The 72,089-nt window shown below is 37.1% G+C and overlaps 3 protein-coding genes across 6 annotated transcripts; 1 reads left to right on the forward strand and 2 right to left on the reverse strand.

Moving 5' to 3' along the window:
• Positions 1-8,912: 8,912 nt before the first annotated feature.
• Positions 8,913-10,486, forward strand: LOC140781091 (ethylene-responsive transcription factor CRF4-like). Its single transcript, XM_073126888.1, has 2 exons — positions 8,913-9,219; positions 9,364-10,486. Exon 2 carries the CDS (start codon positions 9,507-9,509, stop codon positions 10,212-10,214), a length of 708 nt encoding a protein of 235 aa, XP_072982989.1. The 5' UTR covers positions 8,913-9,219; positions 9,364-9,506; the 3' UTR covers positions 10,215-10,486.
• A 9,444-nt stretch (positions 10,487-19,930) lies between these two features.
• Positions 19,931-41,256, reverse strand: LOC140782126 (carbon catabolite repressor protein 4 homolog 5-like). Of its 4 annotated transcripts, none has more exons than XM_073128525.1 (15): positions 40,975-41,256; positions 40,641-40,804; positions 35,111-35,176; positions 34,981-35,033; positions 33,492-33,576; positions 32,483-32,532; positions 32,145-32,223; positions 29,328-29,420; positions 29,178-29,210; positions 29,004-29,098; positions 28,756-28,888; positions 26,673-26,758; positions 26,516-26,600; positions 20,852-20,951; positions 19,931-20,257 (listed from the first exon to the last, which is right to left on the reverse strand). In XM_073128525.1, the coding sequence occupies exons 1-14, from the start codon at positions 41,186-41,188 to the stop codon at positions 20,862-20,864; spliced, it is 1,326 nt and encodes a 441-aa protein (XP_072984626.1). In that variant the 5' UTR covers positions 41,189-41,256; the 3' UTR covers positions 19,931-20,257; positions 20,852-20,861. The 4 variants fall into 4 exon arrangements, with proteins under 4 accessions (XP_072984626.1, XP_072984627.1, XP_072984628.1 ...); XM_073128526.1 differs by having other exon boundaries at positions 33,492-33,573; positions 40,975-41,254; XM_073128527.1 differs by lacking the exon at positions 29,178-29,210.
• Positions 41,257-60,273: 19,017 nt separating this feature from the next.
• LOC140782309 (multicopper oxidase LPR1 homolog 1-like) lies at positions 60,274-64,425 on the reverse strand. The gene is made up of 5 exons (XM_073128802.1): positions 64,326-64,425; positions 63,529-63,770; positions 61,761-62,770; positions 61,197-61,641; positions 60,274-60,536 (listed from the first exon to the last, which is right to left on the reverse strand). The coding sequence occupies exons 2-5, from the start codon at positions 63,760-63,762 to the stop codon at positions 60,483-60,485; spliced, it is 1,743 nt and encodes a 580-aa protein (XP_072984903.1). The 5' UTR covers positions 63,763-63,770; positions 64,326-64,425; the 3' UTR covers positions 60,274-60,482.
• Between the last annotated feature and the right edge of the window lie 7,664 nt (positions 64,426-72,089).

Consider the following 72,089-nt stretch of genomic DNA (forward strand, 5'->3'; position numbering starts at 1 on the left):
ACTACTGTGGTAGTGGGAAGAGGTTAATATGCTAGAGTTTGTGTAGAATTAGGCCTAATAAACCCTATTAAACATGGTTTCTTATCGGCCTTAACCAAACTTATCAAGTGGTAGCTTACAAAATTATACCTCTTCTGTTTGCTTCACTTGTGGTATTGTTGGTCATAATTTTGGAATGCTCAGTAAGGATGAAAATGATGCAAGAACACTAGCTTCAAGTGGTTGCCCCTCCTCTGAGGGAGGAATGTGTTGCCATTGATATCTTGAGTGCCCTCTCGCAGATATCTTGTGCCTCTGATGGTGACACCGGATCTTGTGGCTTAGGCCTTTAATGCCTTAGATAAGGATTAGGACTATGGGCCATGGGTTTCTGTCAATAGGTGCTTGCCTAGGGGCAATTAGGGTAGCCATGGCAAATCCTAGCTGGCATGGGTAAGACTTGAATTCACTCTCAAGCTAACTCAAGTAAGATCTAGGTCACCCACACCAATGTGGTGCAACCTGATGGGGTTCCCTCAATTGTGCGACCTGATTGAGTTCCCTCAATCAAATCAAAAGCCTAGGTTACTTCCTTGAGTTATGTAGTTATTATGGCCTATACCTCAAGCCTCTCCATGATTTTTCCACTTTCAAATGCTCTAGGCTAGGTGGCCTCCTCCTCTCGCCTTATAAATATTGTAGAACCCTTAAACATGGTATTGTCATGAGTTACCAAGACTTATGTATTTGTAATGGTTTTTTCAGCATCCCATCAAACTAGGAAGCAAGTTGGAAAAAAAGGAACTTACGAATATCTTTTTGTATGCTATGATACCAATTGAAAAATATAATAAACACCTTGGGAGATGAGATCTATTACACACCGTTGATAATAATATGTGAAAAATAAAGCGTGAAGTAGATAATCACAAACACAAAATATTTTACCTAGAAAACCTCCAAACTGGGTAAAAGACACAGATCTAAACTTAGATCAAAACCAGTCACTAAAATTTGTAACAATTAACAAGAAGCTTATAGATTACCTATTGATTCCTACAACTCAATCTGTACTAACCTTACTCGCTAAATACTGCAACACACTACTTCCTATGATAGGTTTTTAAACCTTAGTAACCATCGAGGTTGATCCTTCCATCTCAATGACCCTTGAGACGTAATTCTTTTAGATCTAATATAGATGCATAAAGTTGAAAGCGATTCAGCATGTTTTGTCTAAGTAGAGAAGTGATCTTTAATGGCCTCCAAAAGATAATCTCAAAATAATAATCGACCCTTTTCCTAGGGTTAGATTAAATTCCCTTTATATACCTCTTAGATATAAGATATTTACCTTCTAGTGATAAGGTAAATATCTCTTATAGATAAGATAAATATTTCTTAGAGTATAAGGTAAATATCTCTTAGAAATAAGACAAAAAGATCTCCAAATAGATTTTTCAAAGTAGTAGATTTTATGAAGATTCGCGATCCCTATTCGAATGGCCTAACTTAAGTCTCTATATCTTTGAACGGCTTCAAATGGCTGCAAAGGTGCGTTGAATGGCCAAAAATGCTCTTCTATATGGCAGAGTGGATAATTAAATACAAAGTAGTTGTTCCTATGCTCTTGGTTACTTTTTTAGACTACTCCAACATTTATGACACTATTTGAGCACTTCAATAACGATTTTAAAATCATTTCAAATACTTTCACTGTAAAATAAATTTTCCACTTTAGTATTCTTCATCAAACATCTCATAACTTGTCATAACTTGTCATATGCTCAAACATAAAATCTAGACACATCACATGAATAAAAATTATGTATTAAAGTATAATTTCTCAATTACATAAATACAAATAAAACATAATAATATCTCCCTTTGGCAATTTGTCTCAAACCATAATTTCCAATAATATAAAGTGTAAAGGTAATAATATATACATCCTAATGGAGCATATCACAAGTTTGTTTGCTATCAAATATCCTACACAACTTCAATATTCATACTATGTGAAATGGATGTAAAGTTATAAAAACAGATTAAATAATGTGATGCATATTCATCGCAAACCAATCCCAAATGATAACACCATATACCACTCTCCCCATTTTTGTCATAAATTAAAAAATATAATCAATACAATAAGAAAAAACTAAAGCATGAAAGAAAATATGTCACTGATGCTTTGAATAATGCTTCTAGCACAAGTAAATCCCACTAATGTATTTGATTCATATAATGCTTCTAGCACAAGTAAATCCCACTAATGCTTCTACCTCACGTCCGACACATGGCATAGCCTATTGGCACACTAAGGTTCATTTAGTTCGATAATTGGTGGCTTTTAGGTGGCTTATTCTAAGATAGTGGATCAATCAATTATGGACGGAATTGCTAGGATCGATCGAGCTACATTTGAATACATGGACCTTAATTCTTATATGCAGGCTCCTAGCATAGTCAACCCTATGAACCTTGAGGCTATGGCGGCCCATGTTGTGAGAGGCCAAGTCCTCTATCTCTACAATGCCTTCTTTGTTGACTAATGAGCCAGACTTGGACTAGGAGATAGTCCATGATAGTGGTTGAGGGATCAAAATCCTTGATGAAACATCGAAGCTCAGGAAGCTTATGAACTTCCAAGTAGCCCTAAAAGCATCCAAAGAAAAATGGAACCATCCAAAAATCAAGGACCAACATGAAGAAACTCAAGGTTCAATGAGCGGTATAACCTCCTATGCTTGAGGAGGAAAGTACACTTGTTGTTTAATTAATATGAAACACCCATCTCAAAAATCACGTGCCTTCCACATGGGAAAACCCACGTGATTCTCACATGACCTACCAATATAGTATTCTCACAAAGTATCCAAGAAATATCTAAAAGACCATAAACATCCCAAGCAAATATAATCCAAAATTAAAGATACTATAGGCCACAACAAGCCTCCAGATATACATGTTCATATACAAAAACTCAAAACATAAGGCCCTCTTAGAGGCTAAGTCCAACTAGGAAAATATAATAAATAAACTCTAATAGAGAAATAAATCAGCTACTCCCTGATATCTACATCCTTCTTATCTAATTTTAAAATGCTTCCATCAAAAGGTGGTGATCATACAGCCCTATGAACAATATAAATGCATAATGCATATGATAGGGTCTACGGTACCAAACTGATAGGCTCTGATACCAATGATAGGTCACGGAATGATCTCTTCAAGATCTAAATTGATTGTAGGAAGCAGTCCGCGCAATCGAGGGAAAATATTTACTAAATATTCTTTCATAGTCAAAAAATTACAAACTAAGTGGAATCGATCCGCAACTCTCTAATCTACGTTTTCCGTATTTATGCATTTGACGGATTCAAACTACAACTGGGACGAAAATATGATATATTGTGGATGATGGTGGTGGCGACGGGTGGAGTGTAAGTTAGGGTTATGGATGATAATAGAGATGAGGGTGAATGAGTGATATTGTTTAAGGGATAAATATGAAGGGGAAGAAGTGGTCGAGATCCCAAAGAAGAGGGAGAACTCGACAGACGAGGGAGATTAGAAGTTAGGAAAAACCTTGCCAGCGGTAGAGGTGGTAGGTTGGTGAAGAGGGAGGAGGGAGATTAGGGTAGAGAGAAGATAGAAAAGCAAGAAACCAATATTCCAATAGCATAATAGTTTTGGGTGCCATCCACACCTTTATAGAGGCTAGCCAACAAGCCCTAATAATAATAATTAACCCTAATTCTAGTGGACTCCCAACGATCGCGTTCAAACGCACAAAAAACATTCTCTGTTGATGCGAACGCGATATAGGCGTTCAAACATGCCCAATCACGTTCGAACGCGACGCAGGCGTTCGAACGCGCCCGACCGCGTTCTCTGTTTTTACAAACCTAATGCAGGCATTCGCAAGGGCGTTCGAATGCAACCTACAAGAATTTTATTTTAATAAAAATGAATAACTAATTCAATCAGAAAAGTCTCTAACAAGGTGTATCAATATAGTACGATATACAATCATAATTTTCAACTTAATACATAAACATATCTGAAATAATTTGCAATGAACTTTACCATAATCATAAGATACAAAATTGCATAATAATATCATAACTTAGATTAACTCCTCATTTCATGAAGATAAACTCTATGAGTTATAAATAATTGTATCTCAACTTACTCATACAAAGCCATAATCTACATATAAAATATAAAAATAAGGAGGAATAGTCATTTAGCGACGGTAATATTGCTCATATATGCTTTATGACACTACATATGACCAATTATCTATGACCATCAACCTAGTCGTAAGTTCATATCATATCTCCATCATCACTACTCTAATAAATCATGCATATAGTAGAATCATTATTTATAGTAGAATCATCGCACATGATAGAATCATAGCATATAGCGAGAGTATAAGCACATAGCTGAATGGATGCCCTGATCCAGCGTCATTGGATACCGCTAGAGCTAAAACTATACTTCACAAACATCTCTATTATCATCATAGTCTAGTCTTCAAATAAGACAGTATGATCACCTAAACGCTATACAGACTAACGACCTCAAGTTTAGACCACTAATAAGATAAGTATTATATAATACCCTTCATCCCGGGCTGAGCAAGCGGAGGGCACCACCTAGTTGGGACTTGACTAAATAACGATATGTGCAAGTGGTTCAATATTTTCTATCATACAATTTATGTCATAATCATCAAGTTTTAAACATATATCACATATGGATACATAATAACATGTCATGCAAAAGATAACCAATAGTTAATAATGAATAAAACAGTAAAATGCATGTACAAGCAATATGGTATAATAAAGACATAGAAATCATATTATCAAACATTTACACTACCCTTAGACTAATATAAGATCTAACTTATCTGAAATATATCTAGAATATGACTAGCTCTCCTCAACTATCATGCTCCTGCTATGTCTCGAGATCCTCCTCGCACGGTAACGAGGCTAATAATTTATGAACATAAAATAATACATAAGAAAGACGAATTTATAGAACTAGCTACCTTACTACATATATTATGTTTGACTCTCTACGTCTAGATTGGTTTGACTTAGTTTTTGCATTTATTCTTCAAATTTATAATATTATTTTGTATTAATCAAATTGGGTCAAGGTAGAATTTAAATTTTACTTAGTTACAATTGTCAAAGGCATTAATACTAAAATTACAAGGTCTAACAAGTCTAAACTTTCTAAAATTAAGTTATGTATTATCCTAAATTTACACTAATTAAATAATTTAAAATAATTTCTAAAAAAATAACTAAAATAATTAATAGGAAAAATAAAGACTGCTAACAGGCCAATCCATAGCCTATAGGTTTGGATTGGCTTAAAGTCCATACAACGATTGGCTGGGGAGTTGGGCTGCAGCCCATTAATAGCCCACAAATTAAAAGACGGGTAGACTAGGCCCAAGGGCCCAGAATTGGATAAGGAAGTGGTTGTGGGACCTCTAAAGCCCACAACTAAAAAAGGGTGGACTGGCCCAAGAGCCTAGCCGATACTGGCTGTGGGCCGCAACCCACATTAGTTGCGGGCCGCAACCTCAACCAAGGGTTGGTTAGGGGTTGGCCCTAACCCCACCTCCTCCTATCTCCTTCGAAAGGAAGAAAACAAAGGGAGAAGGAAAGAGATTTGCTGCCGACAATCACCATCGTCGGCGGGGCATCGAAGGCTACATTGAAGGGCAAGAAATCTTCAAGCATTCTCCGTGTCTCCTTTCTCTGCAAAGTTTGGAGTTCAACGGTGATCGAATGGTCAATGAAGTTGGCTAGAGAAGAGAAGAAAAGGGAAAGCGATTGGGGAGGAAGTGATCTTGCGGACTGAAGGTGAAGAGGCTTTGTAACTATACCACAACCCTTAGTGGGGTGAGTAGTGTTACCACAATTGATTAAGCCATCGACCATGCCGACGCCAAGGAGAAGGGTACTACTACATGGTCGGCGACCATGGAGGTTTCTCTTTCAATTGAAAAGGCACGAGGCCTACCAAACTTGAGCACTCTTTCTCTACTCGAGGAGGGGAAATGGTAGGAGCTCTCCTCTTACTAGCCTCTATACAAGTATTATGATATTCTTTTGAACTAAGTGGCAAACCAAGTCTAGAGACCGATAGATCCATTTGGGGATAAAAACTCCTATTATTTTTACCTACCACCTTGATTAAGCTCAAATATAATATCATTCATTCATTATTGCTAGATTTCGATGAAAGGGTTAATAATTTTGAAGCTATTAAGCAAGCTTTCTTGAATTTTTCTTATAAGATTTGGGCCGGTTCTAAAGATTTTAATATAACTAATCGAAACTGGGAAGGTTTGTCTCCTTTCCATTTTATTGCCTTGATAATTTGACTACGCCTTTTTTTTGTGTGAAATTAAAAATGTTCTTTGGAGTATGCTCCTTGGCAAATATCCCAACTCTTTTGGCTTTCATATTGAGTTTTATAGAAAGTATTAGAACCACACTAGTGAGGATTAATGTACAAACCTGAGATAGTTCCAAATTAATGGCAAACTACTGCTTTGTGGCACAAAATATTTATTGCCCTTATTCCTAAAAACCCTAATCATGATAGGGTTTCTAAATTTCCCTTCATCTCTTTATGCAATATGACTTATTGCCTTCTTACAAAGATTTTGATTAATCGGCTAAATCTTTTGTTTGTTGCAGATCATTACCCCTCTTGAGCAATACGTCTCTTTGGAATGGAGATATATAGGAGATAGTATCATTTAAGTCCATTAAATTGTGCATTCTATTGAGCATAATAAATAGTCAGATCCTATATGATTATTAAATTTGATATGAGAAAAGCTTATGATTATATTAGTTGGTTTGCTATTCTTATTGCTCTTGAAAAAAATGAATTTTTCTTCACAATGGATTGAGTGACTTAAAATTTGTATTTCTACTATTAATTATGTGTTTTTCATTAATATGGCGCAAATTTATTAGATTAAGGACCATTGTGTATCAGACAAGGTGATACCCTATCTCTTTATCTCTTTATTATTATTTTTCAGATTCTATCTATCATTGTGAATACGAAAATTCATGAGGATAATATATTGGGGTTTCCATGAGTAATACTACTAGTATTTGTCACTTTATGTATGTTAATGATCTTCTACCTATCTCTTTCCCTAGCTAGGAGATTAACCCTTACTATTAACACATTTCCTAGTTATACTTTTAGTAATTCTCTGATGCGCCTTAGCTCTATTGATGTTATTAATAAGCAGTCTAAATCCTTTTGGTGGGCTAATGGAGATTGAAAAGGGAACCACTTGATTAATTGGAATACTACCAATTTGCCCAAATACAGAGACGGTCTTAGTATAAAGGAACCTCAGACTAACTCATCTAGCTTTTATGAAACCTAAAATTTACTCAATGAGTAAAACCTTTTACGGGCTCTTCAAATAAATGCTAGCTAGCAAAATTTTAAAGGATGGTTTCATTAAGAATATTAATGATGGCAAGTCTACTACTATTTTGCATGATTTATGGTTGTTTTTGCTGCCTCTTTTCCTTAAGCTCGCTCACCTTAATACAAATGTAAGATTTGGGACTAAGAAAATGACTAGATTGATACATATGGTTAATTAGCATATCGAGAGGATTCTATTTTAGTTTGGCTCGATTATATGGCTGAGACCATCCACCAAATTCATCTTTTTCATTTTCGTGAGAAAGAATCTTGGTTAGGTGCATGACACTCGTGGTCAGGCCAAAAAAAAATGCTTTTAATTTCCTTATTGAAAACTTCAATCGTGAGATAAAGATGCATTCCAAGTGAATCTTCATTTAAGTGATTGCCTACCAAAGCTAGGCTCCTCAGGTAGGATATGCCTAACAATCCTCTTTGCAACATCTGTAGCAATCGTTCTAAAATTGCTGAGCATAATCTTTAAATTTTCATACTGTTAAACAAATCATGAGCACTAATATGTCTATTTTTAGTTAAGATATCTCCTTTAATGGGAAAATAATTTGGAGGTAATTGGCTTAAGGAGTGTGAAAATTATCCAAAAAACCACAAGAAGTTTTTGCTAGCTATTGTTGCTAACTCTCATTGACAACTTCCATAAAAATAGAAACTATGTCAACTTTAATTCTCCCCTGCCTTCTTCTTTCACATGCCGAAGAAATATAATTGCAATGACTGGATTATCTCAAGCCTGGTCTAGGCCCTAGTATTTTAAAAAATAAAGCTTCTCCATCTTCAATTTGGTTAGATCCAACCTATAATCAGTTGGGTTAAACTCAATTATGATGGTCATGTGACCAATCACGAATCACAGGTAAGAGTGGAGGAGGACGGTTTTTCAGAGATATCAATCCTGATAATTTCCTAGTAGGTGGTGCTCCTATCAACTGTGGGGAGCCCTCTAAAGGAGGCTTTGGAGAAGGCAAAAATTGTGAGAATTCAAAATTTGTATATCGACACCGGTGCTCATCCATACTCTTAATTATGGAGATGCCACTTGGAACCTAAAAAAATATTTTGGAAGATATAAAACATCTTAAAGCTACTTTGAATAATTTTACTTTTAATTATATTTTTAGAGAAACTAATTTGGCTGCCATATGGTTGGCCATACTAGATTAACATCCTCTCTTCTTTTATGGGATGCTCATATATGCCCAAGTTTATGTTCATTTTGCACAAAAGTGCCGCTAGCACTTTGTATAGGTGTGATAGTAACTTCTAATCTTTTAAGCTCCTTGACTTTTGATTAATGAATTTTAGTTAACTAAACCCATCTCCTTCCGCACTAAACCCCAAAAATAACAACTCTCACCTTTCCGTAAAACCTCTTTTCCCATGTGCACTTAAAGCTGCACTAAAGGCAACAAATTAAGAAAATCGTGATGGAGATGAGACAAATCGCAGCCGTTGGTTCGCAATCTCTTCGGTTTCTCCTCTCTTAGCGTCAAATATCCCCCTTCTGGTCCTTCTGTTGGGGTTTTAGCAGCCGGAGAGAAGAGGAGAGAGAAGGAACTCGGGCAAGGAAGAGAGAAAAAGAAGAGGACGAAAGGGATATATGTCGTCTGATTCCCTCTTTGATCTGGTGTTGTTCTCTGTTCTGCTCTCCTTCTTCTTCTCGTCCTCCTCTTCACGTATGCAACAGAGATTAGAGTCCTGGAAATCGACTTCGATGCGAAGGTATGAACCCCTCAAAGACAACCCAAAATTTTCTCTCGATGTTTGTTCTTCCGTTAATTTCAGAATTACCCATCGCGATTTCTTCCATATATTCGTCAACGAATCCATCAAAATCTAGTCTTGATGTGTGTACATGGTTTGCAGAGTTGGTTTTGGAGTGAAATATTCCGGATTCCAGCATATAGAGGCTTGTGGAGGAGCCCTCACCTGACAGAGTTTTAAATCCACCCAATTCTTCGATTTTTTTTTCTTCTATTATTCCTTGTTTCTTCCTCGATTGTGTTGAGATGCCGGGTCTCCAGAGGAAGCTCGTGAAAAAAGATAAGATTTTGAAGGGAAAACGGAAGAAGAATCCAACCACCAACACCAATCTAATCGAATCCAAAACACTTGTGCGAAAAGTTCGCGTCTTTTTCGACGACCCAGATGCCACCGAATCGAGCGAAGACGAGCTCGAGTTTGCTTCTTACAAGAGGAAGAAGAAGCGAGCCATTTACGAGTTTTTCATCAAGAGATCGAAGCCCAAAACCCCATCACCGACCAACTCGTTGCGGACTTCGTCTTCCACCATTACTACTACTACCACCACCACCACCACCACCACTAATAAGTACAAGGGAGTACGGCAGAGGAAATGGGGCAAGTGGGCGGCGGAAATCCGAAACCCGTTAAGCGGAAACCGGATCTGGCTCGGGACGTTCGACACCGCCGAGGCCGCCGCATCCGCTTACGCCGCCGCTGCGAGGCGATTTGGGTCGGATCGTAACGACATCTCCGATAAGGAGGAGAAGACCGTGGCCGAGCTCTTTGAGGAAAAGCTGCTGCCAGTACCGGATCTGGATATCGGGTTCGGCCCGGACCCGTTTAGGGATGTCGGTCTTGGTCCGTTGTTCGTGAACGACTATGTCGGGTTCGACGATATACCTTTTTGGGCTCCGGAGATTGACGGCGATGATTTCTCCAATTTAGACGCTTGGTTGGAATTTGATGAGTAGAATAATTATATTTCGTTAATAATCGCGTTATTAAGTGTTTTTGGAGGATATATTTTTTTTGGCAAGCTGTGAGAGGTTGCAGCCAAGTGATCTTTTTGATCCAATTGGAATTTGATGAGTAGAATAATTATATTTCGTTAATAATCGCGTTATTAAGTGTTTTTGGAAGTTTTTTTTTTTTTTTTTTTTTGGCAAGCTGTGAGAGGTTGCAGCCAAGCTGTAAGAGTTTTGGAACAGTGAAATGGTACGTGAGACATTGTCTTTTTATTGTACTCAAGGCTGTTATTCATGCTTGTTGCTTGTCTCATTTTTGTGATTAGTTTTGTTTTACTTCTTTGTGTCATTGTGTGGCGCAGATGAATGGAGGAATTGGCAATTGGGATAAGATGGGCTATCACATTTGTACTTTGTTTTTGTTCTCATGTGCGAATGCGTTGTTTAGGAGAGAATAGAAGAGAAAGAAAAGCAATGAGATTGAGAGGGGAAACACACGAGGAAAAAAAAAACCCTTCGGTAAACCCCAAAAATTTTAATTTGAAAAACCCTTCCTTAAACCCTTAGATAAATTACTAATATGAAAAAACTCTGGTAGTAAAATTTTAGATCATGATGTCACCGATTTATCTAATTAATTTCATATTATTTGAACATCAAATGAATATATTTTGAATAGTTTTATAAAATTATGTAGAATTAGAATTCCATAATTTAAATATAAAATTGATGCGATTCGAACTAGATCAGATCACCTCGAAAAATATTGGGCCCAATGGATTGAGTCTAGTTATCTTATTTGCTCATTTGGTTTAGTTAAAGCCTTAGTAAGTTAAGATTTTATTTAATTAACTAAATCTAACTCTATGCAGCTTTGGAAAAATATTCGCAGAATATTCTATAAATATCCGAATAATATCAAACTAGTTGGATAAAATCGCCAATATTTACAACTTTGGTATTCACGACTTAATCTATCTGCGGCGAAACGAAGGATTAATCTAAGAAGATAAGGAAGATTGGTTTAGTTAGTTTGTTAGGATTTTAACTTAGTTGTTTAAGTTCCTAGGGTGAGCCTTTATAAATATATGGAGGAAACCTAATTAGAGTTTAATCAGATAATTGAGATGGCTAGCCATTGATACCCTCTACCACCTCTTTCTTTCCATCACCCAAGTATTTAGTCGACTTCCACTAACTCCTAATTCCCCTCTTATATAACTTCTCTCCCTTCACTTCAAGGAATTAACTAATCGCCTATCTAGCCATTGAAGGGCTATTAAGCTAAGGTTTACCTAACATTCCGCCACTGTTCGTCATATATCTCAAGATCTAGTCATCTAAACCCTGCGAATTTAGATTCGTTGGAAAGCTCTTTTCATGAGTGATAACATATCCAAGTTGCCGGAAGATCCAATGGCTAGATCATCCGTAGCTTCCTTCGAAAGCCACGTTCTCAATCAAGTCCAGAACCGTTACGAATCGAATCAAGCCGGTTCGTAACATAAATTTATAATTTAAATACAAATTTCATACTTAAACTATGAAATTTTAATTATACAAAGTTTCAAAAAAATATTTAAAAGATAATCATTGGATTCCAGAAAATTATTCAAATGGATAAAATCTATGACATCATAATCTAGAATTTTTTTATTCAAATTCAAAATCTATCTGGAGTGGAACAAAGAATTCATAGTTTAAATTTTAAGTATGAAATTCATAGTTTAAATATGAAATTCTAACAAATATTCATAGTTTTGCAAGTAGATACTATATTTTATTTGCAACATAAATAAAGTTCTATTTTTTAAACATTGATTTAAAATTTTTTATTTATTTAAATTATCTCTAATTAGTGTCTTACTATATTTATTAAAAAGCGATTAGAGAGACTTGTATAAAAAAAAGATTAAGAGATAAAAGAAAACTAGCAAAAAAATGTATGAATTATTTCTCTCTTACATTATCCCATTAGTATTTAATGAGCACTAAATAGTAGAAAAGTAAATTTGTAAGAAATAAAGGAGAAAAGCATCATTTACAATGGAATTCAACAAGACACACAAGAATAAAAACCAAGTGACTTTTTAGAACAATTTTTATTTTTATTTTTTATTTTTTTGTGATAGCACATCAATGAGAACTCAAAACTTAAATAAAAAAAGGGAGATTTATTGTAGTATTGAACACTTCCATTATTGGCTATGCTTGTTTAGTTCAAAAGTTAAACAAAAAAAAGATAATAAAAATAAAAATAAATAGGTAATTCATATTTACCAAGCAAGAACGGTAGACGACTCAAGATCTGTCTCCTAAGAGGCATAGAGGCATGACAGACTAGAGATCCTTGATCTCCAACATTTCAACTCCGACTTTCGTAACCGCGGTGGTGGAAACTTCTAACTAGTGGACGAGGGCCCCTCGGGTCGATCTCTTGAGGACTTCTCAATCTCTGTATAATCTCTTAATAAATTTTCTAACTATTAACAATGTAAAATTAGGTCCGGCCCACATCTCTACGGAGAGAGAAGAAACTCCACCATTAGCCAATTTAAGCTGAATGGCATGGCATTCCTTTCGCCATCCGTCAATAATCATCAACCATTAGCCCTTTTTTTCTCCTCTTATAACCCCACATGCACATCTACCAATTGGTCGATATAAATGACAATTTTTACCAACTTCGGAGACCAAGAAAAATATATGGAAAGATTAGTCAAGATGTGGAGTGTTAAAAAGAAAAAGGAAAAAAAAATCGAAGAGGAAAAAGAAAGGGAAAGAGACGATAACACTGAGCTTGGAATCAGACAGGATGGTGGCATGCATCATATGGGATTTAATGCAACTTTGACCTGGAAACTGTCACCTGTCAGTTGAAGGGTTTGATTGATATTTAGAGATCAAATATTCAAACATCTGCCATTCTAATTGTGTAGCTGGGGTCTTTAATTGACTATTATTTCTCTGCACTCTTTTGGATGCATCAACCTGCAGATTCCTGTAGGGTGATTTGATTAAATCCACAATGTACTGTCTAGAATATTGTGTCTACGTGTGTAAGAAAGCCATGCTTTGCATATGCCCCTAATTGAGGGTTGTCCGGTAATAAAGGAACACCTGAAAGTGGCAGTGTAGAAGCTATGAAGTTATTGGTGTACAAACTCGGGTTATTTGTAGGAAAAAAAAAACCTCCTCAGCTTTGGAATATGCCTAACTATAAAAAAATATTTTTTAATTTTTAATATTAGAAATTTTTTTGCTAATGCTAATATAAGTTATTTTAATATTTAGTTGAATACTAGTATAAGAAGTAAAAAATATATATAATGTGATATAAAGTTAATATTAGAGTAATAGAGAATAGTAAAATTATATTAGAAATTAGTGGTGTTATATACAAAATGACTAAATTTATGTGATTGGATTTAAAGTAGTACTACTAATTTAAATTTATTTGTGATTGTAATATTTATTATTAAAGTGTATACTATATTCTTCATATATTCACATTACATGGTTACAAAAAGATAACTTTTCCTCCCATTTCTTAACATCCTCGAATTACTGATGGAAAATATTAATAAAAAACTTCCCTACACCGGGGCATTAATAAAACGCCAAGTTCTCATAGGTAAACTAAGTATTGATTTTAATTAATGATGTCAAAATAGTTTGTTTTAATGTACCATTCCATTAGTGCTAAATTTATTAAATAAGACAATGCAAAAAGATGTAGATTTCTCATCATAATGTGGAGAAATAACCATGCAATGCATATTATAACCTTGCACTATAAATATATAACCCTGCACTATGGATAGGAAACCGAATATTAGTCAATAGGCTGATTTCAATAGCAAACATATGATAACTCCACACTTTTGACAGATAATCCCATACTACACGAAAATAACTCTGCAACTACGAGGAAATAACCCCATAGTGCGGAGTTATCTATTAGTAGTGTAGGGTTATATATCCGTAGTGCAGGATTATAATACGCATTAACACGTCTTGTGATGCTGGGAGGTTGTGATAGCAAATCTACTTCTGGAACAAAATATTCTTGGTGGAGAAACAAAAGACGGGAGGGTCGAGCTCCTATGCTTTAGTCGTCGTAAGTTATTTGTTGATTAGAAAGGATGACTTTCTGCCTCCTCTTGCTTGCTTAGAGAGGTGGGAGAGTTGTACTTTTACACCAGATTGGGTGCACAGAGTGTTTTGACCCAAGCCCAAGCTGATCTAGCCTAGCCAAGCAAAATCACTTGATCTGCTATTAGACTCACATACTATTCATATTAGGTTTACTTATTTCTTTTAAGTTGTTCAATTAAGACCTTATAGTCTGTTGCATTTGCTTATTAGACCTAGTTGGTCTAAGTTTGCATATTAGCATTAGTCAGTCCAAATGAGGGTTAAATAGTCTAATTCAGAGTTAGCCACCTGTAAATTATGGTGTGCAACTCTTTTTCTCATTACGAAATAAATCAGCTAGTTTTAGCCATAGGAGTAGCCATAATCTAAATAGCTGATAGGTTATGGAACGATCCCTTCAAGATCTGAATTTATTGTAGGAAGCAGTCCGTGCAACCGAAGGAACATATTTATCAAATCGATTCGTAACTCCCTAATCTACATTTTTCATATTTACGCCCTCCGCAGATTTAAACTACAACTGGGACGAAAATACCATATAATGCGGATGATGGTGGTGGTGACGGGTGGAGTGGAAGTTAGGGTTATAGTTGATAATGGAAATGAGGGTGGATTAGTGATATTGTTTAATGGATAAAGATGAAGGGGAAGAAGTGATCAAGATCCCAAAGAAGAGGGAGGACTCGATAGACGAGGAAGATTAGAAGTTAGGAGAGACCTTGCCAATGGTAGAGGTGGTAAGTTGGTGAAGAGGGAGGAGGGAGATTATAGTAGAGAGAAGATAGAGAGGAAAGAAATTAATATTCCAATAGCATTATAATTTTGGTTATCATCCATACCTTTATAGAGGCTAGCCAACAAGCCCTAATAATAATAATTAACCCTAATCCTAGTGGAATCCCGCCGATCGCGTTCGAACGCATAAAAACCGTTCTCTGTTGATGAGAACGTGATGTAGGCATTCGAACGCGCCCGACCATGTTCGAACGTACATTTCGCATTCTTTGTTTTTGCTAACCTGATGTAGGCGTTCGCAAGGGCGTTCGAACGCGACCTACAGAAATTTTATTTTAATGAAAATAAATAACTAATGTAATAATAAAAGAGTCGTGAAAGTTACAGTCATATAGGTAAGGGAAAGATCCATGGTTCTATGCTGCGTTAAGCTTTGAGATGAGAGGTCCCAACAATCTCAATGCAAGGAGGGAGACAAATACATTCATCCAGAGGATGGATATCAAGGATCCGTTCCCTACTACCCACTTGATGCCTATCTATAAGACCTCTGTAGTCTGAAGGATAGAGCTGTCCAAGAAGCCCTAATGTGGTTTTTCTCTTTCTGGAATGAACATTGAGAGAAAATTTTTGCTTTGAGCATAGTGGCCCATTGAGAGGAAGGGGAGATGATCAAGTGCCAAGTAATCTTTGTCACTAGAGTGAGGTTAATAATAGGCAAAGGCTTGATGCCCAGTCCATCGGAGAAAATAGGTAGACATAGCGATTTTTAGCTATCCAACCCAATTTAGACTAGATTCGAATAAAAAATTCTTATCCGATCTAGATACGAATTGGAATACGGATAGGATTTTTGAAAAAAAAATGGATACGAGTGCGAATACAAGTCAAATATAATTTTTCGAATACAGATACTAATATTAGATATCCATTTACTTGCATATTTTTTGAATGATTTACAATTTTTAGTTTACTTATTTAAATGATGAAGATTAATATTATTACTAATGATGTATTTAATATTATTTGTAGAGATTAATTTTGCTAATTTTATATGTATTTTACATGCAAGATTTTTTGTTGAAACTCTTAATATTTTTGTGTTAATTTCTCTAAATAAAAGGTCATAATTCATTTAAAATTCGATCAGTATTGGTTTAAGATCCGATCATCTATCCAAAAATTGTCTGTATCTATTTAATTAGATATAAAAAAAAAATAGAGCTAGCTTAGAATAGGATAGAACGGTAAATATCTGACGTTGCAGCGGTCGCCGGAGGGTGGCAAACAACCAAGGTTAGTGGTGGACAGCCGTATAGTAGGGTGGCTATTAGAGGAAGGTAGTGGCTAGAGTTTGTGTGCTTGGAAGGATTCTACGGTTATGATCTATTCCTTTGAAGATAAAGATGATTTAACAACCATGATAAAAATGGTAAATGCAATAATAAGAAAATAACTAAATCAATTATTTCTCAATGCTTGGATACTTAGATGAATAAATAAAGAAGCTCAGCCTCTCTATATATAAAAGTCGAGTACAATGAGTCCTACTTAAACTTAACCTTAAATACTTATACGACTCGAATTAGAACTTGCCTTAAAAAGTTTATATGACTTAATTAAACTTATTTTAGTAATTTATGTGACTTAACTAGACTTGCCTTAAGGGCTTACATAAGTATGAATCAATTAAAAGATAAATAAGTTCGATACATCAAACCCAATATCCTCATGATGCGATATGATCTAACCTAGTTCACATCACCTCAGCCACTCGAATTTGTGAGATATTATTGGGACAATATTGAGTAGTGGCCATAACATGGAAGTATTTGTTATTCTTATCTCCATAATTAAGCCAACATATCCCATACCCATGATCATTGATGCCAATAGATCTCTTCTAAGAGTAGGAGATTATTATGTTCACTTCTGAGGGCAGCCTCTCACTGATAATCTTGATTAGAGGTTCCATTGGTTTGGGTGTGTGAGATCTCTTCTCAACCTACTTAATCCTTCTCTTTAGGTTCTCGGCATGGTTTAGTCCAACTCATAATCTGCAAGATATATAGTGAGAGCTTGCTAGTGAGGGACATCTCATCAAAGGATAAAGTAGGCCAAGCATATCTGTAGAAGAGGAGGAATGAGTCAAGCAAGTTCTCAAAGTGGAACCGCCAGTGACCACCAAGACTTAAGATTGTGGTCATGTGCAATAGAAGGACGGTAGAGTATTTTTGCTGAGGGAACGCGAGTGCACCACATAAGATAAGCCAAGCCTCAATCCAAACATTCTATGACTAGGTGGCAAGTAGTCAAGCAGTTTGACCAGATATAGACTAGACCGCAAACCCAAGATCAATAAGACTGAAGTTGAAGTTGCAAATCTAGGAGAAATAAAAGAGATGCTTCTTTTTATCCACAGGTCCTCTAAACTTTTCAAAGGATGAGGCAATATAGTTAAAGTACCCATGCAAAAGAAAAGGGACATTGTAGGAGGAGGCAGAGTGCTTAATACGAGACCAAAGGATTTGATTGGAAGAGTAGTAGGGATCATCGTAGATCCTAGCAAATATCCAATCCAGTTCACCTCTAGGTCCTCTAATGCAAGGGACGATGGAATTAGCACTAGATTTAAGAATATCAAATAAGCAAAGAAGGCACAACAAATTGTGATGGAAGGGATGGCCACTAATTATAGCAAGGGCTCTATCCACACCAAATTTAGATTCAAAAAAATGCAAAATTAGCTCTAGTATAGTGAAGGATATTGGTGAGGTTGGGGACCATTGAGGCTCCTCTACAGCCTCGGTAGCTCCAATTTATAACCCTCATTTGTCATGCGGTGTTTTAGACTTTGCTGCTTCATCCACCATAGAGAGAGCATTACTTGAGGAAGTGGAACAAATGTTGGACTATTAAGATCCCAATAGGGAAGACCTATTAGGACGAGGCGGAAGGGGTCAATAGCCTTGCTTGATTTAGCACGTTCCATCTAAAGTCAGGAGGTAATCTTCAATAGCTTTCAAAAAATAATCTAAGGAGATAATCGTTTGTTTATGGTCAGATCAAAACCTCGTTAAATACCTTTCAAAGATAAAGTAAAATATTCTTTCAAAGATTCTATATGGATTCTGCAGATTTGAGAAAATCTATATTGGCAATTAGGACTTAGACACTTGGGTATTCGAACGATTGTGATTCTAAATATTTTCTCTCTATATTTGAGAATGATTTCCATTGGGGGTTCGAACGTCCTCACTAAAACAACATCTTAACTTGAAATTCTTCAATTTTAAATTTTAAATTACTTATATATATGAATTTTTTGATTTTAAAATCAATCTTCCACTTTAGTACTCTTCATCAAATATTTTATAATTTGTGTATATGTTCATAAATAAAATCCAAACATATTACATTAATAAAATTCTACTTTAAAACACAATTTGTCAATTACATAAGTATACATAAAATCTTACATAAGTTGGTGTCAAAATACGTGTTCTTAACCTTTGAGAGGGTTCTTTTACTTACGATGGTTTCTGATTTAATATTATAAATGCAACATCTTGAGATGCATAATGCCAAACAGCCCATGATTGTTATCTGTTTAATGGGAAGAAGAGGGAAGATCTCATGTTCTTTTACTTACGATGGTTTCACATTTAACACTATAAATGCCACATCTTGAGATGTATAATATCAAATGGCCCCATAATGTTTATGGAGCTCTAAATAAGACGTCTTTAAATTTATGCTTTTCTATAGAGATGCATCTCCAGATACAAGGTCCCATTAGTAGAACACCAAAATTAGTTTTTCAAACTATAAATTTGAAACTCTTAGCATCTCTGACCGAGCTCCAAATCTCTAAATTTGGAGCCCAATTTGAGCCAATGAAGCTCCAAATCAAGCTCCAAATTTAGAGTTTTCGAATGATATCTTGAAGCCCAAATTATTATATTTTTAAATCATAAAATTACCCTCTAAATATATATAATATCTTTTTAAATTTTATCTATATCCACTTCTTTCATTGGCTAATTATTTTAACTTATTGTATATTTAGATTTTCTAATTGGTTTTTAATGAGAAGGTCTCTTGGGGACGTTCAAAATGAGTTTATAGAATTAATTTTAATTTTTAATTAAATAATAAATATATTTTACTTTTTTCACTACTTAGAACCTATCAATTTGATCAGACTCTAAAATGTGATTTGCTCCATATTTAGCGCCTTTGGGCTATAAATATAGAGCTATCCATTGGAGATGTTGAGAACCCCAAATAGGTATCATTGATGAGGCTATGCACATAGAAAAGTCAATCACCGGAAATTAGAGATACCATGATATAAAGCAGAGGATTTCAAACTAAAATTAAAAGTTACAATTAAGCGAGAGAGCTGCTTTATATTACTTTCAAGTAGTGACAATTATGTTGTTGGGTAGATGATGAGCTTGCGCTCGGAAGCTGTATGTCAGATGTAATGGAGGATGACATGGCCAAAGATTCATGACCATTTAAGATATTTATGTACTAGAGTGACCAACACTAAAACCCCTCGAGATAATTTATGTAGTAGCTAATACAAGAGGTCCAACAAGAAACCATATTTATTCTCCAATAATAGAATCATCACTAATCTATATAGCATGACCATAAATAATTCCACATGTAAAGAGAGGATAGTTACCTTCTTGAGCAATTTAATAGTTCAGAATAATTGTAGATTATTTTCCTAGTAATTACAAGAAACCTAATTTTGAGCATGATGGTTTTTATTGAAGTAAACAGCAGATGACAAGATCTTAAAAAGAGAAAGAAGCTAAATAAGACATTTGATATATTGATAGCAATGCTTGTTCTCCTACTATATAGAAAGAATCATTTTTCATATAACATAAATATCTCCCGGTTACAGAAATTCTAATGAAGATATTCAAACAATCTACTCCCATTTGCAGTTTACAACTCTCCATTTCCTCTAATAAGATTGGAATTGGTGAAAAAGAAGTGCTTTCAATTGTCAGCTGCTCTTCTGCACTGGCCCCAGCAGAAGTGAAAAATGGTGAGATTCCTACTTGTACAATTTTCCCTCCTGATTAGCTGGGAATACATTAACTTACATGTCTGTATGTTCTCCTGGAATTGACCTGCAAGATAGAAGTATCATCGGTTGTACTTTTGAATATTCAGAAAATCCAAGTTGATCACAATGCAAGATGGTAACAACTATTTACCAAGTAAATTTGAAGATTAGAAAATGTTTTCTGAGCGGTAACTTTTAGTGATTTGAATAATTTCACTAAGTGCTTCCCTGGGGTTCTCCCAGATAGTCAGGTAGCAGTCAGTAAGAAAAAGGGGAAAAAAACTGCTGACCGAAATCCCAACCAACTCAAAAGATGCCAACCATGTAATGACAACCAAATGAGAAGTCAAGAAGCCCGATATCTACATTTCCATCTTACTTCAATTAATATATACAAGCATGACTGGCCATGAAAAATCGACAGCTAATGCTCACTTGTATGTTCATATATTATGCTCGGACCTGCAGAATTACATTCTCCGGGATAACAAATAAAAATCATTCCAAAATCCAATGCATAAATTATTTATGATGGTATGACTGAGGTACTCGAGTTACATCTCATGAAGGTCTTGAGATTACATCAAAGTTATCAGCATAATGTTCAATTCAAAGTTCAAATTCAAATAAACAGTTCAGTAGATGGAGATAAATTTACCTGTTGATTCTTACAAGGAACAACTACGATCATCAATGCAGTTAGCATCATTAACAAAGCCAAACTCACAAACCAAAGACAAATGATCGCTAGCCCATTTCTGCACAAGAACAAATAAGAAACTGAAGAGTTGGAAGCAAGCAAAAAGACAAAGGAGATCTAAACAATAACATGACTTCATATCCAGTGCCTTGAAAAGGCCTCAAAAACATGGGAAGGGTCCGCAAAGACCTCTTGCAGAGCGTCCCTAGTATTCTAGTCAACTAGTGATGTTTATAAGCCCATGATGTACCAGTATGTATAACCTTTGATAGCTGATGTTACATATTTTAGAGGCTCATTAGAGAAACTTGTGAAGTATTCAATGTCCTGAAGTCATAAAATTAATTTTCAGGGCATTATTGTGGCGCTTCTTTTAGGTCCAAGGATTTATTTGAATCTGGTTAGGGAACACTAACCATATTTAGTAACCAAACGACAGTTTATCTCTGACCATGTTCAAAATGTAAGGAAGAATTAAAATGGGTTTAAGTTTGAATTATTCTCAAATTATAAATTTACCCCTGAAATTACTTGCACTTATCTTTTACAAATTCAATAATAATATTTTCGTATTAACATCCTTAATTTTTCCTCCAAAATTAAATTTTTCCAATTTCATGTCATCAAAAGTAAACCAGCGACCACATTTGTAGGTATCTATATTGGTATTGAAGAGGATAGTAGCATAGCAGATTCTAAAACATAGAATAAATCTGGTGGCTTATGTTCAGACAAATTAACAGACCACATTGAAGGAGAAACACTTCATTCAAGGAATCATCACGTGAAGATCAATAACAGACAATGCACTTAATCAAGTAAAGATCTAGTTGCCAAGGATGTCGCAAAATCTCCAGCATTTAAATAAATGTGATCATTCAAAGCATCAACTTGTAAAAAGAAGGTCAAAAAGATTTTCTCTTCAAGGATATTAAAAGGAAAAAAGCCAAAAATATTATTATCTAACAGATTAAGCTTTTAGAACAATTAACGAGTTCAAATGATATCAAAGCATAAGGTCCTGAGTTCAAATCCAGTCAAGCCTACTTTATCAATTAAATAGAAAAACATCTCCACCCATTTACATCAAGTCCACTTCTTGATCTTATCAAAAATATTTTAAGCTCAAAAGTGAGAGGTGTTAGAAAAGATGAACCACGGTTCTCAAACAACTTAAATTTTTAGAGCATGACGAGTTAACAAAGTTATTCGTCTGTTATCAGTAATTGATTGAATGAACAAAATGGTTTTCAAGAAGCGACTTTGTCAGCGTAAATGACATGCCAACAACTAGCTAAGGTCAGAACTACAATTCAAGGATAAACTTCATCTGTGAGAAGAAGAAGAAGAAAATAAAAATTTATTTCAATCTAGAGGTGTTGACAACAATTGATTGTCAATCACACACATCACCAGTGCAGCAAGGTAGCTCGAGGACCTTGAAAATAGTCTTAAGATTGCATATCAGGTTGTAGTTCCACCTTCCAGTACACGCACATCAACTTTTTAATCTTTCTTTAAATACTTCTGTTGACGGTCACAAAGAAATCATTATTAGAAGTCAAATGACCATCATAGGGAATTTGTGACAAAGTGGTTCAGTCACTTTCATAAGGCCAAATGAGGTTGGCTATGCGCAGCTTAACTGAAAAGGGGACATAACATTCTAGCCTAAAACCACCTAGATGGAAGTTTAAAGCTAATAAATACCTTATTCACAGAATGTGGACAGCCTCGTTCCAGGTTAACTCAAACTAACAATTGGCTAGTTCAATTGACCAAATATATAAAATCTATCCAGAAAACTAAAGAGGAACAGAAGTGAGACTCTGGTTAAACCAATTTAAAGACCAGTGAGTTCAATGTGCCAAAAGTGTCAAACTGCAATTGGACCTAAAATTTCAAATTGGCTTCAATGGAGCTTTAAAACCTGTATAAAACATACATATACATGTCTGCCCCATTCAGCCCTGCATGAAACTTCTACCTAGTTCCTTCAGATAATAACTACATAATATGTAATAACCAGAATTAAAGAAAATGTCGCTTGCATTGCACGTGTGTCCTTTTCCCTCCCTCTTAATTGTTACGCAACGAGGGAGATGGGCGCGAGTCTTCCGGTCGAGTTCAGTGGTTAACAAATCAAATAAACCCTAAAATTTTCCCTTTTTATAAAAACCCTGGCTAGTCCTACTCTCCACTTTACACAGCTGTCATCAGCTTCTTCATATTTTCTTCTTCTTCTTCTTCTTCTTCTTCTTCTTCTTCTTCTTCTTCTTCTTCTTTTCTAACTTCGTTGGAGCATGTGTTGCTGGAATCTGGCCGTCGAAGCATGCGGAGCGATCGAAGACCATCTCTCAGACTCACCTATGAGTCCTCTTCCATCTCATGCATTTATATTTAGCTTAATAAAGTACATAGTTGTGTACCTGCATTTTCGTGATTGTGGCTTCGTCCCTGAAGTGCGTTGAAGCGACTTCGATTTTCGTCATCTTGCAAGTCCAAAAGTTTTGCGATTGACCTTGTGACATTGGTGCTTTCTTTTGGAGCCATCATGGCTCAGACCACCGTAGGAGTGAGCTCCATGGCCACCAACCATGGAATAGTGGCCGTTTGCCGTTTGTCGTCAGCCGCCTCAACCGACCTCGCTCCACCTTGTGTGAGTTGCGTTGATAAAGAGGGCTGTTTTGGCGTGGCTGATTGGATTGATGATAAAGGGATCGCCGGTAGCCATCCTTTCGTTGTTGTTGATCCCTTTGTGGGAAAAGATAAGGGCTTGGACTCAGCTCGAGTGAGTTATGCTTGTGGTTTTCGAGTTTCGAGCTTCAGATTTGATTTTGAGTTGGTTAGACCAACCCAATCTGATTGCTATTTGGTTTAGGTTTGGACTCTTGGCCCAGCCCATATGAACTAAATGAACTAGTCGCAGCCCACTCTAATTTATTAGGGAGGACTAGGCCTTGGGCCCAACCCATTTTCTGTAGTTGGTAGGCTGCCAGCTAGCCGCAGCACAGCCAACTTTTTGGGCTTCGATTTAGACTCAATTTAATTAGATGTTAATTTTAGAAATTCTATTTATGGTTAGATTAAAATATAAACTTGTTTATTATTAAAGGTAGCAATTTTTCCTCACACCTAGATAAGAATTTGTGTTATTCCATTTGGACCTCAAGTGAGTAGGTTCACAAAAAAAAAATTTATTTGTCTTGTAATAACGTACTATTATGATATCATGTTACCTTCGTGCAATATCATTATATTATCTCTGTGCAATACACATCATATTATTTTTGTGCATTATCATTCATTGTGCAATTAGCAAATATATTGATTATGAGTAGCTAGACAAAAATTGTGGTAGATATGACATAGAGAACACTCTGGGTATAAATTACTCCGTAACTTTCCATGGTGACTCAAGTTTACTTGAAAGTCCACGGAACGTACTTATTTTAGATTATTGGTATGACTTTCTCAAGTATTCTGGTCTCAAAATATATCAAAAGACTTTATAACATAGTGACTCTAATCAGATCAACTAAGAGTAAAACATCTAAGCATCATCTCGAGAATGACTTAATTAATGTGGATCCATGGGCATAATCATTTCATATAAATTAGAGGTCAAAATGAAAAGATATAAATAAAATAGTGAAGTAGGGTTAAATCGGGGCAAATCGGTAAGTCGAAGGATGGCAAATAGCCAAATGTGGTGGCGGACTGTCGTATAGTAAGGTGGCTAGGGTTTTGGAAGCTTTGGATGTTCTATAGCTATGATCTAACATCTATATTAAAAGATAAAGATGATAAAAAATATTTCGCTAATCTGAGATTCATTCAACGATAATTATCAACTCACAATCACTCTTATTTATAGGAGTAAGGTCTTAGTAGATCGGATTCACATACGGACTATCCACTTTATTTGAAATTTAAAGTAATAAGATAAATCTAACTAACTCAATTTGACTCGAATTGACTCAACCGACTTGACTGACTTAACCCTGCATGATCAGATTATAACATTTAATATAATGAAATCTTAAGCATGTTATTAATTACTATTTGGTTTATCGTAACTTGTACCTTATTAATATTATTACGAGCATGATTAGTATTGTCTATGAATTATAAATTGATGAGCATTGGGTTTTAAGATCATTATGCTTACAAATTATAGATTTTATTGTCTTTTGAGTGAATTCATTCACTGAGCTAAAATTGTTAGCTTATAAACTCTTTATTAACATTTCTCAAGCCTGGTCCATCCTCCGTGTGCTCCCCTATGCTCCCTAGGATCTATCCACATCCAGTCAACCACCTACCACCCTAAGACGCGGCTCTGCTTAGCCCAGATACGCCATCCATCGGATCAGGTCCGAGCTGCGTTCATGTCAAAGCCCTAAATCCTTCCATCCTTGAGCCGTGTCCTACCTTAACTATACCAAGGGTTGTCCCACCTCCCATAGGCCACCAATGGCTTACGGACTCACCACCAATAGGCTGAGACACTCTTAAACCAGATCAGCCTTGCACGTGGACCCAGGCCAGACTGAGCCACCTTTTTATTTTGGCCGGCCTAGCCCTAGTCAGCTACCACCAAGCACCGTTGGTTGGTGATTCTGAACATGATTCCCAATACAGGTCATCACACAATCTCCGTTGGTTGGGTCGTTTGCCCTCAACTACTGACTCCAATAGCTTTCCTATCTATAAGATTAGAGCTCATTGTCTTACTCATATTAGCATACTGCCATCACAACATTGTGACATTTTCCTTGCTTTGCTTGATAAATGAGGGATCTAGAAAGATGAAGAGAAAGCCTAAAAGCACATGCATTCATTTGGAATGACTTGAAAAGCATATAATGGTAAAAAATAAGAAAACGAGATGATCACCAGCAAGAAACAAAATTGATCATCAAATATGTCTGTTTAACCAAACAATAAACTTTGTCTAATGGATTTACATAATGATATTAAAAAGTCTCTATGGAAGCTTTATCGTATCTTAACTTCAAGAAGCCTACTTTATAAGATGAATTTGCTGAAACATGCATATCTTAAAGGCAACCTAGGAAATTATCGATGATCTACAAATTAGCCTTCATTTCTAAATGGATTTACCCTGTAGACTAAAAATGTAATACGGAGACATATCTCATTACACTTCACAACATTTTTCTAATGAAATGATTTATGCATAAAAACATAGCTTCATTGCATCACTTTAATTTTCAAATATAAAAATTTACTAGCCTTTTCAGGTTGGCTGTTGCCAATACACTTCAAAAAGGTGAATAATAAGGTTGAAGCAAGAGTACAAATATCTACCAACTTGGCAAAGAATTATAAACAACAGTCTCAACATAGATAATAGTATAGTACTTGTCGTACATCTCTAATTTATGCAAGAAGTTATATGATTATTTGTCAATCATCATGAACTTTCTTGACCAAAACAGTTTGGAATTGTGAAAAATATGAAAAACCAAAAAGTTAATATCTTGTGATATTTGATAAAATGAAAACAATATGTACTGATAGAAGAAGCATGTAGAAAGGTATCAAAATCTTGCGAGAGAATGAGGATAAAGACTATCAACAAAGAGATGTGCATACCTTACTAGGAAGACCACCCAATCTTTTTAGAATATTAAGTGGTAATGTATCGACAACCCCTACAGGAGCAAGTGCAGAAGAATGCCTAAAGAAAACAGAAGACAGTATGTTAGCTACAACATCTTCATAACCAGAAACTACTTCTAAAAATATTCACCAGATATAATCAACAGTTCCCATGAATTTGGAGTGGTAAGAAGTTGCCAAAGGTTCTCCATTATTATCTCTTGTATCGCGATTTCCCTGCTTCAGCAAAAATAATATGTATGATCCAGAATGAACTACATAGATGTACTAAGCTAGGTAAAGAAAAGATTTTAGGGGTAATTATACTAACATCCCCTCAACTATAGGATGGTTTGACTTAATTACCATAAATTTGTATTCATACAAATACACAACAACCCCTCAAATTTCAATTATGGATTTATCTCAAATATTTCTTTGTTCTGCCATGTGTATTTAAAATGATTTCACTGGCATGGCCATTGATGAGTCATGACTTTCTCAAGGGGTTTTACATACCGTACCAACTGCCCTTCAATAGAGGGGAAGAAACCTTATTTTTCATCCCTGATCTTATATACCCTTATTGGGACCTCTACCTTAACCTTTTTTTAACTATGCTAAATTATAAGAAAGCATTGTTATAGTTAAGCATCTAGCTAAACAATAAAAGGTTGGGTCAAAACTAACATTTCTTTTATGTGATCAGAAATAATGGTTCTAGAGAGGGTTCAACTGTGTAGCATGTACATCTCCTCTCCAAAGGTCCTTTCTAGGCAGGAGCCTCATGCATTGGGGCACCATTCCTTAGCATAAGATACATTTGATTCAACAAGTACTATCTTCAAAAATGGTCATGAGAAAATAGTAAAAGAATATGACAACTGTCACTACTGTAAATTAAGCTAGAAACTCTGTAATTGATACTGCCCAGTATCCAGTAGCTCATCTTTTATGCATCTGAGGACCAATTAGAAAAACTACAAGGCTCATTATTTAGTTAAGAAAACTTTTATACTATTTACAGAAGAGAAGTAATCATCTAGTTAAGTAAACTGCTCTCAGGAACTAAAAGACCCATCATACTAACCAAGGTGAGTCGATCATGGCTAGGTAAGAGTGAAAACATATTAGATAATGCTCAACCCACATTCGTATCCATATTTATGGTTCGAATATAGATTCGAACACGAATATTAAACGGATAGCAAAATTTAAAATCATATCCTAACTAAATGGATACGAATAATTTTTGACTATAGATCGGATAATTTTTAAATAAAGGATCAGATCTTAAACAAATGCAGATTGAATTTTATACGAATTATGACCTATTATTTTTGAGACAATTAACATAAAAAAATAAGAGTTAAAAAAATAAATTTTTGCATGTCAAATATATATAAATTTAGCAAATCAATCTATACAAATAATATAGAACACATTATTAGTAACAATATTAATATTCACTATTTAAATAAGCAAATTAAAAACTATAAATAATTCAGAAAATATGCAGGTAAACAAATATCCGAATCTGTATCCGTATTCGAAAAATTACATTTGACCCGTATCGGTATATGTATTGGAATTTTTTACCGGTATCCGAATTCATATCTGGGTTTTTTTTCAAAAATCCTATGCGTATCTAGGTCGGGTAAGATTCTTTTATCCGGATCTGGTCCGAATCGGGTCAGAATTAATCCGACCCATTTTCACCCCTATAGGTAGGGAATCATAAGGACCTAAATAGCAACCAAGAGGAATTTATTTCTCTTATGGGAAACCAGTTAAGAAACTTGAAAGTAGGACCGTTCAGAATTTTGACGCATAACATTTAGAAACTTGGGTACGAGGGAAACACTTTGCCCATCGATGCACAATTTAGTGGTGGTCACCAAGGTCCTAGGATCAAGCTCTGGTAGAATACATTGGCAAAATGACCGCAAGGAAGAAAGGAAAAATAAAAAGTATCACTGTAAGATTTTTCCCTTTCATCCTAGTTAAGGGTTTGAATCAAGGAAATAACTACACCAATAGAAGTGATAATGCAGCATACATGTTGCCCTTATCAGGCACTGCATGGGTGGAAGCCTCTTGCAATAGATATCTTTCAAGTTTCAAGTACTCAGAAATCTTGGTTTGCAGAATACTGAATTTTTATGATGGATCATGCAGTTGAAAAAGAACACAACGTAGGAAAATGAAGAAATGGGAAAAATAAAAGAAATTACAGGAATTCCACGATATGCACTAGAAAGTTTTAGATGGTTCTGAATGCTGGTGCAGCCCCAGGTTCCAGCGGCAAGGCGTATTTCTTCAGCGGTCCATTTATACCTCAAATGATTTGCCATAGACTTTGGTGTTCTGCAGATTAAGGTGCATATCTCAAATAAGAACAAGAGGAAGAAAATTACTTTCCAGCAAAGCAGCTGTAAATGAAGAGTATTAATAAGTGAATAATGGTGTATCAGAGAAAGACCTCGAGTTATCACTTTGAGCAGAAAAAGGCAACTGTCTAACTGGAAGCTCAATCTGACCAGAAATTTTCTTGCGATCATAGGCAAGAATGTCCAACTGCAAGTTTCAAACATCAATTCAGAAACCAGATTAATGCTGAAATATGAAATAATCTGATTAAGGGGATATTATGGACCTCAGATGAAGTTAAGAACTGGTAAATAGCACTCTGTTTCAAGAATATAAATCCACAGCTTCATCAGCAAGAAATGATAAAAGTATCCAGTGAACAGTTATTCTTGTAGTATAATTATTCAGAAACTACATGTACATCAGAAGTAATCACCTGTGGCATGCTATTAAAATCACCAGAAATTACAAGTGAACTGTTCTTATAACCCTGTGATAATACTTTTGCCTTCTCTAGAAACACACGGATCTACAAAACCAAGTGAAGCAGAAGTCAGAATCACTACAGTAAGCAGAAAATATAAAATGTTCTCGGAATAGAAAACATGGCCACATGTCCTCCATCACTCCCATTTTTTAAAGTTTACCAAAAGTTATATGGCACCTTAAGTAAACTTTTTCAAATAACTTAAAGAAAGAAATTAGTGAGAAAGAACTTTTAAAAATATACTGCATTTAGGTAGATTTGCCCAAAAAGGCGGTTAAGATCCAATCTCCAAGACTAATAAGAAAAGACAAACTACCACAATCTGCATAAAAGTTTTAGACTTCTATTTCTTATAGTTTTCATTTTTTTCTATAATTTGTATCAGGATAGAACAGGCAAAGTTTAACTCAAGCAGAGGGAACAGGGTGCACCTCTTCTGTTTAACATGCAAATGTTAAATAATTCTTTCTTGGTAAGACATGTATTTCTATTACCATTAAATGATTTCAAGGCTATCAAACTTCATAAAGAATGAAGATGAATTCAGAAAGAAAAGCTTTTGAAATAAAAGCGTGGAAATTTCAAAAGTAATTGTTTGCAAAAGATCTGGATATTCAAATATTCAAATCTAGTCATATAGTAAGTGCAACTTAGTTTATTGTTCCTTTGAACAATCAGTGCACTTGTTTCTTTGATCATTTAAGAACTCATATCAAGTTTTCTTGTTAACAAAATCAATTAGAACTTACGGAACTTAGATTATTGAGTTCTTTAGTTCTTTTTTACTTAATGCAAGTTATATCAGTTAAACAATGAATCAGTGACCAATTCCTTTCCAGCAAGTGCCAGCAGTCACTAGGTCCCAAGTCTCATGAAATAAACTGATTGTGTAAGTTGGAGGGGAAGGGTGGCACGATTAAAAGGTATTCAGTAAGCTGGCATAGACACAATATACTATATCTAAATCCAACAGGCATCTCCTTATTTGTCTCTGCAATAGTTAGTGCCCAACAGGAACAAATACAAATGATGATTCACAAAGCCACTTGAATAACAGAAAAAAGAAAAATAGTTAAAGTATGAGACATGTCAAGTGAATCTCTTACAAATATCATGTGTTTATGTGTAAGCACATTTCAAAATGATGAGCCACTATCACTGAGTACGGAAACTTGTAATGTCTAGCTAAACTTTAAGGTAATTGGATGAAAAGGCAGTTGAAAAGCCCACCATAGGACCAGTTGTTGTCTCCTGCAATCTCGTCCAAGTAGTCTAGGTACTACCTTTGGTTTAAAACTTATGAGTTATATCACCTTTGCTCCCAAATGACATGCCTAGGACAAAATTGACCACATAGTACTCACTTATAGATCTTGCCACCATCCAAAGCTACTTGAAGGGACAGAAGCTGCCGTTGTAAGGATAATTATACAACAAAGTTCCTCAATGTTCCTTCAAGAGGTTTCAAGCAGGTGCAACACCCAAGTGTCCAAGACTTAAGCCTGCCATGTGGAGGGGGTGGCCTTATCAGGAAAGGCCTCCAGTGCAATCCAAGAAAACCCAGAATCCTAGTGATAAGAGTGAGATAAGAGATGACTGCAAAAACATGGTAAATTAATAAGAAATACGTAGAGGAGATTGCAACAGTCAACCAGGAGAACAAAAAAGCAGATTTTGCGCCTAAGGCCATTGATACAGAATCTCAAAATCAACTGGAAACTAAGTTAAGTCCATCTTCTAGCACAATCATTATTGGAGCCTAGAATTGTTTAAACCACCAAAATTCTTAGGCAAATACTTAATAAGTAGTCCCAGTAAGGGTTGTCTCTAATAGAAAAGGGAGTGGGAGTGGGAGCGGGAGCCAGACATACATACTCAAAACATCATAGATGCAGGTCTTCAAGTTGTTCAACAGAAGCAACAGCCTTTCTATTGGATTAAGATAAAATGAGCAACGAAGGCCGTGCCACAAGCACGGACCCTACCAATCATCGGTCGGCACAGGATGGCACATGCCACAGCACTTGCCGACTGTGTTGTAAAATGAGAGAAAAATGTAAGGGACTATTCACCTTTGTCGTCACCGCTCGCCAAGTTGCCGCTTACCCGAGCTCACACCCTCGTCAGGTGCCTTAGCCCGAAAAAGGGAGGAACAAAGGGAGAAAGATTAAAAACTTAGGTTGCGGATCCAAATCCGCTCGCCCAAGCTTGCACCCCCTGTCGAGTGCCCTAGCCCAAGGTAGAGAGGAAGAAAGGTCAAGAGAGAGAGAGAGAGAGAGAGAGAAAGATTAAAAACTTAATTTGCGGATCCAAATCTTGGCGAGCGGTGAAGCTACTAAGAGGGTGCTGTGCGGCACCCCTCATGCCATGTGCCGGTACGCCGCTAGCACAGCTATCCATGAAAATGAGCACAGAAAAAGAACTTATAAAGCTAAGAAATCACAACTGCAAAAAAACCAAAACTATTCAGTAAGAAAAACAAGTCTGAAGGCCAAGTACAGAGAATATATGAACTACCAAAAATAACATATCTTGCAGTACCTAAGAATTTTAAGACTTCGTTGCTTGGGAAATGGTGTTACAAAATGAAAGCCCAATCCTTTGGAGATCTATAATCACAGATACATACTAGGACCCCTTTTAAGTTTTAAAGACATCAAAAGTGCACCAGAATATCCACACTTCACATTTTATACCATAAGAGTTCTTTCATTAACTAGCCCAATAAAATGTCTTCAGAGCAGATCAATAGCTAAAACAGTGTACCTGTCCCAACTTAATATCTCCGCGATTTGGGTTGAACAACATGTGGATATTGCCAACAATTAGAGTCCGACATTGTGACCTATACATGTAGAAGCTCCATTACTATTTGAATAACAGAGAGCAGATAAGAAATATTCATGATGAGAAAATCAGCTGCTTAAGTATACTAAGCACAGAACCTGACTATCTTGGTTTGAGACCACTTACAACTAAATCATGCATGTAATCTATAAGCATCATATACAATAATCATCTATCTTGATTCAGCTAAAAAAACACCTCTTACTATTGAGCCATTTTTAGTCTTTCACAATATAACATGGTAGCAAGAAACTTACTCTGCTGTCTGAGATCTTGCATCGTTACAATTTGAATGGTCATGAGACACCTATAACAGAAATTAAAAAAAAAATCTTAGAATTTAAAAGGAAAAAGTCCTTATATGAATTATTATATATGAACAGTTGGTCTAGAGCCGAGAAAGGTCCACAAGTACTAATATGCATATCCAATTGATGCTAGATCACTTGCAATTATATAGCTTCTATCACAAGATTTCTTATCGCACCTCAAAAGAGTTGCTAATGCTAGAATCAAATATAAAAGAGTAATAAGCATACAACAATAAACAAAACAAAGATATCAGAAACAAGGATATTGTTACGAACCAGATTTGGACCGATCGGGATGTAAGAAAATTATGAGATTTTTATGGGTAGTAGCCTCAAGAGTTACAGATCTAATGGCTTTAAAGTCGGAATGAAAAATTAAAAATAAAAAAGTGAGGGAAGGTTGAATTTGGACATAATTGTAAATATCCGTTGTTACGACGATCGTCGGAAGGTGGCAAACAACCAAGGATAGTGGGGGACGGTCATAAGATAGGATGGCTCATGAAAGAAGATGGTAGCTAAGGTTTAAAAACTTAGTAGGATTTTATGGTTAAGATCTATTCCTACAAAGATAAAAATAATCTAACAACTAAGATAAAAACGATAAATACGAGATAATAAAGTAACTTAAATTAATGATCATTCCACTCCTAATAATTAACCCATGACAACTCCTATTTATACGAGTAAAGTCATAGAAGATCGAATCCACATACAAATTATCCAATTTATTTCAAAATTAAAAACAATAAGCAAACTAGACTAACTAAACTTGACTCGTTTGACTTGACTGACTCGACCCACGTAATTGGATCATTGTTGATATTCAATACACTTATAAGTCCTTTAATTGGAGATTTGGAGCAGCAAACACCTTCAAAAAACAAGCCACATTCCCTCGATATTTTAAACACTATTGAAGGCATTACAAAATATAGTTAAGCATCTAGTATACCTTAAAAGCACAGAGCAATGCAACATTGTCTCGGAGGCCAAATTGTCGAAATTCAATGTCTTCTTGTTGTAGAAGAGTGAATCTGCTTTAAGAATTCAAAGAAAGGATATTGATAGGAAAACACATTACCAAAATTTAAAATATTAAAAAGAGAAATTTATGAATGATTTATTATCTTATGCATCATAATATACAAAAAAAAAAACATATATCCCAGAATAGTTTTTATCTCCCTGTGCTTATATAGTAGACACATTGAGTTGTTGACCAAATTATATCAAAGAAGCATGACATATCAAAAAGGATCAACTATACATTTGATGAAATTAAACAACTAATCATAAACCAAGGTTCAAAGTTTCAGATAACATGAAACAACTAATGATAACTGTATCTATTGGTAGTTTCATGCAAGAAGCCATCAGAAAGTGATACATGCATGTAGGTGCATGCATGCACGTACATGACTTGTTTGGCCACTATCACGGAGCCCACTACGTGTTCCACATTTACCTTATTTTTAGTAGTTTGCTTACCAAGTCTTGTTACTCTAGTTCATGTGTTTAGATCATGTGTAACTCCTTCCTTTATAATAGGAATAGAAGAGTAGTGCTAGTAGTGCTATATGAGGTGTAACGTCCATATCCTTTATAATAGGATCATGCATATAACCATCTCTATTTAACGAGTTCTTTTTATGTAGTTGTGGATGAAAATATTGAGAAAAGACTTTTAGTCAAACTTAGAGATCTAGTTTCTCTCTAACAAAGCTATCCTCTCTCTTTCTATTTTTAGTCTTAAATTTTTTCTGAAGACAACTAGCCACCACGGGTCAAAAGACTCGATCCGACGATTGTGATCATAACAGAAAGTTATTTGAGCCTTTTCCTGCCAGATCACGTAGCAATTTTCGATAGGTTAGAGTGTATGCAGTAGTCTACTTCAGTAGGTCAGTACTTAGTAGGTTAAGAAAAAATTATTATATCAGAATTACTCCAACATGAATGGTTTTTTGTCTAAATAGATATGACTTTGATGCTCCATAATTTAATTACTTGCTATGAATTTTTTTCATTTACAAAAGGAGTGTTCTGCCAATAGATATTTAAAGTTCATACTTCATATGACATGATAACTTTGTATTCAGACCAATATAAGGTTGCTAAAGATAGCTGTAGAAGTAGAAGAGATCTACCTCTTTATAAGTCCTTTCATTTCAGTAGTTACAGAATGTACGACAAAAATGGAAAAGAAGGAAAAGAGAACCATTTAGCTGCCAGCCTGCCATATATCTTCCAGATACTATACAAATAACAAGTTCCTTTTGCAGTTATGAAGCAAACTATCAATGAATGGTTAACTGAAAAAATTTGGTGCCTCGTCATGTACAAGAATCAGAAATGATAACATGCCTACACCACAAGCCACTAAGTGCAGTTATTATTTATCTTCCTCATAATACTTATATTCACAGAAATATCAGACTTACTTTTCCTCCTTCCAGAATATTGCACACCCATCTCTTGCTTCTCCAGTTCGCCTCTAAAGTTCAAAAAAGATATTGCACTAGAAACATGCCAATATATTGAAGATTGATCATGTTAAAACAGAGTAAGTACCTTATAAGTACCAATATAACCATCTTTGCCAAGTAGGTCAGCCAAATCATCAAATCTATCAACTTCCTGTTAACAAGCATGAAAAAAATAATGGTTGAATAAGGAATATTGCTAAGTTAATCTTTCCTATAAGACAAGCTAATACAAGAAATAACAATAAACAGATAATAAGTTGTGCATCTTGTGAATTCATTGGTATCATGAATCAAGTCTAAGATATGCCAAAAAAACTATGCCTAAAAAAATCAACGAAAGTTCAGTTCCTCAAGAAAAAGAAAAGAAAATATGTAGTAGTTTGGCATGCCTACTGGAACAATTACTTCTAATACCTAGCTTGAGGAATGTAACTCAAGTTTAACACACAGAAAAATAGTTTTCATGTTATTTTGTAATTTCTAGAATTATAATATAGTAGAAGTTTCACACCTATTATCCAAGTAATGATATCAATTCTCTTCTACATTAGGGTAACACTAAATGAGATCACCCTCTGAGTGGCTCTTGGGCTAGATGAAGAAAACTCTCCACCACACTACACTAGAACTATCACAATGTACACGCATGTTTAAATTTTGGAGATTTCTCCTTGCATGCATAAGTTTAAACTAACCATTGAGTTAGACTACCCAAACAGACAAATAGCCATGTAAATTTCATAGCAAAACCCTCTGTATCTGATTTTCTCAAATATGATCTCTTATCTTGAAAAGCGTGGGGATGGAGAAGGGGGGAAATCCACATGAATGATCGGAGATTAGGATTTCAGAATAGGGAAATTGGAAAGAAAGAGAGGAAGAGAAAGGATTAATGAATTTTCTCACATTCCATAGTTTTTTTTTTTTATCCTAATGGGTATCTTTTCAAAGTAGTTCAGAATAGACTGAGATGTTTTAGCAACCAAGTATTTAGAACTACTAACTCAAAATGCTTCCCAGAAGATGAGACCCTTTTTCTTAGGAAATGAACAGAATTAGGGGAAGCAAAGGAAAAGCTTCCTTTGATTTCCTAGTTGTCAATCTCTAGTCATTTACCCTAGCATAATATTGATTCAACCAGCAATGGAAATTGTGTAGGCATCATCCACACAGAGACTAAATGATGTGGCCTAAGAATGAGATAACATGAATACAATGAAGATACGGGGAAAAATGAGGAGTACCTAACTCTATGCCCAATAAGAAAAGATAGAGCCTCTGTGAATCTCTTTTTATGCCTCCAAATATCATTTTCATATTAGTATGGCTAGATAGATAAACAAAGATAAAAGGTAACCCACCAAGCCATGAAGGAAATAAGATCAAGCGCACCTAATTGTGGGGGAAAAAGACTAACCCACCTAACTTGTAAGGGAAGAAAAAAGCCTACCTAGATTGTGAGGGATAAAGAAAACATAGAATCCATAAAATGGAAGAAGAAAAAGAATGGCAAGAGAGAAAAAGAAGAGGAAGAAAATGGGAAAAGATAAACATTGTCCACTTGTACTGATGCACATATCACAGATTAAGATGTTTAAGGTGCAAGAACTGCCAAAGGATAAACCTACGGTATGGTATAGACTAGTCCAAATATTCTCCTATATCCAATAAAATTATAAGTTTAACAGAAGCTAGTCTACAATGGTCATTATAGTTGAATCTTAAGAATACTTTCATACATAGCTACTAAATTAAGAAGGATATGCAAAACCTCTTGTAGGCCGTTCTCCTACCAGGAATTAGGTTCCTCCCCACACAATAAATTCTTCACTAATAGTTTATTATCGTCTTGGCCTTTGTCGGCTTTTCAGCAAATTGTTAAGAGGACTAATTAGATGGCCCCAGGACAGGCAATAACAATTTGACAATTTGTCCACAAATATATATATATATATATATATATATATATATATATATCAAAGGATCTCACTGATCATCATCTACAATGATCATTTTTTACCTTATAACTAACAAGAGATGATCTAACTTAGAAAAGATGAATGTAGTAGAACTACGGCTATCTTCAAGATTAATATAGATAGCTTCATTCTTCAAGTATTGAAGTAGGTCAACGTTGAAAGTATAGATTTCCTCACATCAGAAGCATAAATTCAAATGATTAAATATTGAGTCAGGAGCTCTTTCCATCACCCAAAAATTACACACGCAGAGATGAGTTTGACATTGCTTCTATCACGCATAAACTCTTGTTGCACTTCCAAGTATCACCATTGGTAATAATGAGATGCCACAAGAATATTGATCTATGTATGTATCATTTGACAAGTCTGCCTGTCAACCCATTGAAATAGGGTAAAAATGAATACAAGATTCTTTGATTCCTTAAGGAGCACCAACTCGGAGGATTTTCTATAATACTCGAGGATATTCACAAGACAACTTTTTTGCCAACTTTTTCTAAAGATAAGCCACATGTTAGGAAGAGTCCAAGAGAAATCACTCTACTTGTCAACAGTGGTTGGCAAAACTCAGCAAGCCTCATGCCAAAATCCACACCAGCTAACATTCAATAATAAACCCACATATGTCGTCATGTATGGCCCAAAACTTATTTGAGATTTAACGGCCTTATCTGTATGAAGATCTCCTCAATAAGTGAACCATTATGGAATTGGCATGATATGTCCTTGGTGCGAAGTGAATACTCAGCATAGTCATCAATTGCCAAGATATTTCAAAGTGAAACAAGGTCAACTACAAATACCAAAAGTCATTATTATTACTATTGCTTGATCAAATGTTTGAAGTTGAATATAGGATTATACTTACTTCTTGCTACATCGAACTGCTTTGAGTTTGCTTATTTCAGTAGGAGAATTAAGACTTTGTTTTCATAGTCTATTCCACTTTAATATGACAAACAATGGCTATAAAATCGCAATAAATCTAGCTAACATGAAAGTAAGTATATATATATATATATATATATATATATATATATATAAACATATAATTATTTGTCTTAAGGACATGTAGTTGCATCACATCTCTTAGATCGGACAAACCACATAGATGATTTGCTTACTCAATTTCTTCTATGCTGCTCAATCTTTGTTCAATTAGCTTGAAATAGATTAGGGAGAGAGTTGTTAAAGCAAATTTAATACTGCAGAATGAAACCATTACTTGAGATGATGTAGCAGAATTATAATTTCAGTTACCTTTAGTGAAATTATTGATGTAGCAGAATTATAATTTTAGTTACATTTAGTAAAAATTACCAGAGAATAAGTAAAAGTAGTATCCTCTTGCCACAAAGGATATAGCATCCCATACTCCAGTAGAATCATCATTAAGTCCTTGGTTGTTAACAGTCACCACCATTAAGTCCTTTATCTTCTTCTTTTCAGTAAATTCCCCCATCAATCTTTCTCTACTTTCTCCATTATTCAAGATCCATTTCTATTCCATCTAGGTTAAAATATCAAATACCTAGAAACTTTCCAGAATGTATACATGTATAGATTTACTATTATAGTGCAAGTAAGATGGTTCCTGATCATATCTCATCAGCCTATTGAATTATTGATGCAACTAAGTTTGACAAGTAAAACAAACGCTTATACTTGGCCCTGTTCACTTGTGGAATAGGAATAGGCTTATTCTAGAATAAGCCTCCTTATTCTAGAATAAGCTAGTGTAGTAGCTAAACATCTTATCTTAGTCTAGTATATTATTTCAACATTCTCTCTCATATTATTTCATACAACTTTTAAAAACTAATTTATTAATAACCTAAAATTACTATTTTACCCTTATGAGCTGACAACAGTAATTTTTGATCTAATTAGCTACAATTCATTTCCCTTTCTCTCTCTCCTATTTCTCTTCTCTCCAAAGGCAGCCATGCCTTAAAAATAACTAAATTATTGAAAGCGAAAAGAAAAGAGTTCCATTCCCTTCTCTCTCTCTACCCTCTCTTGCCCCAAAACCTCAACTTCCAAAAGCTTCGAGCTGCGGCCATCCATGGTGGACGAGGAATTTCACGAGGAAGACTACTTCAAGATTAGGAACTTACGAATAAAATTTGATCGAGAAAGCAAAGGAGGAGGTCGTTCTTTCTTTGGTTAATACTTTGGGCCCCTTTCACTTGTTGCTATCTTGGTTGACCTCTGCACATATCTCCATTATTTTCTGATTTTTTTTAAGTATAGTTCTATTTTTCATGTATTACAGTAACTTTTTTTAGATTTATTCTATCCTTAAGATATGTCTTGGTGCAAATTTATTTTCTATGAATGTGTACTTATACTATGGTGTGCAAATTTAAAACTATACTCGTATTTCCTTTTTCGATAGTTAGTACGAGTTTACCGTATGCAGTGCGGACTTATTTTATATAGTGCTTAGTATTTATCAGTAACAACATGCAGTGTAGACTCAGTGCTGAGTATTGTCAGCCTTTGAATGCAACTCTGACTTATCTATTCGCAGTGCAAAAGAATACATGGGTATTCACTAATAGTGCGACAGAATGCGTAGATATTTACTCATAGTTCCAAGAAATACGTGGGTACCAGTAGTGCGGCAGAATACATGGATATTTATCTGCAATGCAAAGGAATGCGTGGGTACTCACTAGCAATGTGGCAGAATGCATAGATATTTACTAATAATGCAAAAGAACGTGTGGTTATTCACCAATAGTGCGACAAAATGCGAGAAAATGGCTAGTGTGGAGAAGTAGGGCTTATTCAATGCGTGGTTGTAAATTTTATTTTTTATAGAGAAGGCAAGTGTAAAAAATATTTTAATCCCAAAAATGCAGGGAAGTGCTTATTAAATACAATAATTGCAGGTATATAGAGTTTAGTAAGATTGCAATTGTAATAAAAATTTATAACCCAGTGTGTGGGCTTATATTTCTCTACAGTGTAGGCTTATAATCCCACATTATCCCATAATGCACGGTTATTTCGTTGCAGTGTATGATTATTTTATAGAGTGGAGGGGTTATTTTCCCACTGCAATATTTTTTCTTTCCTGTGCGGGTATATTAAGTATTTTAAGTCTGCAGTTGTAACAAAAAATATTATAATTTTAGATAAATATATATTACTACTACTACTACAATAAGCCAATCAAAGGTATTTTTGTCATTTGGTATAACATCACAAATTTTCAATACAAATTCATTATTCTTCAATACTTTAATATCAATTTTATGTCATATCAAATATAATTATTACTCCTTACTAGTATTGAACTAAATATTACAATAGCTTGTACTAGTATTAGCCATATTCTTCTGGTATTAAAAATTAGAATACTTATACCTATTCCACCCTTATTCTACAAGTGAACGGAGCTTGGTATCTAGTTCCTAGCAGAGAAAGCAAACTAAAATAAGTAAACAAATTAAATCCTTGCGAGAAATAAGCATAGTCCAAACAACCATTGGATTTATGATGCTAAGAAGTACCAAAAAACAAATTAAGAATCAGCAAACACATTATTAAGGATATAATCATAAAAATTACGTGAACTTGTACAAATCTTGGTCATAATAAAAAATGGTGAATAAGTTTGCGCACCTGAAAGCATAATATGCTCGGTTTATAATGACGTAGCTCCTTATGTATCCTCTTCTTGCGTTTTTCCCAACTCAAATGTTTCGGAGCAACTTTATGGTAGAGATCCGAATGCTTTGAAGCATTGTCAACACCCAATATATTGTATGAAACGACAGTGAACCTATCTGAAAAATCAAACAGTTTGCCAGTTAACAAACGAAGTAGATTAAATTACTAGATAATTCTTATGTAGTAAAGAAGATTGTTATCAGAAAAGCTCATAATGGACACAATGGCGGCTCTTGCTTCCAAAATTACCATAATTTTGATCAGGTTGAAAGAGGAATAGAAGTACCTTTTAAAGAGGAGAGGTCGCGAGGAGTGTAGACCCACTGGCGAGTCCCGTCACCGACTCCGGTCGTTCTCCTTCGCTTGGGGTTGCTGTGACGGGATCCAGGGTTGGTGGGGCCCGGATTGCGGTGGCGCTTCCTGCGGTGACTTCCGGCGGCAGACTCCGAGGAACCGATGGCATCGGCCGTCTTCATAGCGGCCGAGAACTTTTCAGACATACGGTGAGGACAACGAGATCGGACTAGTAATAGAACTAAAACTACAACTCTTCGGGTCCGACCAGGTTCTAAATAAAGCCAACTCCACCCGGACTCCATTGGTAGCTTGAGCTAGTAATAGTGGGCTCCAAATTTAGAGTCCCATAAAAAATAAAAAATAAAAAGAGTTCGGCTCCATTTTATTTTAAGATTTTTAAAATTTTCAAATTTACCCAATAATTATTGTATTTAATAATTTTAATTATATCTGTATCGTTTATTAAATAATTTAGTTAGTTAAACTGAGTATATAATTAGTTTTACTAATTAATTTTTAACAAAAAAAGTACTATTAGAAACGTCTCATCGAGACCTTAAAATGAGTCTAATATTAAATTATTTTTAAGTTATTTTAAATTTTTTATTATTTTTAAAAATGAGTCTAATATTTTATTATTTATAAAATAAATATGTTTATTATTATTTAAAATCAATGTATCCTAAAATATAATTACTCAAAAATTATTTTCTAATATAAATATTAAATATTAAAATACATTATATATGAAATAGATTAAATAAAAATTACATCAATATAGAGGAGGTGGATACAATGAAAAAAGAGGAGGTGGCTACGGAACCGATGGCTATAGAGATGACTTACGAGACTATCAAATATCTATTGTTTTTATTATGAAATGAAATTTTAATTTCTGCTTATTTTATGTAATGTAATTTTGATATTTTTAGTTAATGACATATAATGCTTATTTCAATATTTATTTTGTATAATATAATTTCTATGTGTTTAATTAAAAAAATTAGTAATTTAAAATTACTTCTGAAACTATTGGATATTAGTCTTATTTTAAAGATCTCGATGAGAGTTTTCTAACCATATATTTTTTATTAAAAAATAATAACACTAAGAGGACCTATTAACTAATTTAAAATAGCTAATATAAATATATATATATTATATTATTATTTTAATAAATATGGAGCCCAGTCCATTGAAGTCTACCGAGCTCTTGGCTCCATATTAGCTCCAAATATGGAGAATCGGTTGAAGATGCTCTTATAAGATGAATTCAAGCATAATACATATAAAAGAATTTTCAATTTTTAGGGTTATTTTGCACTAAAAACCCTGCTGGGTTTTCGCTTTTGTTAGACGGCATGTTTTTTATTTCCATTACAGATGAGTCTTTTTTTCCTTTCTTTTTTTCAAGTTTGCCTTTCTACTATTTAATGCATGGGACAATGAAGAGATAAATGATTCATACTTTCCTTTTCATTTTCTTCCTTTTTTTTCTATGTTATTGTTGGTGATAAGATGAACCGAGGTCTAATCAAGTCCCTATAGTGCCGAAGTACTCGGTCCAAAAGTCACTGATGAAGAAGACCCGATCTTAGTCTGATACTATGATGCGTGGCATGCCATGGAGCTTCCCAACGTTGCGTACAAATACCTCTGCTATAGTCTTCGCCGAGAATGGGTGCGCTAGGGCTTAGAAGTAAGCATACTTACTCAGCCTGTCTACCACCATGGATATGACTGAGTACCCCCGCACCATTGGTAGCCCTTCAATGAAATCAATGGAGATGTCTTCCCAAACTCGCTCTAGAATCGGTAAAGGCTGTAATAATCCTACTGGTATGAGGGAATCAGTCTTCGCCCGATAGCACACCTCGCACACCTTCATGTGCACTATCATCACCTTCTTCATCCTGGCCCACGTACAACTCTACAAGAGCTCATTTGTATGTCCTCGGCGTGCCCTCATGTCTAGCCTCGGGAGTGGAATGGAAGTGATCCATGAGCCGCGCGCAATCCATCATCTGCTGGCACCTGGATGCGCCCCTTGGTCCAATAATAGTCCCTCGCAGCTCTCAAGCTCGGGGTGGCTCGCCGAGCTGTCCACTAGTTCCTGCATCAGCTTCAATATCTTTGGGTCAATGGTACCTGCTCTTAGGAGATCCTCGAGGAATGGAAAACTCGGCATCGATATGGCCGCCAATTTTGTTGGTGCAGGTTGCTGTGACAACGCATCTGCTGCCTTGTTCTCTGCCTCCTTTTTGTACTGCAGCTCGTAATCGGCCGTGGCCGGAACCCCGAGATTGGACCATCTAGGGTTTCTAGAAATTGGAAGCCGAAGCACTGCAGTTTTGGAAGACCCTGCTACTATTTGATCGTCAAATACTAAGCTTTATAGATTGGTTTCCTCTACTAACTTTTTTTGATATGTGGAATTTTCTGAAGTTGATAGTGTTGATCCCGATTGCTCCATTTCTTTGTTCTTGAGTTGGGCTTACATTTACTTTACCCTAGCAATTTGGTGACCCATCTCTGTTGTGTCAAAGTGTCTGAATCACGAACTACCATCTGATCAGGTAGGGCAGCTATTTGCTCACCATGTGCAAAATGGCAAGCATCTCACACACGTAAGTGGACCGCTACTATGATCATCCCGATGGCAAGCATCCCCTTCTACATGAGCACGACGTTGATCCCTGCCCTGGAGGTGTCACATTCTACCACGAACTTGATGGGTTCTACAACCAAATGATTGGCTATGGAACAATTTCTTCAAGATTTGGATGTAGTATAGGAATTAGTCCGCACATATATGGGAAAATATTCGTCAAATATTTTTCAGTAGTCAGAAAATTACGAAACTAAGAAGATTAGATTCTTAACTTCCTGATCTACAACTTTTGTATTTATGCCCTTTGCATATTCGAATTACAACTATAATTAAAATACAGAATAACGTGGGTGATAGTGGTGGTAACGGGTGGAGTGAATGTTAGGGTTATGGATGAGTATGGAGATGAAGGTGGATAGTGGATAGTGGATGTGATTAAGGGATATAGACGAAGGGAATGAAGTGTTCGAGATCCCAAAGAAGAGGGGTGACTCGATAGTCGAGAGAGATTATAAGTTAGGAGAAACCTTACTAACGGTAGAGGTGGAAGGATGGTGAAGAGGGAGGAGGGAGATTAATGTAGATAGATGATAAAGAGGCAAGAAATTAATATTCTAATAGCATAATGAATTTGGCTGCCCTCCATATATTTATAGAGACTAGCCAATAAGTCCTAAAATAATAAGTAATCCTAATTCTAGAGGATTCCCGCCGATCGCGTTCGAACGCGCTCGATTGCATTTGAATGCACAAAAGGCATTCTCTGTATGTGCGAACGCGATGCATGCTCTATATTTGTGAACTTGATGCAGGCGTTCACAAGGGCGTTCGAATGCGACCTACAAGAATTTTATTTTAATGAAAATAAATAACTAATACAGTAAGAAAAGATCCTAACTAAATGTATCAGAATTGCTAAGAAAAATCCGGCAGGGCTAGCACAGGGGCAGTGGTCATGGCGGCCTTTAGCTCTTTGAAGGCCCGGGTTGCCCCATTAGTCCACTCGAAGGCGTCCTTCCTCTACAAGGACATGTTGAGGTTGCTATCTTGCCATCCCCAGCCATAAACCGATAGTAGTAGCCCATTAGACCCAAAAACCTGCAAAGCTCTTGGATAGTCCTTGGTTGTGGCCAACTGCCCATGCAAGAAACCTTCTCGGGATCAGCTGCCACCCCTCCGCTGAAATGACGTGACCAAGGTACTCCACTGAGTGCTCCCCCCATAGGCATTTGCTTTGCTTCACCTTCATGGAATGCTCGGCTAATAGGGTTAGCACCGCTCGCAAGTGCTCCATGTTGTCTAACCACGTCCTACTATACACAAAAATATCGTCAAAGAATACTAGCATGTACCGCTGGAGGAGTGGTCAGAATATGTCGTTCATCAGGCCCTGAAATGTTGTCGGCGCATTTGTCAACTCGAATGGCATGACTCTGAACTCATAGTGCCCATCATGAGTCTGGAACGCTATCTTATGTATTTCTTTAGGTCGGACTCGAATCTGATGGTACCCTACGCGGAGGTCGAGCTTGCTGAAGTAGGATGCCCCCATTAGCTCGTCCAATAACCTCAATAATTGGTATGGGATACCAATCCTTGACAGTGATGGTGTTTAGCGCACAGTAGCCCACGCAAAAATGCCAACTCCCGTCCTTCTTCGTCACAAGTAGTACTAGTGAAGAATACGCGCTCCGACTCGATTGGATGATACTATGCTTTAGCATCTTGGTGACTAGCCTCAAGATTTTCTCCTTCTGCACATGCGGGTATCGATCGGGCCGAACGTTGGTTTGTTTAGCCCTTAGCACAATCTTAATCCTATGGTCGACGCGCTTGGTAGTGGGTAGCCTCGTCGGGGCTTCAAACAACCCAACAAAGTCAATAAGCAACTAACTAGATCAGTAGGTTTACCTGAGCTTGGAACAGGCTCAAGTACACGGAGCCAGTTGTAGGAAATAGGAGAGCTCTCCGGTGCTTGGTACACCAATCAGTGATTGCAGCGTAGGATGTGGCTGCCTCTGGACCCCATCCAATCTGACCACTCATCCATCCCTTCGAAAGGTGAGTTGTATGTGTGAGAAGTCAAATGTCACATGGCCTAGGCTTTGGAGCCACTAGGTGCCTAAGACAACGTCTGCCCCCACGGAGTGCCAGGGGGTACAAAATCTACCATGAAGTTGTGGCCCTACACCCTCAATGAGACCGTACGATAAACACTCTCCACTCGGAGCTTCGTGCCGTCTTCGATGGTCACCTCTAAGCCAATGGTGGGTTTAGCCTCCAAGCCAATCCTTCGCATGAGCCGCTCGTCCAAAAAGTTATGCATACTCCCGATGTCAATGAGTATGTGTACGTTATGCTTCTTGACCACCCCGTCCACCCGTAGAGTTTTCGGGGCACTCGTCCCCGAGTAAGCATGCATGAAGATCTCGACAGGTATATCCTCCTTGAGGCTCTCGTCCCCGGCCTCTATCAGATCCGCTACGGCTATGTCCTCCTCCACCAATGATACACCTTGCTAGAGTATTTTCTTGTTGCATTAGTAATTTATTTTTAAAAAATAAAGTTTCTGTAGGTCGCGTTCGAATGCGAGGGGGCCTGTTCAAATGCCTACATCAGTTCGCAAAAATAGAGAACACAAAATGTGCGAACACGTGCATCAATTCACATCCATAAAAAATATCTTTTGTGCGTTTGAATGCATTCAAATGTGGTCAACCCCATTTGAACGCGATCGGCGAGAATCCACTAATATTAAGGTTAATAATTGTTATTTTGGCTTATTGACTAGCCTCTATAAAGGTGTGGATGGCAGCCAAAATCATTATGATAAATAAATATTGGTTTCTATTTTCCTTTATCCTCTCTCTAGTCTTTCTACCGTAATCTCCCCCTCCCTCTTCACCAACCAGCCATCTCAACCGTTGGCAAGATCTCATCTATCTTCTAATCTCCCTTGTTTGTTGAGTCCCCCTCCTTCTTGGGATCTCGGCTACTTCTTTCCCTTCATCCTTATCTCTTAAACTACATCAACCATCCACCCTCATCTCCATTATCATTCATAACCCTATCATCATCTCCACCCGTCACCACCACTATCACCCACACTCTAGCGTATTTTCGTACAAGTTTTATTCTAAATTTGTAAAGGGCATAAATACCAAAAACGTAGATCAGGAAGTTATGAATCGACCACCTTTAGTTTTGTAATTTTATGACTAGGAAAGAATATTTGGTAAATATTTTTTCTTAGTTGCGTGGACTGCTTCCTACAACTGAACCAGACATTGAAGAGGAAGTTCCTTACCTTACCATTAATATCAGAGCCCGACGAACCTCGGACCTCCATTAATGGTGGAGACAAGGAAGATAGCCTCATCAAGAAGATCAATGGAGAGAGCACACCAACAAGGGAAGACTCAACACATGAAAACTTTAACCGTGCGGTCGATTCACTTGGTGCAGCCATAGTAGGACTGAGTTAACCAACATCCATGTGTGTGAACATGGCAAGATTAACTCGGGGCATGTTTCAAACATTACTACATAGGGTGGATGCAATGTAGAATGATCATAATGCCTTAAAGGAATATGTCATGAACCGATCGGCTTTGTCATCTCCTCGACGAAGATCAGTGCCTCAAGAAGGACCAGCGCTGGAACCACACTGAACCGACACCCCACAGTTCCAGGTACAATATATTAATGTCAATGAGCCTCTTTTGCCTATTCCTACACATCATCCCCCACCTTTGATACACAATCTGAGGCCGGCGATGGTGGAACCCGATGAAGAAGATTGGCACTTAGAGGATGATGTTGATCCCTTCGGAGATGGTGACGGGCGTGTTCGAGGATTCAGAGAAGGAGAGTAACAAGCATAACGGTTCAGACCTGAACCAAGGATCTTTTGAGAGCTCGACAATGATATTCGGGGGAGAATTATATGCTTGGACTTTCCAAAGTTCTAAGGCGGTGATCTGACAAATTGGGTGTTTCAAGTGGAGCAATACTTTGATTGTTAAGGGACAGTGGAGGATGCAAAAGTATCTATAGCAAACTTTCACCTCCGAGAAACGGCGTAGCATCGGTATCGATCACCATTCGAGGTGGAGAATTTATCGGTTAGGCAGACTTTTGTAGGAGGATTACACATAGATTTGGGACAGCGGCTGATATATTTAGTTAGAGTCTTTTCTTATTACATTAGTTATTTGTTTTTATTAAAATAAATTTTCTGTAGATCGCATTCAAACACGGTTTGGGGTGCGTTTGAATACCTTTGTGAACACCTACATTGGGTTCATAAAAATAGAGAACGTGAAATGCACATTTGAATGCGGTTGGGTGCATTCAAATGCTGCGTTCGAACACATGCATCGCGTTCGCATCGATAGAGAATATCTTTTGTGCGTTCAAACGCGATCGGGCGCGTTCGAACGCAATCGGTGGGAATTCACTAGAATTAGGGTTAATAATTATTATTTTGGCTTATTGGCTAGCCTCTATAAAGGTGTGGATGGCAGCCAAAATCATTATGCTATTGGAATATTAGTTTTTTGCCGCTCTATCTTCTCTCTAGTCTTTCTACCATAATCTCTCTCCTTCCTCTTCACCAACCTACCACCTCTACCGTTAGCAAGGTCTCTTCTAACTTCTAATCTTCCTCATCTGTTGAGCCCTCCCTCTTCTTTGGGATCTTGAGCACTTCTTTCCCTTCGTCTTTATCAGTTAAATAACATCAACCATCCACCCTCATCTCCATTATCATCCATAACCTTAACATCCACTCCACTCGTCACCACCACTATCATCCGCACTATATCGTATTTTTGTCCTAGTTTTATTTTAAATCTGCAAAGGGCGTAAATACAAAACATGTAGATTAGGGAGTTATAGATTGATTCAACTTTTTTATAATTTTCTAACTAAAGAAGAATATTTGATGAATATTTTCCCTCGATTGTGTAGACTGCTTCCTAAAATAAATCCAGATCATGAAGGAATTATTCCTTAACCCATCATTGGTATCAGAGCCAAGCGAACATCATACCTCCATTAATGATTGAAACAAGGAATATGACATCAACAAGGAGACCAATAGAGAATACAAGTAACATTGTTGCATAGGGTTAACGCAATGTAGAATAATCATAATGCTTTAAATGAATATGTCATGAACCGATCGGCTTCATTATCTCCTCGATGAAGATCGATGCCTCAAGAAGGACCAGCAGTGAGACCACACTGAATTGATACCCCACAAGTCTATGTGCAATATGTTAATATCAATGATCCTCTTTTACCTATTCCTACACATCAGCCCCCACCTCTGATACATAACCCAAGACTAGCGGTGGTAGAACCCGAGAGGCATGCGGCACCTATGCGCTTTGTCGAAGAAGAGGATTGGCACTTAGAGGATGATGTTGATCCCTTTGGAGATGGTGATGGACGTGCTCGAGGATTTAGAGAAGGAGATCAACAAGCACAAATGTTCAGTCCTGAACTAAGGATCTTTCGCGAACCCGACGGATTGGGTGTTTCAACTGGAATAATACTTTGATTGTCAAGGGACAGCGGAGGACGCAAAAGTCCAGATGGCAAGCTTTCACCTCTAAGGAACGGCGTTGCATTGCTATAGATTGGTTATTCATGGTGGAGGATTTACCAGTTGAGCTGACTTTTGTAGGAGGATTACACACAGATTTGGGATAGCGACATATGAAGATTTTGCTGCCATATTAAGCAAGATGGTTCAAAGAATGACCGTATTGAAGTACCAAATAGAATTTGAAAGAGTTAATAGTCATTGTGAGCCACCTTGGCCCGAACCAACATTGATGAGCACATTCATTTCAGAGCTACGGGAGGAGATACAGGCAGATGTTCGTGCTCTTTGTCCTACCACTCTTGAGGAGGACTTTGAGAAGGCCATGAGGATGGAGCAAAAGCATAAGGCTCTCAAGATGGCATCAAAACCAAGTTGGGGCAACCGAGATGGGCAGTTTGCGCCTAGAACTCCGGCTGGAAATTCTATAGGTTTAAAGACAGCGGCTGCTAGTACTAGACCACGACCACTTTTGAAACCTTCTTTCAATGTTAGAGGAGACACAAGACCCCCCGTTCGAACTCTCACACCTACCCAAGTGGAGGAGCGAAGAGCGAAGGGCCTTTTCTTTTGATGCGATGAACGTTTTACCCCCGATCATCGGTGTTCCAATCCGATTGGGAGTTTGATGCTCATGGATGATCCCGAGGAGGACGATGAGGTTGTTGGTGATAGAGAGTGTTAGAGAGATCCATGAGGAGGCTGTAGAGGAGGGTACTGAGAAAGATATCCAAGCTAAAATTTTAATGTATGCATATTCGGGTACTTCCGCGCCGAGGACATTGTGTGTGGACGGACTCGTTAGAAAGCATTGTGTGCACATCCTCATCAATTCTGGGAGTACACACAACTTTCTAGATGAGAGGTTAGTGAGGAAGTTGGGCTTGGATGATGAACCGACCGCGGGGTTTGATGTTGCTATTGGAGATGGCACAAAGCTTCGGGCAAAGAGCTTGTGTCGTCGGGTCAGCATACGAGTACAAGGACACGACATCATTGTGGACTTATATTCGTTGGCGCTGCGAGGAGTGGACATTGTCCTAGGCACTCAGTGGGTACAAAGCTTTGGACCCATCACTTTTGATTTTCGGAGCCTGTGGATGAAATTTAAGCAAGGAAATAAAGATGTGCAGCTTAATGGCGTTCGATCTCCGCCGATTCTAGTGATGCAACCGATGGTGGGGCTACCTTGTGCAAGTAATTTGGCCAATCTTTTTTAGTTAGGACCAGCATGAGACGAGCCTCAAATCTGTCCAGATACTACCATCAAGTTGTCTAATTTATTAGATACATTTGTTTGGACTATTTGAGGAACCAAATGAGTTGCCAGAAAGGTGAATGGTGGACCATCACATTGAGATTATATCCGGGGCTGCACCGACGAATGTGAGGCCATATCGGTATCCACATGTGCAAAATGAAGTTATCTTCAAGATGGTAGCTGAGATATTGGAGCAAGGCCTCATACAACCAAGTCATAGCTTTTACTCATTGTCCGTGCTATTGGCGCGAAAGAAGGATGGAACATGGCATTTTTATGTCAACTATCGGGCACTAAATGCTATCACCGTCAAGGATCGATATCCTATTCCAATTATAGAAGAGTTGTTGGACGATCTTATAGGGGCGACCATATTCAACAAACTTGACTTGAGGGCCGGGTATCATCAAATTAGAGTTCACCCGGCGGATGTGCACAAAACTGCATTTCGAACTCCGGACGGGCACTACGAGTTTCGAGTGATGCTCTTTGGTCTCACAAATGCTCCAACTACTTTTCAAAGTCTCATGAATGATATTTTTTGGCCTCTACTATGAAGGTATGTCTTAGTATTTTTTGACAATATTTTGGTGTATAGTAGGATTGTAATGGAGCATTGGCGGCATTTGGAGGATGTGATGAATTTGTTGAAGCAAAACCAGTTTAAGATTAAGAAGTCTAAGTGCCTATGGGGAGTACCACAAGTGGAGTATTTATGCTACATCATCTCAGCAGAAGGTGTAGCAGCGGATCCTCAAAAGGTAGCATGCATGATCGCTTGGCCAATACCTAATACTACCACATGATTGCGAGGATTCTTAGGGCTGACTAGATATTATCACTACTTCATCGCCGGGTATGGCAAGATCACTACTCCTCTAATTTCTTTACTGAGGAAGGACTCTTTTAGATGGATCGATAAAGCCACTATAGCTTTTGAAAAATTGAAAACAACAATGACAACGGCACCTGTTCTAGCGCTATCGGACATCACCAAAGAGTTCATTGTCGAATGTGATGCGTCGGGAGTTAACATAGGAGTTGTAAAATGCAAGGAGGACATCTAATAGCCTTTCTTAGCAAGGCTTTATTACAAAATTCTCAGCAATTATTGACCTACGAGAGAGAGATGTTGGCAATTCTGTATGCAGTGACAAAGTAGAAGCCTCATTTGATCAGTAGGCGGTTCATTATCCGAACTGATCAAATGAGCCTTCCATACATTATGGGACAGCGTATTCACACTCTGGCACAGTAGAGATGGGTCACAAAATTATTGGGTTATGATTATGAAATTCAATACAAGAAAGAAACGAAAAATAGAGTGGCGGATGCACTATCACGCCAACCCAATACCGCCGAGCTTGCAGCCTATTCTTCTCCCGTTTTATTTTCTTGATGAGCTGAGGTATCCATGTACATCTGACCCAGATATTTTGAGATTGTTATAGGAGGTGTTGGATGATCTAGAGCGCCATCCAGAGTTGGAGAATTGAGGCGATTTGCTGCTGGACCGCGGATGCATTTGGGTGCTCGCAAATGATGGATTACAACAGAAATTATTGGAACACTTTTACTAAACTCCAAAGACTGGTCATGAGGTTGTCTTGAGGACTTATAAAAGGACATCTCAAAGTTGGACATGGCCAGGATTGAGGCGAGATGCGAGGAGTTTTGTTTGTACTTGCGAAGTCTATCAAAGGGCTAAGGCAACCACATTGAAACTGGCCGGATTACTACAGCTGCTATCGATATCGGATCGTGTTTGGGAAGACATTTCTATGGATTTCATAGAGGGTCTTCCGCTATTACGTGGTTATTCATTTATTTTTGTGGTCGTTGATAGATTGAGCAAGTATATGCACTTTTCTGCATTGTCACATCCATTTTCAGCTAAGTCAATGGCTAAAATTGTTGTTAGAGATGTTGCTCAGTTATATGGTATGCCACACACGATTGTCTCGAATCATGATCATGTATTTATGAGCGACTTTTGGACGGAGTTTTTCAAATTATAGGGTACTCGATTGACCTTCAGTTCGGCCTACCATCCATAAACGGACAATTAAACCAAGGTGGTCAATTGAGGCGTGAGCAGTATTTGAGATGCTTTGTTCGAGAGATGCTAAGATAATGGTTGGAGTTCTTACCGTGGGGGGAGTGGTCTTACAACACCACCTACCATAGTAGCATTGACATGACTATGTTTGAGGTGGTGTATGGGCACATAGTTCTGACATTACGCGCTTATAATCCAATGGCATCGTAGATCGGAACAGAGGTGGACTTAGCTTTGATGAATAGAAACACCACATTGAGGAGGTTGCGTGCCTATCTTAAATTTGCTCAAAACTACATGAAGCAAGTTTATGATCGCAGTCATAGGGAGCAGGAGTTCGATATCAGTAGTTGGGTGTTTGTGAGGGTGCAACTATATCGACAGGTGATCTTGCGTCCGATGCGAAACCAAAAGTTAGCACATTGCTACTTCGGTCTGTTTCGGGTGTTAGAGTGTATTGGTCCGATTGCATATCGTTTGGAGCTGTCGAAGGGGTCGAGAATGCATCCTATCTTCTATGTTTCATTGTTGAGGGAGCAGATTGGAGAACATGAGGTCGTTGGATTAGTTCTACTGGAGCCATTGGAGGAGACAGAGATCATAGAGCCAGTTCATGTACTTGCTAGGCGCCAACGACATCATGGTACCAGATTAGAGATGGAGATTCTAGTCTAGTGGCTTGGCAAGCCATCCGATGAGGCGACATAGGAGTTGGAGACGGATATCTTGGAGCGTTTCCCCAACTTTTCACCTTGAGGACAAGATGGGGAAAGCATGGTGGGCTGATACACTTAGTTAGGATCTTTTCTTATTGCATTAGTTATTTATTTTCATTAAGATAAATTTTTTGTAAGTCGCGTTCGAACGTGAAAGGGGTCATATTCGAACGGGTTTACGAATGCCTGCATCTGGTTCACAAAAACAAAGAACGTGAAATGCACGTTCAAACGAGGTTGGGCACGTTCGAACGCGGTCGGGCACATTCGAACGCAGCGTTCGAATGCCTGCATCGTGTTCGCATCGATAGAGAACATCTTTTGTGCGTTCGAATGCGATAAAGCTTGTTCGAATATGATCGGGCACGTTCGAACACGATCGAGCGTGAAAAACCCCTAGACACAAGTATGTATCTAAATACTAGGCAATGATATCACTCGTTCGCTTAAGTAAAAGTTCATAGAAATATTAAGAACGAAAGTAGAGATGAACGCTAAGATTTTAACGTGGAAAAACCCAAACGGGAAAAAACCACGGATCCAAACTCGGATCAAAACCAATCACTAGAATAGTAGCAGTTACAAGACTGACTCACAAAACAACTCGTCGATCCAAACGACTTTGTTCCTCTCAGTCTTGCTCGCTAGATTCCACGATTCACTACTTCTCGTGATTGAAGTCCAATCTCAGTAACCCTCGAGATTGATCTTTCATCTAGATAGCCCTTAAGATGAAAGATTAACTTTTTTTGATGAGTGGAACCTTGTTAGTTGAAGAACCGATGTAGCCTCAAGAAGTCTCCTTCAATAATGCTTCTTCAACCACCCTAGAGATACGGCATCACAATCCTTATATATGATCTCCAAGATAGAGCCAAATCCAAGTCTTATCCGTACTCACGAGAGTCCAATTTTATCAAACTTCGTTGGTGTGTTGGAACGCGGCCTGGGTGCGTTCGAACGGCATGACTTGATCTCAGGTGCGTTCGAACGGGATCGAGTGCATTCGAACGTGACAACTTGAATTCTTCAGGTTGCGTTCGAATGCGTTTGTGAATGCAGCTCTTGGTCTGTGTGAACACAGTACCCATGTTCGAACGCATTTGTGAACGCCGCTCTCGGTTTATGTGAATGCAGTACCCACGTTCGAACGCGTTTGTGAACGCAGCTCTCGGTCTGTGTGAGGAACTCGGAGGGAACTGACGATGAAGAATCGACAAGACAGAGTCGAGAACGGTCCCTTGACGTGCTTGCTCAGCTCGTAAATCATTCACGACCGAATGGAGGTCCTGCACCTAAGTGCTAAGCTGATCAAAATAGTCAGAGAACTATGGTAACTCCCCCTTAGTGTGAGATGAGTCATCGTCCGAACTGTCGTCAGAAATATCAAGGTGTGAGGAACGTCCAGCGGCGGAAGAGGATGGCTTGAGAGGAGACAACTGATCATGAGCTTGACTCTGCTTAAGAGAAATCTGATCCAACGATTTTTGCAAAGTAAGAGAAGGTTTCGTGGCATCCACGCACACCCCACTATGAGTGCACAAATTTCTAATAAATATGCCAAACGGCAACCCTTCACGGGGCGCTTCTTTCTGTGCAGCTGTTAGAATGGAATCGTAGATCACCGTAGCCAAATCAACAGAAACTCCCGACAACATCGCATGAAGGAGGAAGGCACGATCAGGACTAATACTGGAATGGCGAGTCTTAGGGGTGACGTTGTACAAGACAAAGCGGTGAAGCATGCGAGCCACTGATGTCAATTTTGTATGAGGCATCATATTGCCCTTCCAACGTTCCCCTTTAATTAACACAGTACCAGCAAATTCATTGACAGCAGGTCACGGAGTGGAGCAAACGACGGATACTGGAACTCACCATCAGGAAGTTGGAGTTCTGCACGAATAACATCAGAATCCAAGTAGATTGAAACCCCACGGACAGTAGAACGTATATAGCGTTCTAAAACCGCGGCATTACTGAAAAATTCCCTAACCACTTCCACATATGCAGTCCCGCTCATCCGACACACGGATAACCATCCTCGCTCAGTAATGATCTGTTCGATCCCCAAGGCAGAAATATCAAAAATGACGACGGGTCGTTCACAAATAATAGGTCGAGTGCCAAAATTATATTTGTAACGCCTCGCAGCCGTAGATGTAGACAACTTGGGAGCCAAAGTAGGTGAGGAAGGCGGCCTAGGTTTCTTGGAAACTGCAGCTTTTCTAGGCATTCTTGAGAAAGAAACAAGATGCAAGATTCAATACATGCCCAAAGCAAACAAAAAGATAGTAAGAAATCAAAAAAAAAATTCAAGAAACCATGAAGGCCCTAAATGAAATCCATCATCCACTTGAAAATGCTAAGATATCATGTTCAATCACACAAGAAACATCAAGATACTAACTTTAACGTGATCAAAACTCAAAAATGCATGAAATCAATCAAGATCAAAAGACAATTGAATAAAAAATAGGAAAATTGATGGATGATCATACCTCGCAAAAGTGAAGAAAAAACTAAGAAATTCGGCCAAAAGACGCTAGATTCGGAGGAGAACTACCCTCTAAAAGGATTTGTAGTGAGAAATTTGATGAAAAAGACCAGGATCTTGAAGATTTGAGAGGGAGAAAATGAAGGGTTTCTAGGGTTTAGAAGATGGAAGATGAAAACCCTTGGGTTCAGACGCAATATATAAAGAATCTCCGAGTGCGTTCGAACGCACCAGTCTGCGCGTTCGAACACGCCAGTCACCGCGTTCGAACTCAAAAATTTGCGTTCGAACGCCCTTTTTATTTTCTTTTTTTAAGTAAAAAATCTAAAAAAATCAAAAAATCTTTTTGGAGATGCACCTCTAGAAATTCAAAATAGATTCAAGACATAGAATATGACAATCGAATGAAATAAGTCATACACAGATCAATCAAATCATCAAAAAGCATATTATAATCAATTCTAATGCATCACTCAAAATTAAATTAATCTTGATTGATCATAACAATATGCATATGCAAGGTGAGCATAGATAACATGAAACATTCTTCTTAAATAAACTTTCCTATTTAAACAATAATACAATATAGTAGTCAAACCGACTTAGTATTTAAATTTGCACTTTTCGACTTATTCTCCATAACCGAACATGAATTTTTCCTGTATTATTTTTTTTATACGTAAACCATATAAGTGCAATGATGGTTTTCACACATGAGTAGGTAGCCCTTTTCTTGTAGTACATATCAAACAATGTGCAAGAAGATATTCACAAACATCAAAAAAAATTTATTTAATTTGCAAGCAATGTATTGAATCAAACTGGACTCTAAACAAGATGACTTTCACACTAACTCATTGTAGCTTTTTTCATTGATCTTTTATGAACACATTTGTGATGACTAAGCATGAGGTCAAACTGTGCAAATCAACGTCAATAGTGAGCTATTTAAAAAAAAAATTCATGATGTCATGCTCACTCAAGAATATACACACGTTATGAGTGCATTAAATTTAGTTTAATTATCATAGAAGTCAAGAGAGTAAACAAATCAGAAATGATATAATATACTGCAAGATGACAGAATTGACTATCATAACTCATAATCAAGAGAAAAATCATATTTATATGTCAAGAGTATATTATTGAATCTAGGAGTGAATCAAATTTTTTTTAATGACAAAAACTCTTGACAAATCTGAAACTAAAACCAAATTTAATGACAAAAACTCTTGACAAATCTGAAACTAAAACCAAAGAAAAGTTCAGAGTAAAGAAAACCTAAAAAGAAACAAAAAGAAATAATAAAATAGAAACGTGCAAAAAACAAACAAAAAAAAATCAATCCAAAGCACAAATCCCTAAAGAAATACGAAGATACTCAAATCTCTGTAAATCCAAAGGGTTTTGTAAATAGATCATCCAACTGTTTCTCGGTCTCAACATGTTCTAGTGCTATTGTTTTGTCTTCAACTAACTCGCATATAAAATGATGTCGGATATTAATATGCTTTGTACGCGAGTGTTGAACATGATTTTTCGAAATATTAATAGCACTCATGTTGTCACAATAAAGCACTATAGTATTTTGTTCAATGCCGTAATCTTTGACCATCTGTTTCATCCATAGTAACTGAGAACAACAACTTTCCGCTGCAATATACTCGGCCTCCGCAGTAGATAAAGATATCGAGTTTTGTTTCTTACTGTGCCAAGCAACCAGATTGTTTCCAATATAAAAATATCCACATGAACCTGCCCAATCAGAATCCGTGTATCCAGATATGATAGCTTTCGAGTCATACGTAAATAAGATAACTAAGTCAACTGTGCCACCGACATATTTTATGATACGTTTCACAGCAAACAAATGTGTCTTCTTAGGTTCAGACTGAAACCTAGCACACACACCGACACTAAATGCAATGTCTGGTCTACTAGCAGTTAAGTACAAAAGACTACCAATCATGCTCCTATGCAGTGTCTGATCAACACTTTTTTCTAAAATATTCTTACCTAGTTTGGTAGTTGTACTCATAGGAGTTCTAGCATGTTTTGCATATTCTAAACCGAATTTAGTCACAAGATCCTTAGCATACTTGATTTGAGTGATAAATATCCATCTTTCCAATTGAGTAATTTGAAGTCTCAAAAAGAACTTCAACTCACCCATCATGCTCATCTTAAAATGACTATGCATAAGATCTGCAAACTCTTTAGCTAATGATTGACTCGTTTCCTCGAAGACAATGACATCCACATATATTTGTGCCACAACTAAACTCTTGTTTGACCGTCTAATGAACAATGTCTTGTCCACTCCTCCTCAAGTAAACCCCGCTAAACACATGAGAATGAAATTTTTGATCTTCAAACCCTTTCGGTTGTTCCACATAAACATCTTCATTTAGAGTACCATTTAAGAAAGCACTTTTAACATCCATTTGAAATAATTTAAATTTTAAATGACAAGCAATAGCAAGCAGTATACGAATAGACTCTAATCTAGCAACAGGAGCAAAATGTCTCATCAAAATCTATACCTTCAACCTGAGTATATCCCTATGCTACTAGTCTAGCTTTATTTACCATTGGCAATGGGACGACGCTCTAAGTTGACTGTATTTATAGTGCTATTCAGGTATGAGTCCAAGGGTATTCCTTTGTCATGGATTTGTATCCGATTGCACTCTAAGAAGCAGACGTCATCGTGGGGATGTAGTGGCTACAAAGATAAGGGTCAGTCACTTTTGATTTTGGTGAGATGTGCCTTACTTTCAAGTACAACAGCAAGAGAGTGCGACTTGATGGCATTCGATTGTATTAGAGAGCATCCTTGAAGCCACTTCAAGGCTTATTGAACATCATTGACCAAGCATATTTTCTGTAGTTGGCTCCTATCGAGCTTGAGAAGACACAACCGAGCAAGTATAGCTGATAATTTGGCTCATCTTCCACAAGAGTTTTTAGTCCTCTTTGAGGAGCCGAAGGGATTATCATTGGAGTGTGAAGACAGAGGTTTAGTTGATTGGCTTGGAAGGACCACTGACAAGATGACGTGGGAGATGGAGGGTGAATTGATAGATCATTTTCCCACTTTGCACCTTGAGGACAAGGTGAGGGAAGTATGGTGAGTTGTTGCGATTCTTGATTATGATACGAATGGGACATGACTAACCCGCCTCAAATTGGATCATTTTTTATATTTACTTTGTATAAAAAATAAGAAATTCTAGTTGGTGCATTCGGACGCAAGAAAGAGCCCTTAGAACGCTACTTTTGAACACCTCCGTAGTGTTCGTACATACATAGCACTATTTTTGGCCGTTCGAATGCGATGGATGAGTGTTCGAATCCTCGTCGATGAAGTTGTTTCATATTAGGGGTTTATTTATGATTTTTGAATGATTGGCTAGTCTTATAATATGAGGAATAGCAGTTACTTTGGGATTATTGATAATTGGAGCTTTTATTTTGCATCTAGGCTTGAGCCAACTTTCTCCCTTCTCCTTCTTCCCTCTCGATATCCAACTCGAGCTTCCTTCTATGGCCGAGGTTAATCCTCTATCACTTCTCTCTCCTCAATTTAGTGACCAGTCATACCTAGAAGCTCATTTCTCCATCCTTATCTTGTTCAAGGTACTATCCCCATCCTCTATAGCCATTATTCACTTTCATTCCCTAACCCTAACCTTAACTACATCACCAACTTTCATCATCCACGTCCATCTTGTCATCTTCTGAACTTTGGTCATTATTTTATCTATATCTTTTGATTTACCTACTTGATCGACAAGATTCCAGTTCGTTGGATTTCTAACTTTCAAAGGAACAACGTATCGGAATCTTAGATCATTTCAAGAGTTTTTATTTATTTAACTAATTATAGTTATCTTACTACTATCTGTATTAATTAAAAAATAATTAGAGAGACTTATATAAAAAATTACAAACATGACATATTTAATAATAAATATAAATATGACGTATTTAATAATCGGATTAGACCAGTCAACTCGTTTATCATTTGAACCCGATTACATTAAAACCCAAACACATTTAAAGCCTTCACATTGGGTTAAAATTTGCCACCCCTTACTAAGAAGTAGTACAATTATGAAAATTATACCCACTAGGTATGAACACGATAGGGGATTATGAAAATCATTGCACTCCAACGACATTGATCAAGCTAGGCCATCAACGTTGCAGAATTAAATTATGTGAACTCGCTTCTTAACAGCAAAATAAACCACTTAATTAATCCAAACCTCCAAATTCCTCTTGTTTGCCACCTGATCCGACTATGACAGCAGATTAGGTTAACCCCTTATTTTGAGATCGTGTTGAAGATGAATAGACTTATCCATCATCATCCCATTGGCATTTCCAATAGGAGGGATTGGCTAAACATTGTCATATATATATATATATATATATACTCAGAGCAATAATTACTAGTGGAGAGTCCATTTAGGATATATGTTTGTAGACTGACACAATGGTGCAATATTTGGTAGAGAAAAAGCTTCATTATTTAACACTCCAGATCCTTCATCATTAATAAGCGCGCATCCTTACAACTTGAGGAAGAAGACACCAACATAAAACAAACCATTGAATAGAGGGGAACACTTTTGAAGAATAATATATCTATCAAACTATATATATATATCTAACACTTTATGCACAACAATTTGCCGAGTAAAGTATGGCTTCTCTTTCTTCATCTCATCTCATGATCAATTGATCAGCTTCAGAGGTCGGATCATTGCATTGTCTTCGTGATCTAGAATCTGCTCAAAAAGATTACAAAATTGGTTAGCTTTATCCATAAGTTAAATATTATGATAGGAGAGAAAAAAAAAGTTTACTTGCAACCTATTAGATGTTAGCAAGCATCTCAACTTTAGAAAGTCTATGACAAATATAGGGATCAAATTAAAACTGATATCATGCAAGCAGATCAAGATCTTTGCAACGTAGTATAAAAGCATGCATTAGCAAAATAAATTTCTTTTTGGATATATACACCTCAAAATTTTCTTATATTTATATGTTTTTAATTTCATATTTACATGTATATTGTTCAAATACATAGGTATCTTTTAGGTTAACTTTTGACAATTATATGTCAAAATCAGAATCACTAATTTAGTAAGGAAAAGGACAAAAATAGTACTCATAACTACGAGGAAAGTATAAAGAAACAAAAATAAGAGTATTTTTGTCATTTTATCATTAAATGAATCGAATTTTGATTGTTTGTTTAGCTCCATATAGAAAAAAATAAGGGTGTTTTATAAGGCATCCATGCAAAAGATCAGGGTATACATGCGAGGAAGACGGAAGACCTACCTGGCTTAAAGAGGTATTTGAACAAATAAACAAATAAGTAATGTTAGAAGGGCATACATGCGAAAAGTCAAAAAGAAAAAATGTCAAAAGAAACTTACGTGGCAATGGTAGACATATCCCGGCTCCGCCGTCGCGTCAAACGGGTAGGTGGCGTTGGTGTCAACGAGCTTAAACTTCACCATCACCGTCGTCATGTACCCGGGCTCTATCTTCACCATGTTCTTCCACGTCCTCTCGTACTTCGGCACCGCCACGGTCCTCCCCACCGCGTGCGCCGCCACGTTGCACTTGACGGCGTCGCCATACTTGGTCATGCAGTTCGTGAACGTCGCCGCGTCCACCAGCTCCCGCACCCGCACCGCCTGGAAGTTCGCGAGATGGAGGTGGAGCGGGTGGTTGTCCGGCGTCAGGTTGATCACCTCCCACACCTCCGTGCTCCCCGGCCGCGGCGTCTCCGTCGCCGGGTCCTCGAACCGCTTCCCGTTGATGTACAGATGGGTAGGGTTACCCGTGGCGCTGTCGTACTCGTAAAACGTTATGTACCTGTTCATGGAATTATTATTGTACTTTACACTCTTCTTTTTATTTATTATTGTTTAGGTCCGTAGATTTTTCCTTTGTTGCTTGAAATATAGTACATTAATTAGGCCTACTTATAGTACCTCTTCACCGACGCCTCCCGCTTGTCGGCCTTCGGGTAATTCAGCAATCTCGCCGGTATCCTGGACTCGTCGGACTCGACTCGGCTGCCTATGACAAACTTCATCACTTTGCCGTTTAGTCCATTTGGTGCACTCCCGTTCGGGTACGGGTAGGGCGCCGAGTTCAGTAACTCGGCATCGGAGGTAGCAGACTTGGCGAAGTCGATGACGACATCAAATGTTTCTGCCGGTGAGATGAGAACAGTAGGTGTTTTGACGGGTTTGGATAAGTAAGAGGTGTCAGAGCCGATGACATAAAAATGGAGGTTGTTGGACAGTGAGAGGTTGAAATAACGCGCATTACTACTGTTGATTATTCTAAAGCGATAACGGCGGCGGCGGACGGCAAGGAAGGGCCAGGCCTTGCCGTTGACGGTGACGGCCTCGCCGAAGTATTCGGGCTGCCACTCGGGGTGGATGGAGGGGTTATCGCCTGTGGCGTTCATGAAAAGGGAGCCGTCGGCGTAGAAGCTACGATCGGCGAGGATGAGGTGGTGGTCAAACTCATCGCCGGAGGGGAGGCCGAGGGAGGTTTCGACGCTAGGGTTACGGAGGACGTAGGCGCCTAGGAGGCCGGCGAGGAGATTGGCACGTGTCAGGCCGACGGCGTGGTCGTGGTACCACAAGTTGCCGGGCCCCTGGACGTTAGGGTAGGTGTAGGTGGGCTGGGTCCACGTCGACCCGACGTCGCGGAAGCCGGCGGTGAACCACGCAAAGGCGTGGCCGTCGGACTGCGGCGGATGGACGCCGCCGTGAAGGTGGACGACGGTGGGGACGCCGCCGTGGGGCGGGACGGCCGACGGGATGGTGCGGTCGAGCGGGAGAATGTGGCGGCGCGGCAAATGGTTCAGCCACGTCACGCGGAGGGGGACGCCTTGGAGAGCCTCAATGGTGGGTCCCGGGAAGGTGGCGGATTCCTCGCACGTGCCAAACACGAACAGCGTCGTCGCCGGCAGGTCCCGGTGAAATTTCTTCATGCATGGATTAACTTTAATTAATTATCTCACTATATATAAAATTATTGCTAGGAGAAAAAACAAATATTGAGACTTGGGAGAGAAGAAAATGACGAGGAAATAGTTTTTTTTTTATAACAACATAATAACTAACCTAATTCCTAAGACATTAATATTTTTTGATATGATCTACTAATTATAGCTTCTAGGATTAGGGAAAGAATTAGAGACATTAATTAGGCTTGCTAGTCAAGTATGTTAATTAAGAAGTCCAATTGTAGCCAGGAATACTTGAACCCATCTTAAACCTTTACTTCATGGTAACATAATTTATTAATTATCATAATTATACTCAATCTAATTAGAAGACATGAGTATGACAATATAGTCAAATGGCGATTAGAGTTTTGTTAATTTAGCGAGGGTTTGTATCTCCTTAATTTATCAACCTTCCATATCTCTTTCCTGCAAGCAACTGCAAATTGACACACAAATATAGTTGAATATTCGAATTCCAGTACGTTAATTTTCAACCTCTCTTTTGACCTGCTTGATGACAAATTTGTCACGTAGGAGAGAGCTACATAGAAGAATAAGCGTCTAGTAAACCTTCGCAGTTCACATATTTTTTAAAGAAAATTACTAATACGAACAAATTATGTCTTCCTCTTTCTCTCTCCCTTCTAGCTCCAAATCTTCGATCTATTTAAAAGTAATAACCATAAAGATGGTGTATCTTATATTAAAATTAATTAATGATCGATCTCACGTACCCATTTCTTCTTATACATGCCAAGTGTGAGATTAACAGGCTTTGGCGAGCCATCTTTCATTGAGTAGCCATAGATCTTGGGCATCTTGGGGAGGTGATCGACGTACATTTTTAGTGAACCAGCCACCATTTGAAGGATCTGCTCGGTTACAGGAGGTGGTGCTCTAATTCCAGCAGCTCCAGTGATGAATATTATTAATAAGATAATTATCTCCAACTTACCTCCCATTTTCATAACTTTTCCTGCGAAAAATAGCACTAGTTTAGAGATATACACTAGCAAAAGTAGCTTTATTACGTGCCACAGAAAGTGATTATAATGGCGATTAGACAACACTTTGATTTATTAAATAATTCGTCCCACAGAGGAAATAAATAATAGATGTGGCTCCATTATCTTTTATTCAACTACTTAATTAACATGACAAAGTCTAGCACATTTATGATCACATAATTTAATCTGCTCCATAAATCTAGAATATAAGGAACACAAGTTAGAAAATTAAGTGCCAATCCTTAGGTGCTAGCAGTAAAGCTTAAATTAATTTTGGAAGTGAGAAGGGATATATGTTGTTTTGGGAGAAACTTATCATGATAGATACTGCTATTCTTTCTCTAGTCACGGTACCTATTTGGATTTCTAAGCTTCTTAACAGTTAGCCACTTCTAAGTAATACATGATGTATCATGAATTAAACCATGCCAATATAAATACTTTAAAATCAATAAGGAAATGATGCAATAAACTTTAGCTTTCCTAGAGTACTAAATTTATTCAGAGTTATGGCGACTACTTACAAAAGATATAATCAATGAAGCAAGAAATAAGGAACTGCAGTGATGAGAAGATTGAACAAACCAACAAGCCAGTGAAAGGAGGAATAAAGGCCAAGATGGATGATGGAATATTAATTGGACAAGGCTAGCTTATGACTCCCCTTTATATAGCACTTCACAATGCCACTTTTATGGACCCACATTTCAAAATAAAGAGTGACAATGTTGCGTGAGTGATGACGGTAAACAGCAAAATCAAATTGAGTTTCAAACATGCATTTCAGGCAGTATTTGAAGAAACTACAAATTAAACAACCCACATCAACATGGGTCATCGGTCAAGGAGTGCATTAAAATTTTATAGTTATACCTAAATATAATCATTTTATTTAATTAATTTCATGGCAGTAGCTTCTTTAATCAGAGTCAATATCCGTAGATCCTAGCTAATGGATGCCAGCAAATTAAGTAAATGGAATGCCATCCAAGTCTTGGGAGTTGTTGGAGGTAACTAATATTCTCGTGATGGATTGATGGATCGATGAAGGCTATATTTTTAAGAAAAATCTTTTTACTCTCCTCAGCAGTGGAACATAATATTTATGTTCATATTTTATTTTATCGAGCTGGGGTAGTCGATCTTGTGCACTAGAAATAATCTTATTTATATTTGATATTATAAAAGTAGTTTTTATATAATGCATTAACATCTAATATGACTGTGAACTTAGAGTTAAACTCAAAGATAATAAAGTATTTTTTGCTACTTTTTAGGTTGGAGACAACTACAAGCATGGCTACTGGACTTTTGTAACTGTACGTAGCAGTGGTACAGTGGAGTGAGAGCTACCTACAAGCAAAGGGATGGGTCCCATTCTAATTGCTGCTTCGCGACAAAATCTACAGAAGTACAGAGTTTCTCTTGCTTGAGGGACTAAATTATGTATGTCCCTCAAGCAAGAGAGGCCGGCAGTTGGCTGGCCACCAGCTGCCGGTGCCCTCCCCGCTGGCCCGGGTCCTTACCTTCCTCCTCTTTCTTCCCTTATTCTCTTCTCTTCTTCTTCTTCCTTCTTCTTCCTTCTTCTTTTCTTCTTCTTCTTCCTTAGCTGCTTCTTCTCTTCTTATTTTTCTGCAACAGTGCTGGGCTCGGCCCAACACTGTAGCAAGCTAGTGCTGGGCCAAGCCTAGCACTAGTACTAGTGATCCATTATCATTTTTAATCTTATTATTTATTTATTTAGGTATTTTTGTCTTAATTAATACAAATAGATTTAGACATTATTTATTTTAATAATAATACATATTCATCATTATGATTATTGTTAATTAAAGTTTATTGATGATTAATTAGGTTATAAACTATTACACATAAATATAGGTAATACTTATATTTATTTATTTACTTATATGTATATTAGATTAATAGATAGATTTGTAAATTATAATTATTAGATTTATATTCTAATATTCTTATGATATACATTTTAAGTAATTCTATTAATTTATTATATATTTTTATTTTTGTAACAAATAAAATACTAGGCTTATGTATTTATTTATTTATTATTTTATAAAGTAATCTTTAATTAATCAAGATATAATTATAGTTAGGTTTTCATCTAGCTGGTTATAAAGATAAGTAGAAATTCTAAAACCTTCTAAATCATCATATATTACATGAACGGATTTTAATCAAATAAACGGCTAACATCATACTACTTAAATAATTTCAGGTTTCGACCCCCTGTTCAGGATCCCGTGGACTTAGCTCTCGAGGCTTGATCATTATCGTAGCAACGTGAACGAGTGGTTGTTTGGTATTTTCAGTGGTGGTGAATAGTCTTATCCTCTAGACGCCTTTCTCAAATTAGGATATATTATACCTTATGTATATGCATATTTTGGCCTCCAGCATGATTATATGACTTTATCTAGAGATGATTACAGTCGAGCATGTGATAGACTAGCAAGATTATGCATGTGTTAGATACATGATTGGAGTCCACATTGCATCATTTTTTTCTTAATTTCTGTTCCACCTAAATTCTTATTATACATTGACTCGTTATCATACTGGATATATGCATGTGATCTATCATTTAGAAGGAAAGCATGAAATATGATTGATAGGATAGTTGATAGAAAGCTTGAGGATACCCGAGTGGGCGCGAGGGTTAGGATGCGCTTGGTAGATAATTGATCGCTCGACATAGTCACGATCTTATTGACCTTACGTCCAAGTTCGTTAGTCTGTGTGCGCAGCAGACATTTGGATACATACCATTCGTATGTTAATATGTTTATTTGGTTAATAGTATAATTTATCTAGTAATGGATTATGTGATCATGGATAGGTTAGCAGATTTTATTATTTGATGATGTCATGATTATATGTGCACAGGAGAGTATCTGTGCGTGACGGGCCCCGCCCGACTTGTCGCGTGCGCCGCACGTGCCGTGTGAGCGCGTGGGCGTGCACGCGCCTATGTTGGGCAGGGGTGTTACATGATCGAATCCACATGCGGATTATCTAATTTATTTTAAAATTTAAAATAAGAAGATAAAGCTAAGTAACTAACTTGACTTAACTCGACTCGACTCGACTGATTTAACCCATGTGGTTGGATCGTAACATTGATCTAATCAGACCTGGATTGTATTAATTTACCATGCTTCTGACAACTTGTCCTTAATGTGACTAATTCTTGACATCTTTATACTAGTAGAGCTAATCGTGCGACTCAATGGACTTAGGTTCATCCTCTTTGTGATCGGCTAAGAATATGACGTGGGCTAGCTAACACTTTCATTTATGACTAGGAGTAAAACGGTCATCGTCGTAAAAAAACACAAGCCTTTCTTTTTGCTCCTCCAAGTCATTGGGTGCCGTTCCACCAGTCATCCTCAGTCTCATACTCGAGCTCATGGTCATGCTCATGGGTCCAATACTGGTTCACATGAGGTGGTCGAATCGGTTCACAAAACTTTGGCCTACCTCAAAATTTGTGCACTTCATCTCCTCCATGCACTTGCCGTAACCCTAAACCCTAGGGCTAAATTTGGATTTCGGCCTAGAGGCACCACTATAGGCTGTTGTAGCCTCGGTGGCAACTGGGTCTAGCAACTAGCCCACGATAGTTGTCTGATGGGTCCTTGCGGTGACGAAGTAGTGGTTGACAGCCAAAATCGAGCTTAGGCTCAACCTTGTGCAATGGCGGCTAGAGTGCGTGGTCGATGGGTCCACTGACACCGAGTAGCTGTAGATGGGGCCATGGCCCCACTGTAGGTGAGCGGTGGTGATAGGAAGCCTAAAAAAAGCCACCCTAGCTCCCCACGGTGGTAGCCTTTGGGTTCGGCCAAACGACCGTCGCTGGTAGCCACCATTGGCTGGCCATCGGCCCCAGGAAGCCACCTGTGGCCATCGGTAGTTGTGGAAGCATTGGACCTACGGCCATTAGTCGTAGGTTGGTTGTAGTGATAATGGCCGTCGACGATAGTCTTTCAGCAATTGTTGGCACGAATGACAACTACAGTTTAAGTGCGGGTGGTCCAAGGAAGGTGATGGATGTGATGGTTGGGGTTGGTGTGGGGCTAGATTGTCACCGGTGGAAAGCTTGGGGTTTCAACCCTAGCTTTCATCGCAGGGGGGGAAGATGACCTTGAAACCGCTACTACAGGTGGCTCTAACATTCCTAAGGCGGCTAGGATGATTTGTAGGGTATTAGCTTGTTATGCTAAAATATTCAACATAATAGATAGGTGAACTATATATAATTTATATTTAGTATTTTTGTTGCTAGACTGCATATACGCCCACCCACCCCCATATAATTTAGTACTCTTTCAATCTCCCTATAGTCTAACTTCAGCTGCTACACGGTGGTGTACTTTCTTTTTCTACAGTAGTATAACAGTCTTTTTTTTTGTTTTTGTTTTTGTTTTTTTCATTTCTTCTCTACCACTCTAATTCCCCGTCTCTCTACAACGATTGCAACGGTCTTTTTTGTTTTTTTCTCATTTCTTCTCTCTTTCTCTCTCTTCTCTCTCTCCTCTCTCTCTCTCTCCTCTCCGACTTAAAGATAATTTCTTTCTGAATTATAATTTGAATTTGATCTCAGTTTAGGTATTTATGTTAAAAATTAAAATGACTCCAAAAGATAAGACACAAGATATTGATATTGGATGATAATATTGCATTATTATTGGGCAAAATCAAATGCATATCTAATGCAACTAGTGTGGAAAAAAAATGAATGGCAATGTCTTAGCTGTAATTTGGTTATAAGATAAAAAAAAAAATATAGTAGCTTGCACTCAAGTGAGTTTGGAAGGCAAAAGGTAAATGTTGGCTCCTCTGAATAAATAATATGCAAAACTAAGAGAACTAATACAAAATTGTGGCTGCGGCATGTCAAGGTATAAAAGTAGCTTTGATCCGTAGGAGCTGGGGCAGAGGCAGAGCTAATCCGTTGACCTTTCCTCGGTGCTACCCTCGGCATCGTGAACTGCGGTGGTGTCTCCAGCAGTCAAAAGCTCACGATGGGGCCGACGGTCAAGGAGGAATCCTCGTTTCTGATATGCTGAACGGTCTATTAATATATGCACAATCTTGAAATAGAAGAGATTAATAATTATTGCAGTGGGTAGGGTTAAGAGGAAGATGATTAGAGGAAAATGAAGATGAGAATAAATGAGAGCTGAATTATCTATATAAATAAAGAGAGTTGAGTAATGATTCAATCAAAAAATTCTATTATTATTTGTTTCAAGTTTCAACCTAATTTGTAATAATATATTTCAGGTAAAGATATATAGATTGAGATATAAGCAATTCAGTATTATTAAACTTGCTACAATTATATCTTATAATAGTTCAACTAAATAGTGGCCCATTTATGGATGGTAGAGACATCAGATTTGATACAAATAGCAAAATCGATTTTATATCAAACTATATTTTTATCACGGTGGAAAAGAAATTGGAAAATTGTCTCCTTGATCTACACCAAAACATATAACAAATTAACAATAGAGAGATTAGAGAAGTTTTATGCCATTATAATATAAGATTGAGCGAGCTAATTTTAAGAAGCAAGACAAAAATGGTTATTAAATCATATTTTTTATTAAAAAATAATTTAACTCCATAGTTAAATTAGGGAACTGAAGGATAAATTATTATATGATAGAGATATGATAGAGATAACCTCTTAGTTGGATTAGGCAGTATAGGAGAGGATGACTGTGACAAGAGTATAGATTAGTAAGTCGTTTGGTAGTGAGAGATAGTACAACTACTAATACCAACAATACTCTTGACGATCTCGATACTATGGATGGTGGTGAGATCGCCCATTTTACATTTGCTAACAAAAGCCAAAGAGACATAAGGATTGAAAACTAAGAAATATGGATATACATACATATCCGCGACGTCATCCTAAGGATGCTGCTCTATATGACAATAATGCATTGAGTATTCATTATTTAGAGTCATTCCACATGACAATGATGGATCGATTATTCATTATTTAGAATCATTTTAGGTTCTATATGCTAGTTACGATCTTCCTCATTACACAACAAGAAGTGTAATTATTTAATATTAACTAGCTTGATGCAATTATTTTTTTGAGTACCATATTCTAGACATCGGTCGTTACAAATTTATGATGATAGTAATGATAATTACCAAAAGATTTATTAGGTACAACTCATAATTTATTAAGATTTTGAGTGAGTACTTTTTTCTATATTTTAAAATAATATTTAAAATTTTACATAATTAAATATTATTTTAATACAGTATCTAGTATCTGTTGATATGAATGGCCAATACCATCAATAACTATCGTTTTTCATAATAGCTGACCAAGATCCTAATATTCGGAATCTTAATTTTATATTTTAAATGTCATATATTCTTAGTGGGATTTGATATTAGGGTGATTTGCTCTAACGCCATGTTCTAAAAGCTTAAACTAATAGAGAAAGATTGTTTTATTCATTTATATTGTGCCATTGGAATGACATTGAAGAAATTTTCCACCTCTATTCCAGACTTGAAGAGCTTTTGGAAGATGATCTAGATAGTGTTGTACCAATTTCAATATGGTGGAGGGCAGTAGAACAATCCGGAAACACTCACACAATAATCCAATAGAATAGCCTTAGACTATATATAAATGGGTTGGCGGGTTGACGCAACCCAACTCAACCCGACCTGACCCGACCCGTATAATTAAACGGGTCAAACGGGTCAAAACGGGTCAGTTGTATAAACCTGATTATACCAAACTCAAACCCGATTAAATGCCGAGTTATCACGTCGGGTTATCGGGTCAGGTCAAATTTTGCCACCCCTACATGTAATTCATAAAGAAGAAAGAGAGAGATAAGACAAAATTTACGTGGCTAAATGATGCACCTACATCTCCACGGGTGATGTAAATATTTAATTCACTAGTAGATATGCAAATATAATATTTCCAAGCCTCCAATCAAATAGAGATGCAAATATAAAGAGTTTCTCAGTCTTTAATATATCTCAAATATGTTAGATGAGGGCTCTCTCACGAAGCTCTCTTCTCTTGCAAAACCCACTCTCACATTCTCTCTATTTTTGCCCTAAAAACCCAACAAAATAGTATTTATAGACATGACTTGGAGGAAAAGAAATAAGTAGACTGTTTTAACAGGTCTACAACGTTCGAACGCTCGTGCACTATTGTAGACCCATTCCGCAAGAACGTTCGAATGGATGGATAGCATTCGAATGCCCATGCACTAGTTGAAAACCTGTGCAAATAGATTTCAACACTGACTCCTCCCAAACTCTCGAAATATCGGTCGTTTGAATGTTGTTCAAACGCCTCCATCTCGTTCGATCAGAGGAAATGTCGTTCGAAAGCCGGAACAAAAAATCCAGAACTCCAGCAATATGTAATAAACTTGTTTGAATGATTTTCTTGATTTGAGCCAATCTTCAACAGCTCGAGCATGGCATTATAATAATTTTCTTCTGAATGATTCATGTCGTCTACTTTTTTCCCTTGCCAAAGCTCTTTTCAAAAGTTGCATTCATTATTATCCCTAATAAAATAGATCAAGTGAGATATTTATGATGCCTAGATCATTATGTACCTAAAAAAGTTCAAAGAGTCATTATGGAAAAATAAATTATCCCTTATTATTTTTTAGCAGATATGTAAGAAATTTCTGCATTTCTTCCTAAGGCAGTCTACAATGTAATAAAGGCTAATCTTTTGATTTTAGATAGTATGCATCCATGTTTATTAAAAGTGACTCTTTTTCCTTGTTTTTTTGTAACATACAACAAAGTGGGTTTCTGCTCTTAAGTTTAGAGCTTGAATGGCGGTTGGATCTTATTTGAGTCCTCTTCGGAGGATTACAATCCTGTGCATGCGAATGGTCACAAATTATGACTGCTTATGGACTATTAATAAGAAGATGATGATGGTGACAACAACAAAAATTTGAAGGAGATTAAGAAAGTGAAAAGAGAGCCAAGGAAAGCATGGAAATTATTAATGCGAATGAAGGTCGATGCATTTAATGAGTTCTGCTCTAGAAATGATGAAGAGAAGACCTACCACCTGAGTGGCAATGAATGCGATGATGATAATTATGTCATTCCTTCTAAGTCAGACACTGATATATGTAATGATCAATATTTCAATTTCTTGAAACACAAAAGTACTAGATTATCAGAGAACACTAGAAAATCTCCATCTTTTCTAAAGCATGCGATTTAGAAATTTTGCA

Source organism: Typha latifolia, chromosome 2 (genome assembly GCF_019914945.1).
Source record: "Typha latifolia isolate L0001 chromosome 2, TyphaL0001v2, whole genome shotgun sequence".
Lineage (NCBI taxonomy): Eukaryota > Viridiplantae > Streptophyta > Magnoliopsida > Poales > Typhaceae > Typha > Typha latifolia.

Coding starts and splice junctions, on each gene's coding strand:
- LOC140781091 (XM_073126888.1), top strand. CDS start 9,507: ATGCCGGGTCTCCAGAGGAAGCTCGTGAAAAAAGATAAGATTTTGAAG.
- LOC140782126 (XM_073128525.1), bottom strand. CDS start 41,188: ATGTCTGAAAAGTTCTCGGCCGCTATGAAGACGGCCGATGCCATCGGT. Junction 29,421..32,144: donor GAGATATTAAGTTGGGACAG/GTACACTGTTTT, acceptor TTGGTTTTGTAG/ATCCGTGTGTTTCTAGAGAA. Junction 26,601..26,672: donor GGAACTGTTGATTATATCTG/GTGAATATTTTT, acceptor TGTTTTCTTTAG/GCATTCTTCTGCACTTGCTC.
- LOC140782309 (XM_073128802.1), bottom strand. CDS start 63,762: ATGAAAATGGGAGGTAAGTTGGAGATAATTATCTTATTAATAATATTC. Junction 62,771..63,528: donor GCATGTATAAGAAGAAATGG/GTACGTGAGATC, acceptor CCATGCATGAAG/AAATTTCACCGGGACCTGCC. Junction 60,537..61,196: donor GATATGTCTACCATTGCCAC/GTAAGTTTCTTT, acceptor CTTTTTGAGCAG/ATTCTAGATCACGAAGACAA.